This window comes from Rana temporaria, chromosome 4, assembly GCF_905171775.1.
Source record: "Rana temporaria chromosome 4, aRanTem1.1, whole genome shotgun sequence".
Classification (NCBI taxonomy): Eukaryota; Metazoa; Chordata; class Amphibia; order Anura; family Ranidae; genus Rana; species Rana temporaria.
Window position 1 is genome coordinate 421,611,121 of NC_053492.1, and position 72,089 is coordinate 421,683,209.

Consider the following 72,089-nt stretch of genomic DNA (forward strand, 5'->3'; position numbering starts at 1 on the left):
GTCAGGACAGCCCTGTGTATATTTTTCTGTCCCTCCTCCAATCAGAAGGCAGAGTCAGGACAGCCCTGTGTATATTTTTCTGTCCCTCCTCCAATCAGAAGGCAGAGTCAGGACAGCCCTGTGTATTTTCTTACCCCTCCTCCAATCAGAGGACAGAGTCAGGACAGCCCTGTGTATTTTCTTATCCCTCCTCCAATCAGAGGCCAGAGTCAGGACAGCCCTGTGTATATTCTTATCCCTCCTCCAATCAGAGGCCAGAGTCAGGACAGCCCTGTGTATATTCTTATCCCTCCTCCAATCAGAGGCCAGAGTCAGGACAGCCCTGTGTAGAAGTCACCTCAGGTCACATCCAGCAGCTGCAACGTGTCACTGCTAAAAATAGCCCAACACAGGATGTGAACGGGCAGAAAATAGCCCAAATCTCTGCCAGGTCCCCGGATGTAAGAAATCCCAATATTACCAATCACGGCGGATCCCTCACTGTTCACATTCCCAGCATATAATCAGCAGGCATTCTGATTAATGAATGGCTGCTGGTGCACAGGAAGGGGTGGGCATTCCTCCCCCGTGTGTCCTCTGCTCTGGGAATGTCATACGATAATGGATTTGTTAATGGAAATGCAGCCAGCGGCTCAAACTGGCTGGAGCGAGGATCAGCCAGACAGCCACAGTCAGGTACACAGAGCGCGCCCCCCCCCGCAGACCTGCGCGCTTCTGAGGATTCCCCGTCCCCCTTTCTTCAACTGAGCGCGCGGCTCCCCTCAAGGAGCGCGCACGCAGCCTGCGCTGTGTTTGTGCTGACGTCATGTTCTCGCCCAGCAACGCGAGCGGGATCGCGAATGGCGGCGCAGAGAGGGGAGTTCAAACCCAACGGAGGCTCGTCCAGCCCGTGACTCGGCAACATGAAGAGGATGAAGAGCGCCAGGGGCCCCGCCGGCTCGGGGGCGGAAGACGAGGAGGGGCCACACTCCGACTTGGCTGATGTAGAGGGTGAGAGAGGCGGGGAGCGGCTGTCACTGGCAGGCGGCTGTACCTGTCACCGGCCGGGGGCGACACTGCCTGACAGGAACCTGGGAGAGGGGGACCCCCAACTGAGGGGGGACACTGCGGGGCCCAACTGAGGGGGGACACTGCGGGGCCCAACTGAGGGGGGACACTGCGGGGCCCTGGCCTCAACACCGTCTTCTCTCAGGAGGTTACCTCAACACCCCTACACCAGACACTGGGGCCCCTGACTGGAGAAGATAGTCAATACCACTAGGGGCCCTACACTAGATACTGGGGCCCCTGACTGGAGAAGATAGCCAATACCACTAGGGGCCCTACACCAGATACTGGGGCCCCTGACTGGAGAAGATAGCCAATACCACTAGGGGCCCTACACTAGATACTGGGGCCCCTGACTGGAGAAGATAGCCAATACCACTAGGGGCCCTACACCAGATACTGGGGCCCCTGACTGGAGAAGATGGCCAATACCACTAGGGGCCCTACACCAGATACTGGGGCCCCTGACTGGAGAAGATAGCCAATACCACTAGGGGCCCTATACCAGATACTGGGGCCCCTGACTGGAGAAGATAGCCAATACCACTAGGGGCCCTACACTAGATACTGGGGCCCCTGACTGGAGAAGATAGCCAATATCACTAGGGGCCCTACACTAGATACTGGGGCCCCTGACTGGAGAAGATAGCCAATATCACTAGGGGCCCTACACCAGATACTGGGGCCCCTGACTGAAGAAGATAGCCAATACCACTAGGGGCCCTACACCAGATACTGGGGCCCCTGACTGGAGAAGATAGCCAATATCACTAGGGGCCCTACACCAGATACTGGGGCCCCTGACTGGAGAAGATAGCCAATACCACTAGGGGCCCTACACCAGATACTGGGGCCCCTGACTGGAGAAGATAGCCAATACCACTAGGGGCCCTATACCAGATACTGGGGCCCCTGACTGGAGAAGATAGCCAATACCACTAGGGGCCCTACACCAGATACTGGGGCCCCTGACTGGAGAAGATAGTCAATACCACTAGGGGCCCTACACCAGATACTGGGGCCCCTGACTGGAGAAGATAGTCAATACCACTAGGGGCCCTACACCAGATACTGGGGCCCCTGACTGGAGAAGATAGTCAATACCACTAGGGGCCCTACACTAGATACTGGGGCCCCTGACTGGAGAAGATGGCCAATACCACTAGGGGCCCTACACTAGATACTGGGGCCCCTGACTGGAGAAGATGGCCAATACCACTAGGGGCCCTACACCAGACACTGGGGCCCCTGACTGGAGAAGATAGCCAATACCCACACTGGGCCCCTAAATCTTGAGTATAGTCAATACCGCTAGGGGCCCAACACTGGGGCACCTAAATTTAGGAGGATAGCAAACACCATTAAGGGCCCTACATCCAACACTGGGGCCCCTGAATCAGAAAGATAGCCGATACCACTAGGGGCCCTACACCAGACACTGGGGCCCCAGATCACAAGGATAGCCAATACCATTAGGTGCCCTTCAACCAGCACTGGGGCCCCTGAATCTAGAGGAGGGCCAATACTACTAGGGGAACCTACACCCAACATTGGGGCCCCTGAATCAGGTGATCGTCAATACCGCTAGGATGCCCTACATTCAACACTGGGGCCCCTGAATCTGGAGAATAACTGATACCACTAGGAGGTCCTGTACTCAACACTGGGGCCCCTGACTGGGGAAGCGGGTCAATACCTCCAGGGGCCCTACACCTGACATTGCAGGATAGCCAATACCACTAGCGAAAACCCAACACTGGGGACCATTGACTAATGAAGATAGCCAATACCATTAAGGGGCCCTGACTGAAGAAGATAGCCTTACACCCAACACTGTTGCTCTTGACTAAAGAGATTGCTAGAGAAAAGCTATACCCACGCCCAACTGGTCTATAAATGTGCCAATTGCTGGGGACAGGAGCTCTTGGCAGAAGTGTGAACTTTCAAATCATGAATCCGTAAGAAGTGTAAGCCTGCAACCCGGTATCCTTCAAAGTCCCAAATCTTTATTTGGCTTCTTGTTAAAACGGCAGAGTGCGAGCCTAATAAAGATTTTGTGCTTTGGAGGTTTCCGGCTTACACTTCTTATGAATAGATTGCTATGTGGGCTTTATACCCAACACTGGGGCTTCTGGCCCACTGACACAAAACAAAATGGTCACTGCTGCCAGGGGGTCAAATACCCAACACTAAGGCCCTGCCAGAGGAGGGCTGCCAATACCACTAGGGACCCTCTACCTCAGTGGTTCTCAACCTTCTAGCGCCGTGACCCCTTGATAAAATTTGTGGGGACCCCTAACAGTAAAATAATTTTTGTAGAGGAGGTTGTCGGCACCCAAGGCAGGACAAGCAATTTGCAGCCCTAACCCATGGAGATTTATCGCTCCCTGAGTCCCTTCCACTCGTACAGTATTGCACTCCTTATGGTACATTTTAGGATGTACCACTCTTTCTCTCTTGATCAAAGTCATCTGCTGATCTAAGAACTGTAGTGGCGGCTTTTAATGGCAACTATAATCACAGGTAGTGTTATTCACTGTGTCTCTTTGTGGTGTGTAACTGCGGGCCGGCGGCAGTGCGTTTTCAAGAGTCCTGTATGTTTTTGAGTCCAGTTGAGGTGCAATTTCAATATTGCACCTGAACCGGTGAAAAAAACTGCACCTAACTCTTTTTAAAAATTGTGCTGAAACCACGTCCGGACGTGTGTGAACTGAGCCGCCAAAAAATCCCCCTGACCCTCACCAAAAACGCACAGATGTGAACGTGTCCTAGAGAAAACCACATTAAATGGACTTTAGTGCGTCTCTTCAAAATGCACTAAAAAAAAACTCATAGACGTGAACCAGGTCTAATTTTTTTTTTTTGGGGGGGGGGGGGGTTCTTTTTTGTTTTTTTCCCACACATTTTATCTATTTTTAAACCAAGATTGTTTTCTATTTTTTTTATTTCTGCATAAACTTTTTTTCTATGCTGTATCAATATCTGGACATGTAACTTTATGCAGTGTCCTCTCTGTTTAGTTCTGGTCCTGCATGTCATGTTTTTGCACAGCTGTGCAGTGCCCCCCCCCCCCAGTACAGACTCCTTGTTCTGATGAGTTTTTTTCACAGTTGTCATGTGCAGGACTCTCTGGGTTCCCAGTTTATCCCCTGAATGGGAATTCATCACCTCCCCCCTCCATTGCTCTTCTCAGCTGTTACCCTCTCCGTGTGACCACACTGAGTTCCCATCTGCTAAACCTAAAATTCCCCCCTATCACATCCCTGGACCCTCTGTTGCTTTCCATTGCCTTTTTTAGATAGATATTTTTTTTATTAATTGCTTGTTGGATGTTTCTGGGTTGATACATTTTACAATTTTTAAAAAAAATGTTTTAATTAAAAGTCAAAGGGTAGTGTGCCATTTCTATTCTATTCTTATTTTATTTTATTTTTTGTATTTTTTTTAGCTTTTATTTTTTATTCAGCTGCTGTCCTTTCAGCACTAGGAGGCCTACAGGGGCTGCCAGTTACTTCCTGATCCAAACCGCGTCCGTCCGACTGACTCATTCTCTGTAGTCTGGGCTTTCTAATCTTGCTACAATTGTGTGTTTAGCATCGCTCTGTACCAGTTTTCTGAAAGAGGTTTCTTCTACAAATATTGCTGAACGGTGTGTGATAAACTGGGTTTACCTAGTTGTACTTGTAGAACAAATATTAGTAAACCTTTTTACTGGTTGAGAAAGCTTGCTTCAATGATATAAATGCTGCCTGCAATCGGATATTGTAGCTAGGCATGGCAATGTATCATTTTTAAAAAGACTGTTTCTATGTTGTTACTTGTATAGGAGAGATACCGTTCAAGAAAGCTCTGCTTATTTCCCTGTGTGGGATTTGCACATAGAATGCAAAAAAAAAAAAAGAACTTGCTTTGTTTTTAAGTCTATAGGTGAAAGCAGATTAACCACTTTTAGCTCTGGAAGGTTAGTTTTTCTTTTGGTGGTATTTGATTGCCACTTTTTTTTTATTTTTTATTATTATTATTATTATTATAGTGAAAAAAATACAATAATTTGGGGGTGTGGGTTACAATATTTTACTTTCTGCTAAAAAAAACTATCCTGTAAGCGATTTGTTTTTCTTCATACATTTAGGCTGCATTCACATCGAGGCGGACAAAATCGCGGCGTTTTGTCCCGCGAATTGCGGTGACAAATAGCAGCGTTTTGTACCGCGATTGTCCGCCTAGATGTGCCCCTAGATTGTCCCCCTATGGAGATGGTTCCCATCTCCTATGCCGAACGCCGAAAGCCGCCTGAAAAAAAGGTCCGGGACTTTTTTTCAGGCGTCCGGCGTGGAGATGTGAACCATCTCCATAGAGGGCAATGTTAAATCATCCCTCTGGCGTGTCGGGGCGGCAGCGGGCGTCACACTACAGGCGACAAAACGCCTAGGTGTGAATGGGCTCTTAGACTAAAATGTATTCTGCTACGTCAAGTAAAGACATTTTTAGTAAAAAAATAAATAAAAATAAAATCCCAGTAAGTATATGTTAATTGATTTGCATGAAAGTTATACAAACGATGGGATATATCCACTGGAATTTTTTCCCTTTCTTTTATATACTAGTAATGGTGGAGATCAACAACTTATAGTGAGATTGCCCGCTCACTAACACTAACTTATGCTGGGGGAGAACAGACTAACTGCTGCTGACCTCACCAGTGACACTAATGCAGCAATCGGTGATGATATACACTGTCACTGTACTATTGACATTGGCTGGGAAGGGGTTAACATTTAGAGGCAATCAAGGAGTTAACTGTGTCCAACAACGTATAATGCGTGTACTATTTTTTTACTGAGCATTGCACTGGTTTTTACTCCCTTTGCAGGGAGAGAAAAGGTGGTACATCACTGCTGTCTGTAGAGAGCTCTGTGTTTACCAACACAGAGCTCTCCTGTCATTTGCTGAGCTGATCGGATTCTGGCCATAAATCATTGCCCTGGAACCGTTTATGGGCTTGTGCTGTAGGGAATGACAGCACAGCTGGGGCAACGGGAACGAGCACCCTACCTGAAAATACTGGATCATGTTCACGTACGTGATCCTGCTCAGCTGCAGCTTTAACCACTTGCAGACTGCCTACTGCAGAACTTAAAAACTTTAATGTTAATTTTTTCCATAACGCCCCCAAAGGTTATACATCGACTTTTATGCATTTGCAAATGCAGATATCTTTTAAAAGTAGCACTGACCTCCTTGCTGTGCAGTACATAGCCTGTGCAGAGAGCAAAGCTGTAGGAGAGACCCAGCAAGCTCTGCACATTGCAGGCTGCCTATAGATGACTTTAGGAGGGGGCGGAGACCAGACCAGTCACCCTGCATAAGAGGAGAGAGCAGTGAGCGGTCTTTGTTACAGGAAGATCCAGCACAGAGGCAAAGGGATTTATTCACTAAAGCTGGAGAACACAAAATCGGGCTCACTTCTGCATATAAAGTGTTTTATTGCGAAAGCTTAATTGGAGAAGCTGAGGTTATAAGTGGATTGGTTTCTATGCAGAGGTGAGCCTGATTTTTGCACTCTCCAGCGTTGGTAAATCCCATAGTGTCACACTGGATTACTGCACAGATCTGGAAGCAATACACATCAAAATTCATGTAAGTTAACTCAACTCTAGTATTTAGACTTTTTTTTTTTTTTTATAGTGTAGTTAGTGAGTGCCTATTGTGACTCATTGTAGGGCATACGTTAAAGAAGACCTGTACTGTTCCTTCTGCTTGCCATTTTTGGTCACGGCTTCCAAAAGGACTGGTCACCAGTATTGCCTGCTGTCTCCCTGCAGCTAGTCTTTCCCTCAGTACTGTCTTGGTGGGAGCCACCATCTTGATGGAGGAATAGGGCTTTGCTTTCCTATGTCAAAATTGTTCTTTGGTGATCTGATAACTGATGAGGTCATATTCAGGCTACAGCGGGATAGGTGGAGGATGCACAGATCAGAAGGCAAAGCAGGGGGGAGCAACCATACAATGCACACAGTGCACGTTCTTCAGCAAGCAGCACAATCGTGATGTAACCCCCTGAGACCAGCAGTGCCTTAGATCACACACTGCAGATTTACAGCTTGGGCACCCTAACATACAAGGAGGTGCATTTCTGTATTTTCAGATGGATTTCTAAATGAGTAAAAGTACATTTTAAGGGTGCTGTTTGGGCAGTTAACATTCCTACATGTTTCCCTAGAACAGTCAATGTTTTCAGTCGTATTTTCAGCATTTCGTTCACCTCACACATGTGCTTTAAATCGGAATTTCACCCAAAAATGGAACTTCCGCTGATGTACTGGTCACCCCCTGACATGCCACATTTGGCATGTCATTTTTTTGGGGGGGACAGGTACCCAGTTTTGACAGGCACACAGCTCCCACTTCCTCCCCTGGCGCTGGAAGGAAGTTCGCCTCTCCTCTCTCCCTCCCTGCAATCTTCTGGAATACATTCCAAGTCCCAGAAGACTGCTCGGCCATTCACAACGTGCGGCTCGCACATGCGCACCCCAGTGATCATGCCCAATGGATTAAGAAGCTCTCGTGGTATAATTTTGTTTTAAACTGTTTTTAATTAAACCCCATATTCCCCCTTACATATTGCACTTACAAATATAGGATAAAAACAAGCATGTAAACGGTAGCTTGCCTGCCTGGTGTCACTCCATAACTCCTAGTATTGAAAGGATCGCAGCGATGCCCGGGTTCAGATCCACAAGGGTAGACAAGCTGAGTGGCCGTGTAGCTTCAACCTAACATGTATTGTGGTAGACTTTGTCTAAAGATGTACATTTTCTAGATTCAGAAAAACTTTTAGAATTCTAATTTTTTTTTTTTCCTCCCCCTCTCTAGATTCTTCTGCTAAGGCCCTTGTAAGTCTAAAAGGTAAGACATTTGTGTTTCCTAAATTATCCTTGTAAGATTTAGTAAAAGCTGAATTATTTTTATAACAGTACCCACTCTGTCACTTTCTGCTCATAAGAATACATTGTTTAGACACAAACTTTGAAATAGAGGTATGGTCAAAGCTTTTTTGGCCATACATCTCTTCCGGGTCACAGGCGTGCACTTTTGCTCTCCGGTGACCCAGAGTGGATTCAGACTTTGGAAGAATCCTGACCATATTGTTGGTTTCCTGCCAGCTGGCTCCTTTACTTAGTGTGCGGTTGAGACCCAAAGCCAGCTTCCCCCACAGTGCGCGCTGGAGGGGCAGAGCGGAGAGCAATGACTTCAGTCCCCACAATGACTACAAAAGTTTGAAAACTAAAACTGAGCAATCGGCATAGGATCGCTCAGTTCTTAGGCTTGGAGCCAACAGGGGAGAGCTGCAGCATCAGACCGATGCTGCAGCATAAAGGTCAGTATACATGTGGTTGTGTGTTTTTGTTTTTTGTCACTGTCTGTATCTTATTTACCGACTAATGCAAATTAATTTCTTTCCTGCAACCACAGTGTGGACAGGGGAATCCCTCCCGCCATTTTAAGACAGAATCAGAGATAAGCTGCATCCACTTCCCCTAGCAGACCACTCTCCTGGCCCTCTTATGTGCCCTGTTAAATGACTGTTTGGGTCTAGTCAGCACAATAGCTTTTTAATGTTCTTAGGTGAAAAAAAAACACTTGAATTTTCTTCTTTTTTGCAGAAGGAGGTTTGTCGCACACGTGGAATGAAAAATACAGTTCGCCTCAAAAGACTCCCACCTGGAAAGGAGGAAACAGTCCTTCTGCTGATGTGGTTAGTATCTAGGGGTTCCTACTTGTCTGCACACTTTCAGATTGATGTCAGATTTTCTACTGGCAGATAGCAATGACTGTCATCAAAATGTTTGTAATTTTATGTTTTAGTGTCTGAGATATTGGGACAGATGTACACTATAAAACAGTTTGGTCAGCAAGGGACAGTCTGTCACTGGTTTATGTTGTACTGTGAGTGTGTCATCAATTACTCGGGTAAATAGGGGGAGGCTTTTGCAGGGCTTGGATTGTTTCCTGACAACTCTGGTGTAGCATGGCAGCCATAGTCCAGGTTGGCTAAGCACTGTTCTTCTGCCTTAAAGTAGAACTAAGGCAAAACTTTTTTTTTTTTTTTTGTCTTTTACTTTAGATCGAGTAATGAAGAGTTATAACCCCTGTCAGTTTTGTTTGCCAGCTGTGTTGGCCTCTTGTCCCATAGCCAATTCAGGAAGTGAAAATAAATCCTCCAAATTTGAGAGAATCCCGGGGTGTCACCATAACTAGTGTCTCAGTTGGTAGATTTCACCTCTATTCCTGTTCTACTGACAACCTACTCTTATTGCGCCCACTTGTGGTATGGTGTCAAATTTCGGTACTTAAAAATCTCCATAGGCTACGCTTTAAAAAATGTTTTTCAGGTTACCAGTTTAGAGTTACAGAGGAGGTCTTCAATTACAATGGTTGGTCTCGCTGTAATGTTCATGTCGATACGTATTGCAGTCGCGATCTACGTATGAGTTTGCTTCTGCGTACATTGTTTATTTTATATATTTTTATACTTTCCCTTTTTCCCTTTTTTACTTTTTTTTTATTCATTTATTCCTATTGCAAAGAATGTAAACATCCCTTGTAATGGGGAAAAGGGCATGACATATCCTGTTTACAGCAAGATCTGGGCACTAAGTCCTCACATCTCTCCTCTAGGCTGGAAAGCCTGAGATCAAAAAATAAAATAAACGATCTCCGCTTCCCAGCCAAAAAAAGTGTTCTTTATCTTGCATCACCGTACACAGAGCAACCATAATAATTACTATGTGGGTTATATGCCACCTATAGGTGAATGGCAGATTAGTCAAACAGGAAGTCCTCCCCTATATAACCCCTCCTACACAGGAAGTACCTCAGTTTTTTTTCGCCAGTGTCTGTAAGGTGGTGGTCACTGATGTGATACATGTACTCTTGGAACATACTTGGAGGTCTGGATGGTTCTAGTAAGAACCATGGACTTCAATGGGATCCATTTGAAAAAGCTGTTGGCCAAAGTGTATGGTACCCAAGTCTCATTGGATAGGAGAGAAGATTCCTCGAGGTTTGCCTATAATGCAGCCTTGCAGCGCTGGACTCTGCGTAATGGAACCATGGGCAGTGTTTTTTTCTGACAAAGGTGCTTTCCTGCAGGGTGATATACAGGTCCAGGGAAGTGGATGCCAAAGGGACCCAGTCCATGAAGGTCTTTTATGACAAAGCCTGCTGTGATGGGTAAAGATTGGACTCCTGTAATGTTCAGATTCCTGCAGCAGTATTTGGCAAGTCTGCATTTTTGCAGTCTCTCAGCAAAAAAAAAGAGATTTGACTGTCTTGTCTTCTCTCAGTGGCCACTGGGAGGGGCAGTGTGCTGTTTAATCATGCTCTGTGTGCTTCTTGGGAGAGGTGGCTGCTGTTTCTCCTCCAGCCACTAGAGTGCGCAGGCTCGCACAGTATGACCTATTTCTATATAGGCAGGAAGTGGAGGGGCGGCCATGTTGGATGGCAGGTTCAGCAGAGCCTCTTGAGACATAACAGCAGCCCATGGATACTAGTGAAGTGTGAGTTTTTACAATGGGAGGAATGTGTGGCCAGACAAGTCATGATTATTTACTGCATACTTACTGCTTAATCTGGGGCAGTGTTTTTTTCTGACAAAGGTGCTTTCCTGCAGGTCGAAACACCCCTATACGGGTATTTGTGCACTGTAACGTGTTGTGTCTCCATAATAATGTGCTGTTGGTCTGCAGGAGCTTTTTAGGCTGCTCTGAAGCAGAAAAAATGCTGCATGGGATGCATATGTGCTTGGCTTATCCTGCAAAACTAGTATGGGGCCAAGTGCAGTTGGGCAGGTGCAGCAATAGTATACATGCTTGCAAACTTGTTGCATAATCGCATGTTTTGCAGATACATGTGGCATAAGCACATGTTTGAAAGAACATGGGCAACTGTGCACTTTTTAAGGCGTTGTGTCTCCAGAATAGCATGCATTTGGTCTGTAAGAGCTAAGTTTTAGGCTGTTAAAGCGGCATAGAGGCTGCATTGGATGCCTATGTACTTGGCTAATCCTGCAAAACTAGTATAGGCCCAGGTGCAGCATAGTATACATGTTTCATAATGCTTGCATAGGCACATGCTTCGCATAGAAACGTTCTTGCTTGCAGAGGCGCGTGTTGCGTAGACGTGGGTTATTATAGGCAGGTGTTTGCATGGACGTTTGCTCATAAATGTGTATGCATGTTGCATAGATATACGTGTTTGCATGGAAACATGTTGCATAGATACGTGTTGCGTAATATATGTTGCATAAAAATAGAAGAATAGCACTCACGTTGCCAACATCCGTAAATAATGTGGTAAAGGAAAAAGCAAAAAATAGTACACAGTAAACAATAGAGGTGTGTGTGTGTGTGTGTGTGTGTGTGTGTGTGTGTGTGTGTGTGTGTGTGTGTGTGTGTGTGTGTGTGTGTATGTGTATATATGTGTGTATATGTGTGTGTATGTATATATATATATATATATATATATATTTATTGGGAAAAGAAAACCACATATATATAACATATGATACAAGGACAATACAAGAATTTAAAAATCATACATATGAGAACCCCAATGCATCAACGCGTTTCGCCTTCTTCAGGACGCAAATTCAGGAAAACAGTAATTGTAGAGGCAAGAAAGGGATTTCACTCTTTATATAAAAACAGAGACATTGATTTGTAAATAAAATACTAACTCATTCGTAAGCATTGGAGAAAGGCCACAAAACCGAAAATGGGTATGAAAAAAAACATGAATAACAGGGAAAAAAAGGGGGGAAGGGCATATAGAGATGGCTACCTGTAATTTCCAAATAGACGGTATATATGACTACAAACGTCACAAATGGAGAAAATTGATATAAGAAGAATGTCTTCCTTTTGAACCGACAAGCTCAAATATAGAAAGTCAAAGTGATAATTCAAAATATCAATAGGCTGGGATCCATAGCTCAAGAGGGATATACAATACAGATGCCTCAAGTAGTCACCATCTACAAAGAAAAAACACAAGAATGGATGTGTGTGTGTGTGTGTGTGTGTGTGTGTGTGTGTATATATATATATATAATGTATGTATATATATATATATATAATTTTCAAAAGACATACTCAGAAAACCTATTAGTATTAGACTGGGCAGGTTCAAGGTAATTCCCAGGGGAGAGCACAAAAAGAGGGCTCTACACAGAAGTGAGGGGAAGAGATCACTGCCATTTAAAGCCAAAATTGGCGCCATAATGGCCGCAGAAAGTCCCGCCCTAGAGAAATCAGAGGGTAAGTCCCACTCTTCTTACAACATAAAACTGCGTCCACCAGGGCCAGTGTCAGCAAGCAAAGTCATACCCAAACAAGTCAAAGGGCAAGTCCCGCTCTTATTACATCATACAGCCGCATCCAAAAGGGCTGGTTTAAGCAGACAAAGACCTGTCATATCCCCCTATTAATCCCTACATCGTGGCATAATTTAGTGCGTAACGGCATCAAATCACGCAAACTGCGTCATGACGTCATGCCCGCATTGCGTCACGGCAGTACGTGGTGTAAATACCCAGAATATTTGCCGGTGAACTGCGTGAAGAGTGTCACGCCTCACGTGCGTCACACACCCTCACCCGCAAAGTGAGAAAAAGGGAGAAGAAAAGGGGGCAAAAGATAAAAAGGCCCAATTCCAACACCAAAAATATGAGCGCAAACATAATGGCAACAGGTCACCATGGTCGGCACACCTGACATCTTGTTCTAAAAGGATGAAAATACGAGGGGAAAAAAAAAATTCATATGGGGTGCAATGCAGACAGTTCCACCTGTCAAGCCACTCTTGTGTCCTTTTTGGCACCTTTTGAACCCAAGTGTTAGCCCTTGACTCGGAAGGTGGCTTCTTTTGGTTACTATCACCTCAGCAAGTGGAGTGTCAGAGCTGACGGCTCTATTATGCAAGGAGATGTTCTTGGTCGTGCATCATAAGATGATAATGTGTCCTCATCCATCTTTATTGCCTAGAGTGGTTTCTACTTCTCACTTGAATCAGGACAGGGTCTTGCCTTCTTTTCTAATCCTCAGTTGGTAGGAGTAAGATCGCTGCATACTCTGGAGTTGGTTCAGGTGGTCAGGATTTACTTGAATTGTCAGCGCAGGTCAGGAATCCTGGTTTGTGCAGCCAGCAGAGCCCAGGAAGGGCAAGAGGCATCCCAGTTAACCTTTTTGTTGGATTCGCCAGTTAATTATTCAAGCCTATGGCTTGAAAGGGCAAGGTCCCCCATCCCTTTTTGGTGAGAGCGCTCACTACCAGATGTGCGGGGGCATCTTGGGCCATCCGCCAACAGGTGTCAGTGGCTCCAGTTTTTAAGGCCACTACATGGTTCCTATAGCTTACCTGTATAAAAAAAAAATTCTTGGAGTACATCATGGGACACAAAGGTCCCTCCCCTCTTTTTTGGGTTATTCATCGCTTTGCTACAAAACTGAGGTTTATACTTCCTGTGTAGGAGGGGTTATATATATATGGGAGTAATTCCTGTTAGTTTGATCCGCTAGTGTCCATTCACCTAATAGGTGGCATATAACCCACATAGTAATTATGGCTGCTCTGTGTTCCATGATGTACTCCAAGAAAAGGATTTTACAGGTCCCCTCCCACTGCCTTTAAAAACAATTAAGCGGCTGAATAGCCGCTATAATTGTTTTTACTTTGCAGAAAATCGGCAGCAGAAAGACATCTGAATGATGCCTACAGCTTCAGACATCATTCCGATATCTCCACTCGGACAAGAACGTCCTATGAAGGCCTGTGGTACGGAAGTGGTTAAAAATGGGGGGAAACCAGAAGGGGTTGGATTTCCACGTGTTGGAGGACTGGATACCTATTGCACCGAGATGGAGGAGGGAAGACCTATTTGGAGCGGGTGAAGAATGGAGTGGGGAACACAGCATAGTCTAAAAAAAGCAGAGAACAGGTGCCGGAATGACAGAATATTTGACTGCGGTCTGGGTGAAGTGACACAGCAGTCAGTTTTATAAAGGGGTACAATGCTTCATTAATGTCAGAAATGCCAGATTTTTTGAGGTTCCAACCATTATTGTTTAAAAGAAATAGCTGGAGTCCAGTTTTAATTGTCATTCTTCGCCCAGCCCCATAGGAGCTCCAAACGAAGCCGACTTGTTTGTGAAGAAGAGGAACGTCAGATAAACACCAGATCACCAAAAAGAAACCAGAAAACACCCATTGTGCCACAGGTCAGTGTTGGCCACTGGATTTATAGTTTTTTTAAAAAAAAAATTATTATTATTTACACTATTCAATAGCAACCTGCCAAAAAAGCAGTGAATTGAGTCTCGGTTGCCCAACTCTGGAAGTGTTGATAGTTTTGGGGTACACACATCACTGGGCATTTTATGCTGCCTAGGTGTCCTCTATTCTAGAACGAGCATAATCACCAGTGCCAAAGAAAACTAGGAAGTACAATAAATATGTAAAATCTTTGCATTTTAAAGGATAAGTTCACCTTTCTTAACATTTTCTCCCCCTTTCAGCTGTCAAAATGTTAACAAAACTCAGCCGTGTCATTCATTCACAGTCCTCTGTGAATGGGGGGGGAAAAGGCATGTCTCGGCAGCATTAGCGGCTGTCGGCTTGTAGTTCTCTAAAAAATGAACACATCGCTGTGGTAGTTTAATTCCTGTCGGAGCCTATTGGCTTTCCCATATGTGGTACGAGCAAGCAGATACACTGACTGGTCTGTAGGAATCCTGTGATCATGGGTGCAATGCTTTTATAGGCTCCTGCAACAAAAAATAAATGTACGTTTTTGTTTTGGTTTTTGTATTTTTTTTTTTTTTCTGCAAATAAGTGCATTTATTTTTTGTCAAAAGGTGAACTTATCCTTTTGATACCTTCCTGTCCAGTCTATAGCAGAATGCCGGGCGGAGGTTCCATTGTTCTTACTGGACGTCATATGTCATCCTTCAAAACAAGCCGATGTGCACGCCCTAGAGGGTGCGGTGTGTCGGCCAGACATGCTACATCTCTGATCATGGTAAAGAGCCTATGACGTGTCCAATCACAGCTGATCATTGTAATTGGGAAGTGCTGGTTATCTTCATTCCTCTACTTGCGCTAACAGGTCATGCGTAGAGGAGAGCCGATAAGTGACTCTCCTAAAAGGGGGTCTGCACTGATAATTTGTGCATTGATTATCAGTGGTGCCTTTCAGTGCTACATGTCAGTGCCCATCCCTGCAGCCTCAGTGCACATCAGTAAAGGAGGAAAAATACTTGTATACAAAATGTTGTAATAATAACTTGATATTAATAGAAAAACTTTTTTTTTTTTTTTATATATAATTAGTTTAGCAAAAAAAATAAACATATCAGTGGTAATAAAATACCACCAAAACAAAGCTCTGTCTAAAAAAATAAATAAAAATAAAAAAAAAATGAATAAATTGTCAGGAAGGCGGTATTGAAGTGGTTAAATATGAAATGAATGAAACGTTTTTAGGTTAAGACCCCTTTCACACTGAGGAGTTTTTCACGCGGTACATCGCTAAAAATAGCGCTGCTATACCGCCTGAAAAACTCCTGCCCAGCAACCTCAATGTGAAAGCCGGAGGACTTTCACACTGAGGTGATGCGCTGGCAGGAGAGAAAAAAATCTCCTGTCAGCAGCATCTTTGGAGCGGTGAGAGGAGCGGTATGTATACCGCTGCTTCCCATTTAAAACAATGGGAAACCGCAGCAAAATACCGCCCGCAATGCACCTCTGCAGAGGCGCATTGCGGGCGGTATTAACCCTTTATCGGCCGCTAGCGGGGGTTAATACCGCACCGCTAGCAGCAGACTCCCGCGGCAAATCCGGCTGTATAGCGCCGCTATTTTTAGCGGTCCTATACCGCCACCGCGGCTCCCGCCCCAGTGTGAAAGGGGCCTAAATATATATATATATATATATATATATTTTTTTTTTTTATTAACTAGTGCAGGAAGTAAAAAAATATCAGTAATCATAAACGTGTAAAAATGGTAGTCCAATAAACATATATTGCTGAATGTTCATATATAATGTATGTGACTGAAGTGAATTAAAAAAAAATCAATACATCAATGGTGCAAAAATCCACAATGCTTGTGCTTTCCTTCACTAGTGTCACAGGCTGCTCACCTCACATCTGAGTCATATCGGCAGTGTTTCCCCTTCTGGGGGTAATAGAGCCCCCTGGTGCTGGTAATCACTTTCCTCCTACAAATCGCTTATTCACATGGGGTAAAAACCCAGATCATCTCGCCAAATATGATGGATATGCAAAAGAAGGAAGGCAGAATGTAGTGCTCTCTGTTTTAAAAAGTTTAATGTATAAAAAAAAGGTTATGTTGTATTCACTTTAGATTGATATTCACTTTTAGTGCAGAAAATTCTGCTTTTTTAACAGATTGTCTGCTGTGGGTATACAGTTGCTATTCTCTTCAGTTTTTGTATTTCAGCTTCTGTGCATAAACCACAGCTTCTGTATATCAAAATACTAGAAAATCCTTGAGCAGACATCCCCTGTATTTATATTATATCCGCATATTTTGATATGCTTTGCACAGCACACACACACACCATGTTTATGATGCACACCAAACATCCCTACTCCATGCAGATAGTGTCCAAGGTGGGAATGAAAACCGGACTCAGACATGCAAGATGAGTGTTATTGTAATGACTGGTAGTGGCTTGACTATATATCCTGGAACTGCTCAACATCTTTTCTACAAATTACAAACTGGAGATTAAAATGTTTTTTGCTTTTCTACTAGAAGTTTACATCTACCACAACTACACCGGTGAAAAAAGCATCTCAGAAAATCGGCTATAGGCTGCGAAACCTACTGAAACTACCAAAAGCACATAAATGGTGTATATATGAATGGTTTTATTCTAATATTGACAAGTGAGTATTCTGCTGACTAATTTGCATCTAAACCTCCAACCATATAACACTAATAAGCCATGTCTTATTACACACTACTACCGTACTTAAGAGGATCCTTCATCTTTTCAGAATTATTTGAATCACATAAAAGCTGCTATCATAACATTAAAATTAATACACAACAAGAAAAATGATTTCCTCCAGGCAGCTCTATCATGCAAAAAATATCACCAAGTGACAAAAATTAATCCACCTTTATATTGACAGAGATTTATATATTTATAGTAAATATCAGTCCCGCACCAATTGATAGTAGGAAATGACGCCGATGAAAATTCCCATTTCCAAACGCACACAGTGTCCAAATTCCAAAAAGTGCTCTTAATTTTCTAGGTCCACAATGCACTAGTTACATTCACTTCCATTTTTGTTTCAACGTTCGACTAGTCGCCTATCATTCTCATGAGAGTCCGGATACCAACTGTGGACCGATAATCTCACTCATGCCCAAAGGGAAGAACAACCCATGTAGCGTAATTCCATTTAAAAGCTTTATTTCTAAAAATCCTCATTGATTCTTTCACAAGAATAGATGATAAAAACATGGCCATCACATCGCAAATTAAGTTTCCTAATACGCTAAACCAGATTGTGTAGAAACAATTCAGTGCAAGGTCCGTGAGTAGTGGTTAAAGCGGGGGTTCACCCTATCGACGGGAAATTTTTTATTTTTTTTTATTTTACCTTAAAATCAGGCATTGTAGCGCGAGCTACAGTATGCCTGTCCCGAATTTTTTACCCCCGTACTCACCTTGTAGTCGTCCATCGAAGATTCCGGGGAATGGGCGTGCCTATGGAGACGGAGGATGATTGACGGCCGGCTCTGGCGCGTCACGCTTCTCCGGAAATAGCCGAAATAGGCTTGGTCTTCACGACGCGAGCGCATAGCCTGTGCGCAGGCGCCGTGAAGAGCCGAGACCTACTCCGGCTGTCTTCGGGGAGAGTGACGTGCCAGGGCCGGCCGTCAATCATCCTCCCTCTCCATAGGCACGCCCATTCCCCGCGGGAGCCGGAATCTACGATGGACGACTACAAGGTGAGTACGGGGTTAAAAAAATCGGGACAGGCATACTGTAGCTCGCGCTACAATGCCTGTCTCGATGGTAAAATGTGTGGGGGGGGGGGGGGTGAACTACCGCTTTAAAATCTCCTATTTCTGGTTGATTTTCCCTCATCTCCTGTCCCTTTGACACACAGGAAATTAGTGGAGTGGTTGTCGCAAGGACAGCAGTAACTTCATCAGATGTTTCCTATTTAACAATATAGGTAATTTCGCCTAAGCAGTAATCTGCAAAAATGTGATTATATTTTTTTTTTGTTCTTGTATTTCTACTGAGAAATAGCAGTGCACTTCCTGATATGATTGTGCCTAGGCACTTCTGGGCTTACAGCCTTATAGATGTATATATGCAGCATGAGATTAACGCACTGCTGCGAACCAGGGATATGTGTGAGTTGCTCAGGCTGGGAATTGAAGTCCTGTGACCACCGATGTGAGTGCTGGCTGGGAAGGGAGCTTGTCTATGCTCCAAGCAGTGGTAGCCACGCATACTGGAGGAATAGTGAATGGTAGTGTCAGCCTGGACCCCCACCTGGTCACACCTTCACGCATTTCACTCCACTCATCAGAGCTTACTCATTGGCTGCTGCTTGCTAGAATATCTCCTAAATGGTGCATGTTTAGGAGATATTCATTTTATCAACAGGTAAGCTTTATTTTAAGCTTGCCTGTAAGTAAAAATCAAAATGAGGGTTTATTACCACTTTAATAGTTGACACCAGCTGTGACTTAAACTGGAACCAAAAAAAGTCCCATAATGGTTGCTCTACCTTACTATATATGTATGTAGTAAATAATTGATTTTGGTACTTGTTTTTAAAATTTGTACATTACATCCATACAATGCCTATTTTAATGTTAATGTCTTCTCTCTGTTTGCAGACCCCTCTTTGAAGGCGATAATGATTTCTGTGTTTGCCTAAAAGAGTCTTTCCCAAATCTCAAGACCAGGAAACTAACCAGAGTAGAATGGGGCAAAATCAGGCGGCTTATGGGGAAGCCACGAAGGTAAATCAAGATGTCGAAGTGTAGAAAAGACTACTGAACGCCCAGCTTTGTAGTGAGTCACTCCGTTGGCATAAGCATGCAGGATGGAAGGGCAGACATTTCATACTTCACTGTCTCCTTCCTTGTTCCACATCAGTGACTGATGAGTTAGTGAAGTCAGAGGTCAGAATGATGGCAGTAAAGCCTGCACATTTATGGCAACCTCCTATTTTCAATCCGTCTAGTATTAACTATATTCTCTTGCGCCACTGCTTCTGCACTGTTCCTCCACACTGCATGTCGGCTCCTGGGGGTTGGAGGGATTGGGGTGAGGTTGGATCTTCAGTATGGCAAGCTTAGGGGTAGGTCAATGGGCATATTTCTCATGTTTACCAACCCCTAAATGTACACTGGAATGCTCTGCTTTTTGTTCACTCATAATGGCAGACAGAGGCGTAACTAAAACCCTCAGGGCCCTGGTGCAAGAAACCATGATATGGAGGGGGGGGGATGCCCCTCTGACCCACCCTTCCATCCGAGCCTCGGGCTTCTAATTTTGGGAAGTCTTCCATTATACATCCTCCCAGGACCCTGCTTCCGACGTGCATCCAGCGCAATATCAGTGCCACCTATCGGCATCTATCAGTGCTGCTCATCAATGCTGCCTATTAGAGCCTCCTATCGGTGCTCATCAATCAGTGCCGCCTGCCTCCCTATCAGTGCCACCTATTCTGTGTTTTTCAATCCCACCTATCAGTGCCACCTATCGGTGCCCGGCAGAATGCCAGGGCCCGATCGCAAGTGTGACTCTAATAGTTCTGCCACTGATGGCAGACATACATTAGTCACATGTTTACTATGTCTTCTGGTTGTGAATGCACACAAAGTGCTCTGTACTGAGGAATTTGTGTGTTTATTACAGAGTGCATGACTGCAGAAAAGATTGAGGACTCTGACTGTACTGTAATCATTTTTAATTATTTTTTCTTAAAAGAATAAAAACGAACTCCCATCTGTATTTTTGTGTGCTAATAATTTTAGTGTATTTTTAGCTAAAATATTGATTAACATTTTCGCAACCATCACCTAGAATATCAATGGTGCCATCTTTAAATGTAATCCATCCCGTGCTTTCTTAAAAAAATAAAAATAAAAAAAAAATGTTATACCAAAAGGAAAAAATCTTGTTGTAACTGAGTTCAGCTTAAATTTATTGGTCAAGTCTGTCTAGATTTGCTTCTAACACTATGAGGAGGAAGAGATCTGGTCGGCCATACATCCATTAAAATCACCTTTTTATTCTGTCAAATTCCAAATTGACACTCCACAGTACAATAATTTAGAGAAAATGGCATACCTGCTAATGTGTTTCACAACATCAGAGCTTAATCATAGCTTGCTAGATAACACTACCCTCTCCAGGTTGACAGTGCTGCTGTCCATGGAGCGCTCCATTGTTTCTCCATGGAGTTGAGCCACTCTGAGACAGGAAGTGGTAATGGCCAGATCACCAGGTGAAAAGGGACTAAATAAATAAAACAAATGCAGGAACCACATTTAAAGCAGAGTTCCACCCTATAAAAATGAACTTTCTATTAACAGCTTGCCTTTAATGTAAAAGAAAAAAAAAATATTTTTTACTCACTTCCATCTGGCTGTTACTAGTCCTAGGTGGTTCAACTTCCTGTCCCTAAGACCCATTGCCTCCTAGGGAAATGACACTCATTTCCAGAAGCCTCTGGGCATTACTGTGCCTAAAAATCGGCCAGCATGCACCTCTCCCTAAAAAAACAGGAAGAAAAGGGAACTGGGCTTCACATGCCCACACATATGAAGGAAACGGCCACAACATGAGCTGGAGGATAGAAGGCAAGTGTTTGCAATGATTTCTGGAACGATTGGGGAGCTATAATATGTATTGGGGACTATTTAATGTGATTAATTTTAGCTTACAAAAAAATAAAAAATATGCCTGGAACACCGCTTTAAGGATTGGTAAGCTGCAATTGTTTTGGGTTTAGAAAAACCTTTTAAATGTGCTGTACATCAAGTGACTGGCATTTTTTTAAATGCACTCTAAGTAATGCAGATTTTTAACACTAATTACAGAAATTCTTTAGCAGGTTGAAAATTCTGTGTTCTTAAACGATTGCAGTAGTTTAACGAATAGTAACAGTCTTCGTGGTATGAAATGGAGCTCTCGGGAATGTTCATAAACGAATCTTTGTCCATATCCATGAAATGTCAGCCAGTTTTTTCAGAAAGCTTTGCAGATGTGTTTTATTCTATGCATTACAGTTGTATTGTTGTATTTGTAGATGTTCTTCTGCATTCTTTGAAGAAGAGCGATCGGCTCTGGAACAGAAACGACAGAAAATACGCCTCTTACAGCAGAGGAAGGTGGCAGACGTTTCTCAGTTCAAGGATTTGCCGGATGAAATCCCCCTCTCTCTGGTCATCGGAACTAAAGTTACAGGTAATGTGTGTTTAAATGTTTACAGGGGACTCTTCCCAGTAAATGAAGGAGTGTATGTATATATGTGTGCACACACTCACTCTTACGGTAAAGTAAGTCTTGAACATGTCACCATTTTTCTAGGTATCAAGTTGAGGTCTGGACCCTGTGCAGGTCAGGTTCCGCCACCCCAAACTTGTTCATCCATACTATATTGCCAAAAGTATTTTGGCCACCCCTCCAAAATTTTAATGGAGGTGGGATTTATGGTTGTGGAGTTATTTCTCAGGAGTTGGCTTGGCAAGACGTTTTGGATGATTTCATGCTCCCAACTTTGTGGGAAACAGTTTGGGATGGCCCCTTCCTGATCCCAAGAACAACGGTGGGATGAATTGGAAGCAGAGACTGTGATGCAGGCCTTCTAAGCCACATCAGTGGTCTGACCCTCAAAAATGTGCTTCTGGAAGAATGGTCAAACATTCCCAATAGACCACTCTCTTAAACCTTGTGGACCAGCCTTCCCAGGAGAGTTGTAGCTGTTATAGCTGCAAGGGGGGGGACCAACTCAATATTAGAACCCTACGGACTAAGGCTGGGCTCACACTGATGTGGCTGCGGGTCAACCGCAGGTGTCCACTGATTTCAGGTGCAAATAACGGTTCAAATTTTGTGCCTGTATTTACACCTGAAACAAAGTCAAAGTAGCAACAGGACGCTTTTCCTGTGCGGACTGCATCCACTTTGCATCAGTGTGAACCCAGTCTTAAATTTGGATGCCATTAAAGTTCATGTGCGTGTAAAGGCATGTGTTCTTTTGGCAAGTGATATTTTCTCTATGCCAAATGCACCTTAGCAATTGTATCCACTGAACTGGTGCCCTTGACAAAAAAAGGGTGCTGGTTCTCTGGCTTCTAGTATAAGAACCACCCCCAAGGCTTATGGTCTGGGAAGTTTACTGGGGCAGTCCTTTCATGCTTGGATAGATTGGATATTAAGCCTCTTGCTGGTTAATGTGAGAATGGAAATAAATGGCAATCTTGCCACCAAAACTTCAGTGACATTAAGAATGCTGGAGGATACTGCAAACAAATTGCCCCCTTAAACAAATATTTAGCTGCTCTTGGAGGAATCTGACTACCAACAGCTAGTGTTTTTCCAATTTGTAGGGCATGTATCGCTGGTGATGACCCTCATAGCAAATGCGACTTTGCAGATCTCAGAATCTTTTATGCTTATCTGATTTCTCAAATATACTTCCTCTACGATCGATGAGCAGATACCACAGGGCAGCATGGACTTGTATGTGTTGCAGTGGACAATTTTGGAGAAGGCCGTATCCTAATGATTGGCAGTTGTAGTTAGGTGAGACTTGTGCAAGTGTTTTTTTAGAGCAATATAGCTGACACTCGGACAATGTAATGGGCTTTGTCTGTGTACACAGCTGAACAAAACTCTGGCAACAAATAGATATCCATCTATCTAACTCATTTACTGATAGGAATATTACAATTTTCGGGTTATAGAGTTTTAGTATGTCATGCAGTGTATAAAGGGAGTGGGTAGATGCTGTCATCAATGTCTTGGCATGACCCATCTTCAGTCGGAATTTTATAGGCTGATGGGAGCACTGAAGACTATTAATATGCATTCAATCTTACTATGAATAAATGGGTGTCATGGCCCTGCCCCTTAGGGGGGCATCACCACTGTGCCTTCATTCATTCACTGTTTTATTAAAATAGAGGGTTGAACTGATGTCGTTTTGTCGGTAGCAGAGGACTGCCCTGGACAGGAGTTAAAAAGTAAGACAACCTAGTAGGTCACGTGACCAGCCTGAAAATATCTTAAGTGTTTAAAAAATAATAAAATACACTGTTTAAAGAAGGGCAATTGAGTGGGAGCCTAGTCTGTAATGGGGCTTTAACAATAGAAGTGTGGCGTTTTAATAGCCTTCATTCTGGCAAACGCCAGTGAAAGGGATGTTGGTGCTTGTTCAGAAGAGTACCTTTTTCATGAAACCTTTCATGAAACCTTTCATGTTCTAAACAAGTATGGTTTGTCTAGCTCACAGCTGGTTTGTTTTCCATCTTTCCTCAGCTCGGTTACGAGGAATACACGATGGCCTGTTCACTGGTCAGATCGATGCTGTAGACACCCAAAATTCCACTTACAGGGTCACATTTGATAGAAATGGACTCGGTACACATACGATCCCAGACTATGAAGTCCTGGTAAGTTTGCTTTGTGCACACAGTTGTGTCATTTACAGTTTACCTTGTAGAGTTCCTAGAAACTATTCTTCTAAAATTGAAACTGTAAGTTGGTTTGTTCTGCTAAACACTGGCATAGTTTCTGTAGTGACAGGAGATGAGATCATCGCAAGAGATATCCCGGTATCTGAACCTACTTGACTTTAATGCAGGCGGTGTCCAACCTTTTGACCATCCTGAGCCACATTAGTGGAAAAGGAATTGTCTTGGGCCACACATAAACTACACTAACAATGATGGCTGATGAGCAGAAAACGTCTGGCAGATCACAAGTTAACGATCGCTGTTCTAGATAATGTACCTATCCAAATAATGCATATATTTGTTTTTGTTCTTAAAGTTAAAGGGCAACATAAGAGTAGACCGCTATTTGACAGATTTTGATAAACTAACTCCTCAATATCTGGTTCGATGGATGTAGCCATTCTCAATGAATTCTCAAGGGGCTCATTGGATATTTTAGTTCCGATTTGCCTTTTCATGTGAGCATCTATTTTTAAGGATGCAGCACAAATATAGGTGCTGCCATAAACGCATAACATGAATAAGGCGCGATTTGTGGAGAATGAGATATTTTTTCTTTGGGAAAATAAAACTTTTAAAAGTCTAGTAAAGACACTGTCACATTTTTCTTGAGCTGCATGTGTTTGCTAAGTAAACGCATATTTGCAAAAAATTCCCCAATAAAATATCAGTTTTAACCACTTAAGACCCGGACCATTACGCAGGTAAAGGACCTGGCCAGTTTTTGCGTTGCCTTAACTGACAATTGCGCGGTCGTGCGACGTGACTCCCAAACAAAATTGGCTTCTTTTTTTCCCACAAATAGAGCTTTCTTTTGGTGGTATTTGATCACCTCTGCGGTTTTTATTTTTTGGGCTATAAACAAAAATAGAGCGACAATTTTGAAAAAAAATCTATTTTTTTTACTTTTTGCTATAATAAATACCCCCAAAAAATATATATAAAAAAAAATCGCAATAAGCGTTAACATTTGGTTTGCGCAAAATTTATAGCGTTTACAGGATTTTTTTTTTCGTGACTGCGGCATTATGGTGGACACATCGCACAATTTTGACACATTTTTGGGACCATTGTCATTTTCACAGCAAAAATTGCTATAAAAATGCATTGTTTACTGTGAAAATGACAATTGCAGTTTAGGAGTTAGACATTAGGGGGCGCTGTAGGGGTTGTGTGACCTCATATGTGTTTCTATCTGTAGGGGGGCAGGGCTGGACGTGTGACGTCACTGATCGCCTTTCCCTATATATCAGGAAACAGACGATCAGTGACATTGCCACTGTGAAGAACGGGGAAGATGTGTTTTACACACACCCCTCCCCGTTCTTCAGCTCCTGTGACCGATCGCGGGACACCGTCGGCGAACAGGTTCGCGGGTCCCACGGCCACAGAGCTTTGGACCAGGTCGCGGGCGCATGGCCTGGACCCACGGCTGGGCACTTAAAGGGGATGTACAGGTACGTGCCTGTGCCCAGCCGTGCCATTCTGCCGACGTAAATGTGCAGGAGGCGGTCCTTAAGTGGTTAAAGTAAGTTTACATACTCTGCTCAACCACCAGGAAATAAAGGCCCACTCACATCTGCCCACTGTTTCTAGTCATGGCTTTGTCAGACAAGGCATTACCTAACTTGGTCATAATAAAGCAAGATCTAAATGTACATAACTGATCTAACCCCGGTGATCCTCATAAGGTTTGCATCACATACAAAGCACTGTTATTAAATTACTTTCCCATCTGGTCATCACCAGCTAAAATATTAATGGAAGCCTCAGCTATTTAATAACTTTTTATCCTTAGTGATGCCAGGGACATCTGCTTTTTTTTTTTTTTCACAGTAAAGGACATCTGCTTTTTAAAGCGGGCCTGTGTTGAGGGATACCATAGATATCAAATGGCTATGGTAAAAGATGCATTTATTGAAAAGCCAATTCTCTACCTGTGTGGGACTGTCGCAGTCTCTCCTATTGTCAAGCGGGATGAGTTAATATTACCAGCCTGGACTACTTAAATATGTTGGAGATTGGGCAGCCCCACGTGAAGTCCTCCAGTGGGAAGCTGACAAACATCTGTATGACTATGTAAGAGGACCACAAGCAAAAATCAGATGTAGTTTTGTCAGAACAACATTTTCCATCGTGCCAGTTGGATATCTGTGGTACATTTTTTGAAGTAAAGGAAATATTCTCTCCTTTCCTGGCATGTGTGTAGCAAAGGTTTAACAGTCAATCATTATAAGAACTTGGCCGCCCAATGACATTAAGCATGCATTTAATGAATCCGGTGATCTGAATCTTCACAACAGCCTGGGTTATATACTAATCGCACCAGTAACGTGCTGGAGCAGAAAGTGTATTAAAGTGATTCTAAAGTCAGAAGGTTTTTTATCTTGATAAATTCTATGCATTAAGATAAAAATCCTGTGCAGAAGCACCCCTTATACTTACCTGGGCCCCATCTCTGTCCAGCGACATCCACATGTGTTTCAGCCATCCAGGACTCTTCCTCCTGATTGGCTGAGACACGCCATTGGCTCCCGCTGCTGTCAAAGTCAGCCAATCGTCGGAGTGGGCAGGGCCAAACCACATCCCTGTGTCTGAAAGAACACACGTGGCTGCAGCTTGGCTTGGTTGCCCCTATAACAAGATGCTTGCTGTAGGGGCACTCAACAGGAGGGGCGGCTGCCAGGAAAACAGAAGAGGCACCTGAAGAGGAGGATCTGAGCAAAACCAACTACACAGAGCAGGTCAGTATGACATGTTTTTATATAAAAAAAAAAAAAGACTTTATAATAACTTTAACTTCTGTTTTAAAAATAGTGTTTGGAGATTTAAACTGCAAGTTCACCTTTTTCAGCAAAAATTTAGAGTTAAAAAAAACCCCTCCCCACTCACTGCATTTGCGTCTGTGGGTGATGCAGGATCTGACCACTCGGGAATGCTTTGACCCATCCTGGTGCCCATAGGGAAAGAACAGTGCAGTTATCGAACTGCAGGACTGCTGCACCAGGCTGCATAGACGATGAAACTGTATCGCCCGTGGAAGTTGGTGCAGCAGGGACGCAGTGGGTGGGAAGGGTGTAGGTAGGGTGTTCTCTTTTTGAAAAGGTGAATACTAACCCTTTATTGGGCTTTATTTGAAAGTTTGTAACTTGTACACATCTTGCAGAGCAATGAGCCACATGAAACGATGCCCATCGCTTCCTTTGGACAAAAACAGCGGCCTTCCAGAATGTTCATGACTCCACCACGGTTACAATACCCTCCACCTGTCCAGTCACCCATTATGGTAAGTTTTTATTCCCCCCCCCCCCCCCCCCCCCATTTATTCATTTTGTAGAAACAAGAACATTGAGGAAAGTTAATTCAAAGATAATGGTAACATTAAAGCTAAGCTGCTATGCGGCACTGTATTCATAAAATATTATATATTGGTATAAAATATTAGTACCAGCTACGCAAGTAGGGGGGGGGGGGTTGTTGCACGTAAATGTTTTTGCAGTTAAAATTGCTGCTTTCAATTTGCTTCCACTGTGTGTCTTTCTGTTTAGATTTTACCATATGGCAGTGTGTTCTTTGTTTTGTGATGCTTATGTTTTATACCATATTTTAGGATAGTGATATCCTGTTGGCACAATCTCCCTGGAAAAGTAAATCGTCCAGCACAGAAAATAACACAATAGGGGGGTTTCCAGTGGAATTTCTTGTTCAGGTGGTAAGTACATTAGAACTTCATACTGCAATATTTGAAATGTTGGTTTCCAATTGTAGCCTTTTTTATTGTCAATTTTGGCATCGTACAATCATTTTCTATTTTTTTTTGTTGCTGTTAGACAAGGTTATCAAAGATCCTTATGATCAAGAAAGAACACATCAGACAACTAAAAGACATGAACACAGAAGCAGAAAAACTAGTAAGTCCTAATTATTTTGCATGGTCAGTCTCAAACACCACATACCCTCCCCCATAGTGAACTTGAGTACAGGTTGTAGACATTTTTTAATATTAGCAAGGAGAATATGAACTTTAAAACATGTTCTTGGTGACCTCTGTAGCTATGAACTGTGGTGCATTTCATCCTCAGTTGACAATACTGATATAATTTAAAGTTATTCTTGTAGCTCAGTTCACCCTGCTTCCCCTTCCGGCAGTGACTATGTGCTGAGTTCACCTCCTACCCTCAGCAGTGATTCAGCAGTTTAGAGACTGGTATTTTGGGTCAGTAGTAGGCTCTGAGCCTGAGACAGATACTTGGCCTGAGGTCGCCACTGAGGTCTGCAGCTTATGTTTCTGCCACTCAAAGGGAGCGAGTCTGTGATCTACTGATTTCTGTGAGAAAGTAAAAGCAGGACTTCAATGTTTTTTGTCCATTGAAGGTCCTAATGTCTTAAACTTTTAGATTATACTGCTGCCTATTAGAGAATTGGACAATGGCAAGCACAAAAGAAAAATCTGTATGCCAGCCCCTCTTAATATCAGCATGCTTAAGTTTTTTTTTGCTAGTGTCTTCGGAGGATGAACACTTTTTCTACAGCTCTTTTTTTTTTCTCCCTTGGACATTGCAGGTATAGACAGGAAGTGACTTTCAAACTCTTGGTTCAATGTGGGGCACTTTCTTTAATCCATTCTTGTAAGCGTTAAGACGGAGTTCCACCCAAAAATGGAAGGTGACCCCCCCTGACATGCCACATTTGGCATGTCATTTTTTTTTTGGAGGGGGAGCAGAAACCATCTTTTTAGAGGGTTTCAGCTCCCACTAACTCCCGGGGATCCGTGTCGCCGGAAGGAAATTCATGTGACCCTCCCTCTCAGCAATCATCTGACACATCACAGGTCCCAGATGATTGCCCGGTCAGTCACAGCCAGGCGCCCACAGTGACGATGTCGGGAAGAGGAGAGGAGCAGGGCTTCGTTCCCCTGCATCGCTGGACCCTGGAACAGGTAAGTGAAAAGAGTTAAACGTCAGCAGTCAAGTTTATTATAAGGACAATTACCTGTCTTCACCCGAGCCGATTTTACAATTGGCTTCGGGTCCAGGCACCAGCATCTTGGGTAAGGGAAACCAGCAGTGGAGCCGCTTTCCTGCTGTGCTTTGTGAATGGTCCCATAGTCTTCTCACCCATATTTCACCCCCTCTCTTCCTGAATTCATGTTTGCCAAACTAGCCTTTATTTGGGAGGCTGCAGTGTTTGTTACTAGGCTGCGGCTGACCACGTGACTAAAGAATCTCCTAGATGACACTGATATTTAAGGATTTCAGCAAGTGCACTCGAATGGCCTAATTCAAATTCTAAAGAACAGCAGCAGGCAACAATCGCAATAATATGACTGGTTTTATTGTCATAAAAAATATCCCAACATTACATGAAATTTGTAAATGGATGCATTTACCTGTTATGAAAATATTGTGACAATGAAATTTTTCTGATAACTACATTTCTCTCGGCAGAAATCCTATTCTGCTCCGATTGGCATTGAGTTTCAGAAGAGATATGCAACCCTTGTCTGGAACTTGGAACAACTCAATAAAGATCTTAATAAGGTTCTTCATAAGGTTCAGCAGTAACTGCTATGAGGTAAGGAAACCTTTTGTAATCGAAGTTATATAAAGATGTTTGCTAGCAGTGGGGCTAAACTGAACACGTAACCAATCAGAACTAGAGATTTTCATTTGTTTAACCAACTTTGCCCTCCAAGCAAGTTCTGACATCTCATATATTGTACAGGTACATTTTTTTTTTTTGCTAGGAAATTACTTAAAGCCTCCAAATAAGATCTACGAAAGACAATATAAAAAGCCCTGGGGGCGTATAAGTGTTGGCTTGTTGCTTTTATTTATTTTTTTGTCTTGTGATATTTTTGCATCCTTTTTATCAAATGCAAATTTTCAGGAATGATATACTTTAATACGTTTGTAATACCTGATATTTTGATTAAATATGAAAGATGTTACAGTAAATGGATACATAACACATCTGTTACATACATAATTACAGGTCTGGTGCTAGAATTATTGTTTTACTTGATGTGATTGTGGGAATACCTCACGTATGGTGTGATCACTGTTTATATATGTGTGCAGGACCTTTGTGCGCATTTAATTAATTTTATTTTTATTACTTTCTCTTTTTTTTTTTTTTTTTACCTTTTTTTTTTTTTTTTTTTTTTTTTGCTCTCGCAGGGGATGAACAACATCCCTTGTGATGGCATGGGCAGCGACAGATCATCTTCTATATTAGACCCAATCTCACTCTCAAACTTCCACAGCTTGCTCCCAGATCAGGGCCTTCAGCCTGCAAACCAGCCAACAGGACATGAGGCGGCGTTGTGAGGAAGAAAGGCCCAGGAGATGGTCGCCAAGCCAACACCTCAAATGGTCAGTCATGTGTACAGAACGAGAGCTCTGACAGACCTCATAATCCGGCTCACCGCTATCCTCCTACAGATCAAAGTAAGACCTTAACATCATTGCATACTTCCCAGCTTGTATAGAGATCATTTGTGAGCTGTACTTTTCTTTTACAGTGTCTGGCAGAAGGAGGGGACCTGAATTCTTTTGAATTCAAATCTTTAAACAGATCTATTAAACGATATAAAGAGTTCTATAAGCCCTTCAAATATCAGGTATGTGTCAGGCCTGACGTCTTATTTCATTTTGTGTCTGGTTGTATTTCATGTATTTTAGACTAGTTTTTACATTTATTACTATTATGCAGTAAGCCCCTGTTCACACAGGTGCGGCTTTGAAATCGTGCGATTTCAAGGCCACACATCCGTGCGCTTTTGCACTGCCGTTTTGATTGCGACTTAATACAACAGACAGTCTATGCAAATCGCAATGAAATTGGCTAAAAGTAATACAGGAACCTTTTTCAAAGTCGCTGCGACATGAGTCGTGGCAATTTGAATTTTTTTTTTTGCTGACAATTCTGTGCAACTTGTCATGCAATTTGGAACTGTCAAATCGCACTGTGTGATCGGGGGCTTAAAGGGTGTGTGTGTGTTGACATATATATATATATATATATATATATATATATATATAAAAAAAAAAAAAAGAAACAAAAAAGCCCAGCCCAAAAGCAGATCCCGATAAGGTGCATGTTACATTTTGTTAAAGTGGACATGGATTTTTTTTATTTTTTTTAACCTGCAAGCTGAGACATTTATTATTTTATTATATAGAACAGATTCCTCTTTCCACAAATACCCACACCCACCTACCAGGACATTGTATTCTGAAAGCTGGACTCAGCCCTGTTGGAATATTCTAATCTGCTGCGTCAGCCAACAAAAGTTTTTCAAGTTGTTTATTCAACAGAAATCGATCTAATGATAGACTTCTGCCGAATTTCGATCCATCTCTAGCCACCTTTTTAGCTTAAAAAAAAAAGTGATTAACCCTGTCTGGTTCTGATTTTGTTGTTTAATGAAGGCCTTTCTTTTGCAAATCCCTTGTCCAGTCATAGAGCTTCTATGACAATGTATATGCCCACTGCTGCAGGGAGTCCACCATACTCTTGCAGGCAGTGTTCTTACCAGTCAACATAAGTTCTTTGCTGCATTAGAAATCATGCTGACCTCAGAATATGATGGCACCCATCTGTTTTATTTTTTATTTTTTGCAGCTGTTTTCAGAATAATGTAGAGATCCACGTAGCACATATCCAGAGCGGCCTGAGTCAAATGGGAAATCTCCACGCCTTCTCAGCCAATAACACCAACAGAGACTGACAATCTGGCGAACTTGTCTATAGAAGAAACATGGACTCTTCTTTGTATTTAAAATGAACCAGCATTAAAAACTTGGCATATTTTTATTTACTTTGTCCTATGGATACACACGGCAAAGAATAGCAGGGACGGAGTTTCCAGGCTGCTTCCCACCCAGTCTACAGATATTGTGAAAAGAGCATCCTTCATCGTTTCCTTTCTTCATTGTCGGGTTTTTACCTCGTCATCCCTCCCCACTGTCCTGTGAGGCTCGTGGTGATGTCGCTGTTTGTCATCGGCTGCCTTTATTTTGCTTTCACTGCATGAAAACAAATGAGAATTGTAGGTGGTCATCCTGTAAGCTGCAAGTGTCTAGGTGAATCCCACAAACCCATGGCAAACACGTTTTTAAACTGAAGCTGTCAGCTTAAGCAGGGCTGGCAGCCATACTGTGTACAACGGGTATACAGGCTCCTTTTATCTGTTGCATTTAATATTACAGCCTTCATTCCAGCAAATAAGTCATTCTGATTGGTTGCTAGGGGTCACTTAAAGCCCAACTAAACTTTGTTTAAATCCGTAAAATATATTCCATGTGCATCCAATCAAAAGGTATCCAGGATCTTTAGAAATTGTCAAAGCTTGAGTAGAGAAGCTTGTCCCCTGCCAGAATAATACTGTAAAGGATCCTTGATCTGCATGAAGCAGTGGTATCTCTGCAGAGGTCCTATAGACCCCTTGTTGAGTTAGAACTGGAGATCTCCAATCAGCATGCCAATGCTCTCTGCTGGTTGAGATCTCTAGCTCTGTCACAGCTGGAATCTGCCAGGGAGACCACCACTTCCACACGGAGCACAAGAGTTCTTTTCTGCAGCATGCTAGCAGAAAGTACTTTCCTACTTTTTTGATTTACCTGGAATGTGTTTAGCTGTATTCAACTGAAACTTTAGTTGGGCGTCCAACTTTGCACATGCTCTTGACCTCATCCAGTAGGATTCCAGGAGTTCGTGACCAAGTTTGGTGTCAGCTAAGCCATATATCGGCAAATCTGTTTTCCTTCTGCTAATTGAATCCCAGAAGATCTGTTTGCATTAAGAAGAAATCTGTACCCACTGTGCATTGTGTTTTTATGTACAGTGGTGATTTGCAACCAGTGGCTGGGGATCCACATGTGGCTTTCTACAGTGATTTTTCTAGGTAGTTTTTTAGGGATTCAAATTATTTTGCTCAAACATAGTGGAGTGCCATCTTCTCACACTTAAACACTTCAGTACTGTACATTTTAATCACCTATATAAAGCAAAGATTTTACTGAATGGGGTATATATGCTTAATGGCAAGCATCACAAGATGCCTTTTTATTTTCTTTCTGCTTCTACATTCGATTGGGATGTTTGAGAAACAAAAGGGTGCAACTAATTTATAACGAGATTGAACTTTCAGTTTTTAAATTTTGCTAAATACATTCCAGGTGCATCAAAACAAAATTTAAGTCTTCCACTTTCTTTAGAAAGCACTCAGACCTAGTAGAAAAGCCTTTCCTCTGCCATCTCTGTGGCAGTTTGGCACACCCCCTGAGCTCATGCTCCCTACTGAGGGGGATGTTGGACTTTTGCAAAAGGACCACTGCTTTCACACCGACAGCAAGGGACCTTCTCTACAATATGTTGGCAGGGGCAAACTTTTTTTTTTAGGCTGTAGCTATTTTCTGAAGAATACAAAATGTAAAACTTTGAACACCTTTATTTTAATGTACTTAGAATGTATGTAGTTGATTTAAACCAAACGTTTACTTACGCCTTCCATATACTAATGAAGGAAAGCAGATGTACATTGGTATTTTTGATCATCCTTGTGCATGGAGATTGGTTGGCAGGTTTATGAACAGGAAAGGTCTGCTTGTTTTGAGGTTAATTCCAGGGGAGGGAGGGGGGAAATGATCTGTGCCAGCAGAAGATGCCAATGGTGTTCATCTACTGATAAAGGTGAGTTGTTTTTTTTTGGGGGGGGGGGGGGGGGTTGTTTGCCCTGTTCACATGCAAACGTTTCTTTGGGTTACCCAAAGGCATAGTCCACCTTTTGCAAAAATGTTTTAAATTCTCCCACATTATTATATTAAAATATGTGTCTAGATTACATTTTTGCATTAAATGTGCAAGCTCCTGCTATGGAAGCAAGGACCTTTTTTTTATGGGGCTGCAAAAAGCAAACATGTACTGCAAATGTGGGGACGACATTGCACTTGTGCTCCATTGTGGTCTGTGAATCCCTCTGCTGCCATGGCAGTCTCTGGGCAAAGACATGCACAGCCACACTAAAAAAAACTGGATGCTCTATGAGAAGCACTCCATGATTCAAGTAAGGGGGAGGGTGGCGGAATGCTATTGTGTTTCAGGTTATACCCAAAATATGAATGTGACTTGAAACCTGGTGGGCTATGCCTTTTTAAATTAAAGTGATTCTACCATAAAAAATGTATGGTAGCTGCCATTGCTGATGTCTTATCTAAAATTACTAGTTACCTGGACGTGGCTGTTGTGTTGACTCTTTAGCTTCAAGCCATTTTGGAGTCCCTGGCCTGGAACAAGTATGCAGATCTGTAATGTCTGCAATTATCTGTATGCCTGTTTCAGGGGATCAGCATGAAAGCCAGGCACCTCCAAATTGCAGGAGTCTCCATACTTTTGAGACAGGTTTGTTTTGAGGCACCTAGTATGCATTTTAGCTACAACAAATACCTCTGTATAGTGATAATCAGGGGGGGGTGCAGTGGTGGTGCTTCCATAAAGAACATGTAAAAACAGTTGCCTAGTGTTCTGCTGCTAGGCATATATCTTATTGATGAGAATTACTTGGTGATGAGCAATAAGCATAGTGTAGGAAGCAAATAAAAAACAGTTGAGATGCAGGTTAGAAAGTTTTTAGGTTTGTTCAAGTTGGAATTGTGGATATTTGGGGTACATAAGGCACCACCTGTGTTTTGTGTGGGGTTTTTTTTGTCCAAATATGCAGGCTTTGGGGCTTGTCATCCTAGTCCTGAGTTGGAACAAGCATGCATCAGTGATGTTCTAAGGCAGCTGATTATGCATGTGCTTATTTCAGGTCAGTGATTCACTAAGGGTCTTTTCACACACACCTTTGTCTGCTCCATTCAGGAGCCTCTCATTTCCCCCTCCAATAAGGGAACTGGCGTGTATTTCAGCTTGCCCGTAAACAGTTTGGGTGAAAGTGTCCTTTAAAGGATCACTTTACTACTGACCACTGCAGCTGCACATGCTCCTCTTCCTTTTCCTTTCCTGACACTTTATTCATCTTCTGAAAAAAAGAGATGTCCTACTTAAGTTTCCCACAGGAAACCATTACAATCATTGCATTTTGAAGTGCTATGGGCTTCACTGGTATCCAACTCATCACGGTGTGTTGGATTCCTGACTAATGTCCCCTTCCCCTAACAGGGTGCTGTGGTTCTTCCTAACGGCTGTTACATTACTACAGGACACAGCAGTGACTTGGCCAATGGGACAAAACCACAGCATCCAGTGGAGGGCCAGCTATCAAGACACCAGTGAACATCTCAGACACCACAGTATTTCAAGAGACCAAAGACTCTCAGTACACTGCCTGCAGCAAAGTTAAAGTATTAAAGCTCCTTCACAGGTTGTCTGGTTTTTATTCTTATTTTTGTTGCAGTGACAAGTTCACTTTAAGGACCAGTTCTCACCAGACGCAGTTCTGTGTGCTTTTTCTCTGCACAAATTGCATGCACAGAGTTTTCCATGTATTCCAATGGCTCTAGAAACTGACTGCATGGTGTGAACTAGAGCCATTGGAACACATGGAAAACACTGTGCATGCATTTTTAGTGCATAAAACATGCACACGAAACTGCATCTGGTGTGAACTGGTCCTAAGGGCCAGTTCACACCAGACACAGTTCCGTACAGTTTTTTTGTGTGAATTTTTATTTTTCTGCACTAAAAATGCATGCACAGTGTTTTCCATGTATTCCAATGGCTTTAGTTGGCTCTAGTTCACACCATGCAGTCAGTTTCCGGTGCCGAAACTGACTGCATGGTGTGAACTAGAACCATTGAAATACATGGAAAATACTGTGCATGCATTTTGTGCAGAAAAAAAAAGCACATAGAACTGCGTCTGTGAACTGGCCCTAAAGTTTGGTTATGCATTCAACAGTGATTCTGACACTATTGAGGGAATAGGTGCTTGGCATTGGAATGTTGTTGCCTGGATGCCATTTTTGTGTGTTGTGCATGTAGAAGATATGATATTCTCTGTCCAGATATAGGATTTTGTATGGGAAGGTCATATATAAAGTGTGAGGGCTTCAAGGTGCAGCTTGTGAACATGAGCACTGATATCCAAGGATGGAGATATGTGGTTGCACAGGGGTCATTTGAGGCTGAAAGAGCAGATATTGTGCTGCTTGCTAAGTTTAATTCTGCACCTCGTTAGCTTCTAATACTATGACCTATATGAATCAAACATTTTAAGCACAGCAGCTGCTGAATCTGAGGAAATTCGCTCTGTGGGCGACCCTGTCGACAACATCCAAATTGACAGAAGTTGATTATTCAATTGAATGGAGCTTTGTGGGAAATTGACAGCCAAGATGCAGGAACTGTTTGGATATTCTGATCAGTGGTGCTGGCAGAATACAACAGCCTGCAGCAGGAGATTCGGCTTTCTCACACTCTTTAGTATGGATAGAGGAATCTGTTGGATTTCTTTCCTGGGAGATGAACGAAGGACCTAAAAAATTATTTTGGTTAAATAGAAATTGCTATATACATGGCCTTGTTTTTGTTTCATTGGGGGAGATTTTCTAAAAATGGAACGCTCAAAATCTGGTGCAGCTGTGCATGGTAACCGAAAGGCTACGAACGTCAGCTTGTTCAATTAAGCTTTGACAATCAAACCTGGAAGCCGATTGGTTTCTTTGCTGAACTGCACCAGATTTTGCACACTCCAGTTTTAGTAAATCAACCCAAATGTGTTTCATGGTTCATATATCCCTTTACTCTCCCTTGTGTCACCAGGACAGAAAATGGTCAATAATCCACCCAACGGATGCACAGATGGCAAAACAAGCTTGACAAAAGTTCTAACACTCTTGCATACCATTTAAATCAATTGTTTTAGCTAGAGATGCACTCTAATGATTATATTCAGGCATGGGAAACCTATAAAGTACAGCTGGCCATACATATAGACTTGCATCCCCTTAGAGAGATTCTTCTAATTTCCTGTTCCTGTGAAAAGCTGGAAAATCTTACAGGTACACCGACTACAACAAAAACCTGATGTATATCGCTTCATCTAAAATTAAAGGAATTTTTTTTTTTCACTTCTGTTATAATGTATTTGATCGGAAAACCTCTTTGGTTGGGAAAGCTTATTAACCCCATATCTGTTGATACATAAATGGTGGCTGCAGCATATAGACAACATTGGCCTATGATGTCTTTGTAGACATGATGTGTATCCTTGGCTGTTTACCTTGTAAAAATTGTGTATTGGGATGTTTAATATAGGTGGTGAAAAAAGAATTCTATGGTAAACCATTTCACCTTTGTTTTATGAGCTAGATTTAGGAAAATGTACCTACACAAATTTTAGAAACCACAAATAATGAAGAATTTTATGGTATTGTACAGCTCTGACCACGCGGGGCCTCACCCTGTAGTGCTTGTATAGTTTAATGAGAAAAAAACAAAGAAACAAAAATATTGTTTTCTTGTGTATTTTGTATCATTTGTATTTGACCACGAGGGTTTTACACCATTTAAACCAACTTTGACCAAAAAAAAATATTAAGAGGGGTGGGGGGGAGATCGTTGACTGAACAATGACAACATTGGGTCCTGTGACAGCCAAGGGTGTCGCAGCTGCTGAATACGAAATCCAGCAACAGAGATTCTGCCATCCCACACTGTTTAGAGCGGACTATTCGATTCTCTCAATTCAGCGCGCTGGCTGAATATGCAAAATCTTTGTATGGCTAGCTTAAGCCAATCCGTCTTTTCAATGTAGTTGTATGGATCTGTTCAATTAGGAGCAATGAATGGTAAAACAGGCCTTATCAAAGTGTCTTGCATCACACCAGTTGGTAGAACAGATTGCCGTGTTCCACACACCTTGAAGGTCAGCCCTGTTTCTTTTTACTCCTAATGAATTTATTGCTTGATCCAAAGAGAATCTCCGAACTCAAGAATCCAATTTGTGGCATTTTTACAAATTCTGCAATTTTGCAAATTAGATGCATGGGTGCACAGATGGGACAAACAAGCTGAACGTGTTCATTATTTTGCAGATCAGTTTGCTTGTCTGTTGCATGCTGTTCATACTAATGTGTGTTATTGTGTTTATTTTTTCCTTGCATTGAGTTAAAAACCCTTAAAGTGCACGTGGGCCCTTCAATTTTAGGCTGGACATACACTTTATTGGACCATTTTAATTAAAGACCTTTTGATAAACAATACCCACTGGGATTCAAGAATAATTTGCAAGAACTGTGCCACCACGACAATGGGTCAATGTATGCGAAGATGGCAGTACACTTATGGAAAGAAGCAGAGGGGATGGAGTGTGTGTGTGTGATTTCGATATACAGGTAGGTTGTTTTAAACCGATTTAATCTGTTGAAAAGATTGGTTTGTTCAAGTGGGTTGAGTATTGTGTTTTTTTTTTTTTTTTTATTTGGTTGTGTAAGGTTGTATGATGAATGAAACTATGATATGCATTGGCTTATAAAACTTTGGACTGCTCTTTTTGAAATGAAATAATTTATGGTCACTTAGATCTGTTTTTTTCCCTACACAATGACAATGACCGATTCCCATTCAGTAAAATATTTAATGCCTTGTATCAAATTTTAGTTTTTTTTAAGTGGAGTTTTTTGTTTAATTAGCTAAATGTATGGAGGGGGTGAATTAAGCCTGGTACGTGTGTGTGCTTTTTATTTTTTTTTTTTTTTTTTCATTCAGCCCAGCGGGCTGAATGGGGAAAAAAACAGAAGCGCTCAAGAGGAGCTGCTGTACTAAAGCCTAGTACACACCCCTCTTTTGAACGAAAAAACTGACGGCTCAGGTTGGAGCCACTGTACTAACAATCCAATGTCAGTACAGTGATCTCCCCTGCTGTGTTGTGTTTTGACAGGGGGACACCACCCACACCAGAACACTCCAGTCAGTGTTCTCAGCCATTGGCTGAGAGCATTGATCTGGAGGCGGCTGGCTGCTGGTTTTTCAGCTTCTGTTGGACCGTCTGCCATACACACGGGCCGTATGTCAAATGTTTTTTATTGAACCGGCCAATGTCTCCTGACATTCGGCTTGTGTGTACCCTGCTTAACTATGCAATGTTTGTACAGCGATCTCTCCTGAGCTATTGTGATCGGACAGTGGCCCATGGGTTGCAGAAAATTCACACGATTCACCCATCAACAGACAGTGCTGATAGGGGATTCCTTCCTACCGAGACTTTGTATTCTCCTGGCTGGGAGCAGGGGAAGCCGTCCCCGCTGAGATAAGACGGTGATTATTGCTAGCAGCTTCTAGCGATAATCGCAAGTAAAATCCGTCAGGATGGTTGTACCCAAGTTGATCTATTAATCAACTTGGTACATTCAGCCTGCTCATACATGGTTCGAATCTCGGCTGTTTCCTGCTGAGCTGGCCAAGATTCAAACAGTCTCTGGCCGGCCTTAAACCTGAACTCCAGGCAGATAGACAATTGATGCATTCATCAGAACGGTGTATTTTCCTGAATTTGTCTTGGTCTTAGCCTCTTGCAGTCCCTGTATAGCAAAACTTGGCTTAGAGAAGCAGAATAAGGAGCCAATCAGGTGTGCTGCAGTGCAAAAGGCAATTCCGATCAGTAAGCTTATTTCTGTCACTCTCCTATCTGTTCCTGCTTCTTTCACTGCCACTCATAAGCCGGAGAAGGTATAAGACTATTATAATTCAAAAATCCGGCCTCCTTCCATGCCTGACAGCGCTGTGCTTTGTGGCAGAGCTATGTAAATATCCGTAGTGGATGGACAAAATACAAATTCTTTGGCAAGTAAAACACCTCCCTTTTTGTATGCATTTAGCTGTTGGCCTAGAGTTCCGCTTTAATGTAAATTTAATCAAGTGGGTCAAAACCTTTATACCTGTGAAATGTAGTTTGCAAATATTCATGTACATGGGGCAGCTGTATTTCTTTATAACCTTCAAGCTCTGCTTCCTTCGTAGTGATACAGAATGGTTAGGGCTACCTAGATGAGGTTTAGTGCCTATTCACACTGTTGTGTTGCGATAACTTGCAAAACACGGCGTGGTGCTATTAGATTTGAATGAACCACCAATGCAGCACAACACGGCACTCAAATGTGATTTATCTGTTCCCTGGGGTGCACTGTTTTGTAACCCAAAAAAAAAACAGCATTTCTGTTTTAAAATATGCACTGCAGTGTTTCAAATTGTGAAGTCTCCTGGCTGCCATAGACTAGCATTATCGCTCCAGGTCAGCCCCCTTGCCCGCAATTGCAGGGTGTGCACATCCAGTTTCCCACTGAGGAACCTAAACCCCCCCCCCCAAAAAAAAAAACACAGAATGGCAATTCAGTGTTTATTGCAAACATCTTTATTTCATTAATGGTTAACAGGCAAATGCTGTCTGTAATGTGGTTCACTCTAAACGGCACTTAATCGTTCTGCCATTTTGGCTGCTGTAGTAAAATAACGGACTAGGAACACGTACAGAGATGGGAAGCTCGGACTCCGTATTTAAAGTCCGACTCAATCAGGCAATTATTTCCCTGTCACTGGACGGTAATCACGACGGACGCCTGTCTTACCGGCTGGGGGGTCCAGTCGGCCCAGGGTCGCTGGACTCCGAATTGCCGATCAATGTTCTGGAACTCTGGGCGATCAAGCCTTGCCTCCTCGCGTGGTCTCAGACTGCAGAGGCGACCGGTCAGGATACAGTCTGACAACGCCACAGCGGTGGCGTATGTCAATCATCAAGGAAGAACAAGAAGCAGCAGCTTCAGAGGGCGCTCACATCCTGAGGTGGGCAGAGCGGAGCGTGCCGGCTGTCGGCCGTATACATTCCGGGTGTGGAAAACTGGCAGGCAGACTACCTGAGTCGTCAGATGCTGGACCAGGGAGAATGGTCTCTGCACCCAGATGTGTTTCACCTTCTTTGCCTGAGATGGGGCACGCCAGACCTGGATCTCATGGTGTCTCGCCTCAATCGGAAGGTGTTGAGGTTCGTGGCCAGATCAAGGGATCCCTGAGCGGACGCATTAGTAGCTCAGTGGGGTCGGTTTCAGCTGCTTTATGCGTTTCCTCCTCTAAAGCTGCTTCCTCATCTGCTTCGCAGAGTGGAGGCCGAAGGGATTCCAATGATCCTGGTCGCTCCGGATTGGCCTCGGCGTCCCTGGTACGCCGACCTGGTGCGTCTAGTGGCGGACGCTCCCTGGCGTCTGCCGCTATGAGAGGACTTTCTGTCGCAAGGTCCAATACTCCATCCTGCTTTACGGTCGCTGGTTTTGACGGCCTGGCTGTTGAAAGCCAGGTGTTGAGGGACCGGGGCCTGTCGGATTTGGTGATTTCTACTATGCTGAGGGCGCGTAAATCTGCTTCCAGGAAGATTTATTATCGCACTTGGAAGGCTTACTTTGCTCTCTGGAAAGAAATGGGGTGGTGTCCACGCACCTATTCAGGGTCCTGCTGTTCTTACAGCGTGGGGTGGACCAGAGGTTGGCTTTGATTACGGTCAAGGGGCAGATTTTTGCACTGGCTGTCCTTTTTTCAAACCCTCTAGCGGCTCACTCTCTAGTGCAGACGTTTGTGGAGGGGGTTTGACATGTGGCCCCTCCGGTCTGCCCTCTGTTGCCTCTGTGGGATTTCAATCTGGTTTTCTCTGCTCTTCAGAAACCTCCGTTTGAAAACATTAGGGAGATCCCCTTGCTGACATTGTCTCAGAAGGTGGTCTTCTTGGTGGCGATTAAGTCTGTCGGGCGTGTTTCTGAGCTGGCGGCCTTGTCCTGCAAGGCTCCGTTTCTGATCTTTCACAAGGATAAGGTTGTGCTGCGTCCGCAACCTTCTTTTCTTCCTAAGGACATTTCGGCTTTTCATCTCAATGAGGATATTGTCCCGTCCTTGTGTCCTCGCCTGTCACCTTCTAAGGAGATTGCGTTGCACTCCTTGGATGCTGTTCAGGCTCTGCGGGTGTACCTTTCGGTTACTGCTCCATTCCGGAGGTCCAACTCGCTATTTGTTTAGTTGGCTGGTCCTAAGAAGGGCCTGGCGGTCTCGTCGTCCACCATTTCTAGGTGGATCAGGCAGATCGTGATCCAGGCTTATGCTCTAAAGGGGCGGGCGCCTCCCTTTCCTGTCACGGTGCATTCGACCAGGGCAATAGGTGCTTCTTGGGCCTTCCGACACCAAGCATCTGTTTCCCAGGTGTGTAAGGCGGCGACTTGGTCATCCGTTCACACTTTCACTAAATTTTACAAGGTTGATGCGAGTGCATCTTCGGATGCTTTCTTTCGGCCGCAAGGTTTTGCAGGCGGCTGTTTAAGGTTTGCAACTTGCCCGTTGAGCTCTGTGGGGTTTTTTTTGTGGGGGAGGTGTTGGTTTTTTTGATGCTGTTCTCGCCTCTCGTTTTTTTGACACTGCTATGTCTGTCCATGAACGTAAGAGAAAATAGTATGGACGGACAGCACCCACCCCTCCTTTATGTGTTTTGTACTGCTTTTTGACGAACTGAGCTGCATGGTGCAGGGAGAGGGGTTGTACCTAGAGGGACCGCCCCTGTTGCAGTGCTGTACAGTTTGTTTTGTTTAAACATTAACCTGTTTCTCCCTAGTCCTCTCCTAGTTGAAGGCTGAATACCCACTTTGTCAAGAGAGTGCTGTGTCCGTCCATGAACTCAGAAAGGGATTTTATGGTGAGTACAAAAATCCAATTTTTTTACTTTTTGCTATAATATCCCAATTAGTTTTGGTTGATTATTCTTCTACATATTTTTGGTAAAAAATTGCAATAAGCGTATATTGATTGGATTGCGCAAAAGTTATAGCGTCTACAAAATATTATTGATTTATGGCATTTTATAATTTTACTAGTTATGGCAGCGATCTGCCATTTATTTTATTTTTTTTTAATCGGGAGTGCCACATTGCGTCGGACACTTTTGATACATTTTTGGGACCATTGGCATTTATACAGCGAACAGTGCTATAAAAATGCACTGATTACTGTGTAAATGTCATTGGCAGAAAAGGGGTTAGCGCTAGGTGGCGATCAAGGGGCTCCCTAGGGAGTGATTCTAACTGTGGGGTGGGGGGACTGACTGGGAAAGGGACTGATTGATCTGTTTGTTCTTAGTATATAGGAACACCAATCTCCTCTCCTCTGACATTAACACACACAGACCACGTCCCTGCTCTGTAATGAGCAATCGCGGGTGTCCGGCGGACTTCGCGGCTGCTGGGCACGCGCATTGGGTCCTGAGTGATGTAGCGCAGCGGCACGCGCTCGCCATCTACAATGTCTGGAAGCCGCGAGGGACAGTGGGTTACTGCAGGCAATCATATTACAATGGGGTGGGTGGAAAGTGGTTAAATACATGGTGGCCTTTGTTTTGAAATGGGGGGGCCTGGTATGCATTTGGGGGGGACCCCACGCTGTTTTTTTGTTTTTTCTTCGTCTTCCAGCTGTGAACAGGGAACCCCACTGACGGCTCTCACGCTGTTTTTTGTCTTAAATTCTTTGTCATCTTCCAGCTGTCAACAGGTAACCCAACTGACAGCTGATGACTCATCGGTTAAGGTCGTGGTGGCCGGCTTTCTGACCTGACTCTTAGCAGCTAGCTATATACAGTGTTTTTAAAGGGAACAACAAAACACACAAATCTCAAGATGCGTCGAAAAAAATGCATCACCCGCAACAGCATAGATGTGAACCTAGACTAAGCTGTGTTTTTATATTCTTTAAAGCTGTGACATTTGTGAGAAATCTATAACTGTTCCCTGCAGTGAGGTTATTTGCACATGTGCCTTTCTGCCCTGGTTCACTGCATGCTATCAAGCCCTTCACGAAGGAGCTCTGGCACTTGCTTAAATGCAAGTGGTGTAAACATTGGGCCTTGTTAGCAAGATAAAAAGTACCATGCATGTGCAGGATTATGGCAGGGAGGGCAGAAATATACGCCACGAAGGAACAGGCTACCAGGAGCTGACATGGTGCAGGAAGCTTCTGGGAGACAAAGTAAGGAAAGTTTACATAAAACCTTTGTAATGTTTGCAAGTATTGATTTAATGATGAATGGTAATTCTGTGGGCTGAGCTTACTTCCACTTTAAATGTACATCACCACACATCCACAGGTGGTGCTCTCAGTGACTCTCAAGCCTTGAGAAATTGCCCATGTAGCTCTAGCCGTATATCTGCCGGTAGTTTGGGTTTAACGATTGTCACTCAATTCACCTGAAATGTATTCTACAAGAAGCTTTTTCTTTTGTTGTAGGAACTGTAAACTCTCATTATTTTTTAAAATGTGGGAATTCTACCTAAAACGCATTTACCAAAAAAAACAGCACACAGATTTAGTGGCGATGTTGCTTTTCTTTGTCCTACAGCTTTTAGCACATTTTAATTGCTGACTTTCCTCCAATAAGAAGCCATTAGCTGCTGAGTTATAATTGTTTTGCAAGTCATTATGAGACTTGTTCCAGTGTCTGCTCTTGTTTTTAGACCTGGTCCACCAGAGAACATGGTCTCATTCTCCAGGTTTACTCTTGTATACAAAGCACCCCCACCTCTGTTTACCAACTGGAAAAGGTAAGACCAGTGCTTTAAACCTTTTGTGACCAGAAGTCAGTGAAGCCTACTTGTCTAGACCAAATTTAGAGGTGCCAGTCTGCATCGGTTAGGCTCAGTTCCCATATATGCAAATTGGATGGTTTTGAACCACATCCGATTCGCATGACCGAATCGGCTTTCTATGAAGTATGTCCAGGCCGGCCACAGTCTGTGAGTCGGTGTGCTTTTCAGTCTGGTTCAGGTGTGATTTTCAAGTAAAAAAAATTGCACCTTAACTGGTGATTGAAACCACACAGGACTCCTTTTTAACCACTTAATGACCAGTGCACACAGATATACGTCTGCACAATGGCACGGGCAGGCAAATGGGCGTACCTGTACATCCCTTTAAATCTGCCACCCAGTGGGCGTGCCCTTGCGTGTCCCGGGAACTATTGTGGTCGGCAAAGGTAGAACAGGGGGATGCCTTTTGTAAACAAGGCATTCCCCTGTACTGCCTAGTGACTGTCACTGATCTACTGTTCCCTGCGATCGGGAATGGTGATCAGTGACGTGTCACTGGTAGCTCCTAGGGGTGCAACGGATCCAAAAACTCATGATTCGGATCATTTCTCGGATCGGCAAAAAAAAAGAAATTCTCCGCCACATTATTATCCACATCCCCCCCCCCCCCCGCCACTGTAATATCCACATCTCCCCCTCCCCCCCCCCACTGTAATATCCACATCTCCCCCCCCCCCCACTGTAATATACACATCTCCCCCCCCCCCCCCCACTGTAATATCCACATCTCCCCCACTGCAGTGGCTTCACTAGGGTTGGTGTTACCCAGTGCAGAAAAAAATGGTGTCACCCCCCCACCAACTAAAGAACCCTCTCGGTGCAGACACCCGCATCAGTACAGAAACCCCCCCCCCCCTCTCAGTACAGACACCCCCCCCAGGCAAGACAACCACCCCCCCTCAGGTAAGACAACCCCCCCTGAGGTAGTACAGACACTTCCAGCGGTGTGTCCCACGAGTGCGGGCTCCTCCTCCGTGGGTGTAAACAGAGGAGGAGGGTCGCTGCCGGGTGTACCAAGATGGGCGCGGCTCCGGAGCTAGGCTGAAGTCGCGGCCTTTTCTAATGTTATGGCCACGGCTCCGGAGGTAGGCCGTGGCCATTAAGTTAGGAAAGGCCGCGGCTTCGGCCTAGCTCCAGAGCCGCGGCCATAACATTAGGAAAGGCCGCGGATTCAGCCTAGCTCCGGAGCCGCGGCAATCCGCGGATCACAGTGTGTGCCGATCCGAAGGGGATGACCTGTTTGGATCACCTGTGATCCGTTGCACCACTATTGGCTCCTCTCCCTAACAGTTAGAATCACTCCCTAAGACACACTTAACCCCTTCAGCGCCACCTAGTGATTAACCCCTTCACTGCCAGTGTAATTTTCACAGTAATCGGTGCATTTTTATAGCACTGATCGCTGTAAACATGACAATGGTCCCAAAAATGTGTCAAAATTGTCCGATGTGTCCGCCATAAAGTCGCAGTCATGATAAAAATTGCAGATCGCCACCATTACTATTAAAAAAAAAAATTATAATAAAAATGCTATAAAACTATCCCCTATTTTGTAGACGCTATAACTTTTGCGCGAACCAATCAATATACGCTTATTGCAATTTTCTTATTTTTGGGGGGAAAAAATGTAGACACACATCGGCCTAAACTGAGAAAAAAATCTTTTTTTTTTAAAAAAATTGGGAATATTATAGCAAAAAGTTAAAAATATACATTTTTTTTTTTTTTTTTATTGTCGCTCTATTTTTATGTGCTATAAACAAAAATAAAAACCGCAAAGGTGATCAAATGCCACCAAAATAAAGCTCTATTTGTGTGGAAAAAAAGGACGTCAATTTTGTTTGGGAGCCACGTTGCACGACTGCGCAATTGTCAGTTAAAACGACGCAGTGCCGAATTGCAAGTCTTTGGCCAGTCAAATGGTCCGGGGCCTAAGTGGTTAAAAACCACAATCTAACTGTGGCTGGACATATGTGAATCGAGCCTTAAAGTAGCTATTCTCAGCCGGGGTTCTGTGGAGTCCTAGGGTTCCTCCAGAGGTCATTAAGGGGTTCCTTGCCTGTGGCTTATTGACTTCTGACATTTAATGGTGCCTGTATGGTTCTGGGTCCAATGTCACTTGGAAGAGCCATCAGCATTACACCAGAGATCTTTTTAGTTTGTCTAGAAGGGTGGCCTTCTGACCACCACTGTAATGATGGCATTCTCCCCTCTGACATCCAATGTAAGTATTCTTGCCACTGACCCCCAATAAATGAATTTTAGAATGGGTTCCCTGAGACATCAAAATAATTTCATGGGTTTCTCTGGGGTAACAAGGTTGAGAGGCACTGGGTTAAACTACATGTAAACCAATTTATTTTTTATTTTTAACCAGTTGAGCCCCAGAAAATTTGACCCCCTTCATGACCAGGCCATTTTTTTTTTTTTTGCTATTCGGCACTGCGCTACCTTAACTGGTAATTGCACGGTCATGCAACGTTGTACCCAAATTATGTTTTCTATATTTTTTCACATAAAGAGCTTTCTTTTGTTTGGTATTTTGATCACCACTGGATTTTTATACATATCCAATAAATGTTAAAAATCAAATATCTTCATAAATGTTGGCAAAATTATATTCCGCTACATGTTTTTGAGAAAAAGAAAATTCCCATTAAGTGGTTTGCGTAAAAGTTAGTGTCTGCAAACTGTGTGTGTGTGTGTGTGTGTGTGTGTGTGTATGTATGCATGTGTGTGTGTGTGTATGTATGTATGTATGTATGTATGTATATATGTATGTATGGATGTATATATGTGTGTGTGTGTGTGTGTGTGTGTGTGTGTGTGTGTGTATATATATATATATGTGTATATATATATATATATGTATATATATATATATGTATATATATATATATATATATATATATATATATATATATATATATATATAATCTGGGGGTAACTGACTTTTTGACACTGACATTAATACTGTGATCGGTGATCATATTATACACTGTACTAATGACACTGTCTGGGAAGGGGTTAACATCTAGGGCGATCAAGGGGTTAAAAGTGTGCCTCTAACTATGTGTAATGTATGTAGAGTGTGCTGCCTTTGACTAAGGATCTCTGTTTATCATCCCTGCTTTGCAGATCACTTCCTCTGTAAAGAGGATGTCCTCCCAGATCGGGGTAAAGGGCCAATCACAGCTAGCCGTAATCGGCTGCTTTCTTTTTCTCAGAAGAAAGCAGTTAACTGGCTTCATCTTTGCCTCCTGATCCGTGTCCACAAGTGCTGCCTCATCAGTGCCTATCAGTGGAGGCGAAAAATTATCTGTTTGCAAAATGTTATAACCAAATCTGAAAAACTTTTTCTTTTTTTTTTTTTTTTTTTTTTTTTTGTTTTAGAAAAAAAAAAACTCAGTGGTGATTAAATGCCACCAAAAGCTCTATTTGTGTGATTTTTTTTTTTTATAAAAAATGGATTTGGGTACAGTGTAGCATGACCGCACAATTGTCATTCAAAGTGTGACAGCGCTGAAAGCTGACATGGGCAAGAAAATATAAATATATATATATATATATATATATATATATATATATATATATATATATATAGAGCTTGCACAAGTGGAACTGAGGAAATGGCCAAAAGCATTACCCTCCCTGGTAGAAAAATGGATATATTTTCCCAATTAAGGGATGGGGCGTGGGACTGTACGAATGCAATTTGGATGTATCAAACAGTTATCAATGGGTAGAGATATTATCTCTGGAACCGCAGAGACCATATACCATAGACAAAACTTGATTACGATCACCATTGAGGTACATACTTTACTCTGAACATACGCATGTCCGGGGAGTGGCAATAGATTTAACCACTTAAGGACCAGCCCATGTACATATACGTCCACAATATGGCACGTACAGGCACATGGGCGTATGGGTACGTCCTCGCCTATTAGCGGGTGGGGGGTCCGATCGGGACCCCCCCCGCTACATGCGGAGGTCGGGTCCGCTCGGGGAGCGATCCGGGACCACGGCGCGGCTATTTGTTTATAGCCGCTCCGTCGCGATCGCTCCCCGGAGCTGAAGAACGAGGAGAGCCGTGTGTAAACACGGCTTCCCCGTCCTTCACTATGGCGGCGCATCGATCGCGTCATTCCCTTTATAGGGAAGACACGATCGATGACGTCATTCCTACAGCCACACCCCCAAACAGTTGTAAACACATACTAGGTGCACCCTAACTCCTACAGCGCCCCCTGTGGTTAACTCCCAAACTGCAACTGTCATTTTCACAATAAAGAATGCAATTTAAATGCATTTTTTGCTGTGAAAATGACAATGGTCCCAAAAATGTGTCAAAATTGTCCGAAGTGTCCGCCATAATGTCGCAGTCACGAAAAAAATTGCTGATCGCCGCCATTAGTAGTAAAAAAAAATAAAAAAATAAAAATGCAATAAAACTATCCCCTATTTTGTAAACACTATAAATTTTGCGCAAACCAATCGATAAACGCTTATTGCGATTTTTTTTACTAAAAATAGGTAGAAGAATACGTATCGGCCTAAACTGAGGAAAAAAAATGTTTTTATATATGTTTTTGGGGGATATTTATTACAGCAAAAAGTAAAAAATATTGCTTTTTTTTCAAAATTGTCGCTCTATTTTTGTTTATAGCGCAAAAACTAAAAACCGCAGATGTGATCAAATACCACCAAAAGAAAGCTCTATTTGTGGGGAAAAAAGGACGCCAATTTTGTTTGGGAGCCACGTCGCACGACCGCGCAATTGTCTGTTAAAGCGACGCAGTCCCGAACTGTAAAAACCCCTTGGGTCTTTAGGCTGCATATTGGTCCGGGGCTTAAGTGGTTAAATAAGCTAATTTCTATTTTCTTTTTCACATATTTGTTTACCTCTTTCTTTTTGAGTTAAATATCTTATGTGCTATACTTCTCATCTGTGATAGATACTTGGGTATGCCAAATACATATAATTGTAATTATGTTTTCAACACATTTTTGATCTGTATATTGTGTATGATTATGTATTTCATTATATTTATATATTTTCATTCATTCATAGATTGTTTTATATACATATATGTCCCTGAGGAAGCCCGAATGGGCGAAACATGTCGGACCCACTGTATATACCAGTTTTCAATTCTACTAATGGTGAAATACAACATCTCATATGATCATTTCTTTTAGCTTTGTCTGTATGTATTAATGTGATAAATTATAATTAAAATTATTTTTTATACATACAAGTTTTGTCTATGGTGTATGGTCTCTGCGGTTCCAGAGATAATATCTCTACCTATTGATAACTGTTTGATACATCCAAATTGCATTCGTACAGTCCCACGCCCCATCCCTTAATTGGGAATATATATCCATGGGCAAGAAGGGGGTACAAGTGCCCAGTAAGCAATTTCTTAAGCATCCTGAGGCCTCAATTTGGAATTTGTAAATAAAGATCTAATGAGAGCGCGGGTAGCAAATTTAAAGCTGAGCTCTTTCCAAACTGCTAAATACAACATCTGAAATGCATATATGAGAGCTGTTTTACTTGCCAAGGGGAGTTTTATTTCTGTCCATACAGCCCTGAGATTTACACTGCCATGTAATTTAAGTGGAGAACTGATCTTTGCTGCAGTTTTACTTATAGGTCTCCTTGCCACCCTGTGACAGGACGTTGAAAGGAAGGAACACACTGATGAGCTCTCTTACTCCGATCATGTTCCTGAAACTGCATATCACCAGACTGGCTCCTGTGCTGCTATATCCTCCCCTTTTCTGAGCTCTTCAGCACATGAACTCCAAGAGGCTGAGATCAAGTCAATTTAGGTACTTTGTACTACTTACATTTAAAAAAAAAAAAAAACATTTTATATTAATGATTGACAGAGATGCAATAAATTTGTCTTTTTGTATTTGTATGAAGTTCAGCTTTAACGATCATGAAATGGTAACGTCACAGAACATATTATAAATACAAAATAACATTTACGCCATCAGTGTATGGATATATCTTGCCCGAGATAAGATCAGACAGTTACCAGTAGATGAAAAGTCTACTGTTTTTCAACAGAACAAGCTATCCTGCAGATGTAGCCATTAGAGGGATGAGACAACCCATTTATCACTGATGGAATACTTACAATGGTAACACTTTTTTCCCCAAAAGTAACAAAACTTTATGCTCTAACTGATTTAAAAGTGGTATCTGGAGTATCCCTTCAATTTGTTTGTGTATTTAAACCTGCTAGTGCATCTAATACTCTCCTATGCCCACACGGACAATGCTGTTGTCCAAAGATGCTCCTTCATCTAGCGTTGGGGCACTCTAATTCAGGAGGTGGCCAGATCATCAGGTGAAAAAAAAAAATACGAATGCAGCCATCACATCTAATGATTGATAAGCTGCAATATATAAATGTTGGTGCTTTACAGTGACATTGTCACTAACCTACATACTGTATATGTATAAGGTTAAAGGCCACCTGCAAAAATACTGTCTACCTCTGGTAAGCGATGCCTCAGACCTTCGCTACATCTAAGAGCAATGCTTGCCTAGGAATCCTTTGCATCCAACGCTCTTCTGAGTGTATTCCTAGATGCGTTTTCTGGTTCCTTCTAGTCTCTGGTTGTGAAAAGGAACCACAAAGGGGACCTGACATATCACACTCCCAAAGTTGTGTCAAATGCAGAAGATTCTTTGGAACCACAGATCTTGGAGGCCATGACTGGTAGGCAGTGTCTTGTACCTTCAAGGCAGACAGCATTCTTTTCTTTCCACCTGCCCAGTCATAGCAAAGAGGACGACTCTGATGATAACCCCCGTCCAGGTATACTCTCCCCTCCATCCATTATGTCTGTTGTCATAGGTTGCACAGAGGATGGCTTCAATAGCCCTACCCATGTAACGGTGTTCAAGCCTGGTGATTGGCAACCATGACCTCAGCACTGTCACATGGGGCAGGCCACGTACTCTGCCATTTATGGAGCCCCTGCGGCAGGCCACGTACTCTGCTATTCATGGAGCCCCTGGGGCAGGCCACGTACTTCGCCCCTGCTCCATAAGGGCAATAGAGCAAAGGCTCTGACGGAGCACAGAGGCAGCGATTTGTGAGTATAACTTGCTGGTAAGGTGGGCAGTTGGCAGACACTGACACTTTTTACCCTGAATGGTTAGCTAATAAACCTTTTGGAAATTTCACAATTCTTTTGGAAAAAATTGTTTTTTTATGGCTATTCAAATACTGTTCTAGAACCTGAATCCTGAATTCAAATCCAACCAGGGATGTTCTTTTGGACAATTGCAACTGATTTCTGATCCCCACACACACCTGAAACTTGGACTTCCTGAATCCTGGGGTTTGTGTATTGTCAGAGGAAAGCAAGCGCTCTGCAGCAGGAAGCCCTATAGGTGTGACTGAGGAACAGAGACCATTTCCTGCAGGGCCCTCAGGCTAATGTATTGCTTTACAAACTCATTGCTCTGAGATTAAGACTTTTATCTATTGTGTCGTTTGTTGGCCACTAGGTGGCGGCATCTGTTAGAATACAGCAGTGATAGTTACCCCCTGCTAGATTATAGGGCAGCCTTTCAACATTTTCAGCACAAGATAAAAACAGGAAAAAAAAAACTGGGAATCAATTACCCCCTCTCTGAGGTCCCTCTACTTGCTGGCCGTAAAGGACCGAGTCACATTCAAGGCCCTCTGCCTGACACACAAATGTGTACAAGGTATCGCCCCCCAATATCTATGAGAAAATAAAATATCACAACCCCAATCGCGTTCTTCGATCAACTAACCAAAATCTACTACAAATCCCCAAGGCCAGTTACAAGACCAAAGGAGAACGAAAATTTGCAGTTCAAGGACCGCGACTGTGGAATGCATTACCAACTAATATCCGAACGGAAGGGAATCACCAGGCCTTTAGGAAAAAAACTCAAGACCCACCTCTTCTGAAGGCCAAATAGAAGGTAATGGATACCAAGCGCCTTGAGCATTTGTAGCGCTATACAAGTTATTCACTCACTAACTCGGCACAGAAGAACCCTTGAAATAATTTTCCAGCCTCAGGGAACCCCTGCTAAAGATTTGTATATCTACAACTCATGATGCATTACAGTAGTGTGCTGGTCAGTGGGAAGAATGCTCCTTACACTTGTGGTCATTGGGAAGAATTGCCCCCTTACAGATGGCTAAAAACCTCAATTGTGCCAGCAGGAACTTATCTGGGAGGCAGAAAATGCTCATTGCTCCAGGAACCGTTGGCAACCTCCTGGAGGAACCCAGGTTGAGAAACCCAGTTATAGGGGCTTCGTACATCTATCCAACAACGCCAAATAAAGAAATGTTTTTTGTTTCATACTGGTGATACATAATTGCTATATTTAATTTTTTATAATCCTCTACTATGTTTCTTTTGCATAGATATATAAAAAAAATATTTTTCCTTTTTATAGCATGCAATTAAATAATTCACCGTGCTTGCGTAGCAGTTGTGGCACAGATCTATTCACCTCTATGGGGTGTGGTGGCAAACCGTATCACCTATGCAATATGACATGTCTTATTGCACGCGGCAGTGTGTATGGGCTGTCCAGCGGTCATTCTCTGGTTCTCACAAGTAAATAAGGCGAGTTAAAAATGCACCCCAGGAGCCAGATTTTGCTGCCTAGCAGTGCCAATGCGAAAGGTGCCCTAGTCTACATTCACACTATTACATTTTTTAATTTTTTTTTAACACCTGTTTTAAACCCTTTTCCACATCTCAGTGCTGCTGATTTTCTCCAGCCACTTCTGTCTCCATTCACTTGCTCCAGCGTTTAGCTACTCATCATTGTCCTGGACTGGCTTTTTGATGGTTATCACTGCAGACCACGCCTCCGCAATGTCTGTTGGTATGGCAATACTGGGGAAGTGCAGGAACAAGGAGCTTCAAGGGAGGATCACTGTGTATAATTTTAATGAAAGCAGTAGATTTAGAACTATTGAAAGCTTTTTGGATTACATGATCGTATTAAGGCTCGGTTCGCATCTGTCCGGCCATGGTTTTTAAAAGGAGTCTGGTGCGGTATTGTTTACCGGTTCACGTGCAAATTTTTATTTTAAATTGCAACTGGACTGAAACATGCACAGGGCTCTTTAAAAATTGACTGCAGCCAGCCCACAGATGTGAATCGGCTCCATAGGGAAGGCTGTCGGCTCACATGTAATGCGAATTGGCTGCAGTTCAAAACGCATGCAATTCGCATATAAATGTGAACTGAGCCTAAAGCTTTCATGAGATTTTGGTGATTGGATTTAGATCTACCTTTAAAGTAGAAGTCCAGCCTGAGCTTGTGTGGCTGGGCTTCTCTTATGGGTCACAGGAGTGCAATTAGTTTTGCACTTCTGTGACCCATTTTCAGCAGAGAGCGGGCTAAAGTACGCTCTCTGCTGGCGTCGCAGGAATCGGTCCAGGCATCGTATAATCATGACAATAAAGTCTGGATCCGCCGGGTGCCTGGACTGACATCCATCTCAGCGAGCCACTGAGACGGACGCTCCCCACCCCTCCACAGCTCATCGCTCCAGTTAGCGCGGGGGGGAAGAGCGGAGAGATGCTGACTGACAGTCTACAGGTCTCTGCTCAGGGAGCTGAGAGAATCAAGCCATTGGCAATGTTCAATGGCTCGGTTCTCAGTGTAGAGGCACCGGGGGACAGATGCTGCATCTACCTAGGGAAGTATGAATCTGGGAAGAAAACAAACATACTTCTCTTTAAAGCATTATTACAGCCTTTTTTTTGTTTGTTATTTTTTTTTAAAACAAAAAAACAAAACACGTTATACTTGCCTGCTCCATGCAATGGTTTTGCACAGAGCAACCCGGATCCGCCTTTTCTCGGGTCTCGCGCTGGTGCTCCTGGCTCCTGCCAGGTGCCCCCCGACAGCAAGCAGCTTGCTGTCGGGGCACCCAAGCAGGTGCCATTGCCGAGCCATGGCTCTGTGTGTCCATTCACACACAGAGCCGTGGCTTGGCACCAACCCCCTCCGTCTCCTGATTGGCTTTTGGCAGCAGTGGGAACCAATCGGGTGAGGCAAGGTTCTTGTGGACATAGCTGGATCGAGAGGGGGCTCAGGTAAGCATTAGGTGGGGCTGGGGGCGCTACTGCACACAGAACATTTTTTACCTTCATGCATAGAATGCAAGTAGAAGTAAAAATACTTGTGCCTTTACAACCACTGTAAGATCCTGTATGGTGGTCTTGACTTCAAAGCCAGTTGTGATCGGAGCCTGAATACTGGATAGTAACCAGCGCCCTACCCCAACCCTAGCGACCTGAGGTGTGCCGTGGTCGCCCGTGAGGGTACGCCTAAAAGAGGGCATACCCTATGAAGAAGTAATTTAAAAAAGGGGACTGGGTGGGTTGGCACCCGGAAGCAGCGTCGACGTGTGCTGGGAGAAGAGGGCGAGCATAAGAAGCCCCACGCTCCTCCCACAAACCCAGGCAAGCCAATGGCTAGCCTTAACACTTGTGATCGGAGCCTGAATACTGGATAGTAACCAGCGCCCTACCCCAACCCTAGCGACCTGAGGTGTGCCGTGGTCGCCCGTGAGGGTACGCCTAAAAGAGGGCAAAGAGACACCAATTTAGGTACAGTAATAGTTTAATGAAAACTTGGAACAAATACATGCTTAAACCAACAACACCTCAAAAGCCTGCCTAACCTCTGCGTGGGGGTCTGGAATGTAACGCTGGAAGCACGAGGACCGCCAGCGGCCCATGTACTTAATGACATGAGCCGGGACCCCCTGTCTGGAAGCTGCAGAAGCAGCACCGATTCTGAAGGAATGTCCTAAGAACCTATCTGGGTTAAATCCCAACCTCCCAACCAGAATCCTAATATGGGAAATGAACTGGGATGAGGAGAGGGCCAAGGTAGGAAAGGGAAGCAAGGGGCTCTCAGGTGGAGCCGCGGCCAATAAACCCACAAGCCGGTCCAAAACCTTCACCGGACACCAGGCCATGTTGGAGCTATAAAACTTTACAACGAACCTCTGCCCCACCTGCCTAGTCTTGTTATTGGGCAGCTGCAATGAAAAATGATCCGGCCACCTGATGAGATCCCCTTTGCGGAGAGCAGGGGAGTAGGGCCCCGCTCTTGCAACCTCCCCAGGCCTGAGGAACCCGAAAAAGCAGAGGAACACCGCCGCCTCCAAGACCAAGCTGGGACCCACCCCGAAAGGTGACAGGGCCAGTAAATCCGCCAACCCCCGCACCATGGACCCTGAGATAGGCAGACGTGTCACCACCGGTCTTCCCTGCACCTTCTGGATACACCTGAGCATAGCTCTGACGGGATAACCTGCAAAAATGGATGGCGATGCAGGTTGAGCCAGGGAAAAGTAATGCTGGATGCCTGCTAAGTACAATTTGATGGTATTATGCGACAGACCTAGACCATCATGACAAAAAGCCATGAAGGCCAACATATAACTGATATCGTGATCCCTGGTGCAAGGATAAAGGGACGTAAATTTACAAAAACACCTCCAAGCCGTGTCATAGGCCCTGCGTGTGTTACAGGCCAAAGAACCATGGATAAGTTCCACTGCCCGAGACCCGAGGGTTCTCAGTCCAACCTCAGCTGGGCAAATGGTGGCACCGGCAAGCCCCCCCGTTCCGCCTCCGGATGCTGCCGAAAGAAACGAGGGAAATCAGACCTGGACAATGCATCTGCCGCCCCATTGTCCACCCCACTGACAAATTCCCCCCGAAAGTTAAATTAAATCTGAGCCCCAACCAAGTCAGCCTGCGCATAAACGCCATGATTGCGAGGGAACCTGACCTCCCCTTGTTAATGATAGCCGCGGTGGCAATATTGTCGGTAAAAAACACGACCGTATGACCAGACCACAAGGGCCCCCAGGTATATGCTGCGGCCACAATAGGGATAATCTCGAACAAAGCGGACGTTCGGGAAAATCCCGGAATCTCCGCCACTTCCAGAGGCCAGGGCCCTGCGAGCCACTGCCGCCCGCAAATGGCCGCAAAACCCACTGATGCGGCGGCATCAGAAAACACCCTGGGGGAGGCTGGGGTGGGGAGTCGGATGAACAAGGACACCCTATTCCAGTCCCTCAAGAACAGATCCCACATGAGCAGGTCTGCCCTAGCATCAGCTTCCAACCGCACCCTCGAGTCGGCCTCTTGAAAGAGCGGCAGGAGAGCCAACAGGCGAGACACAAAAGACCTACCCTGCGGGATAATGCGCATGGCGAAATTCAGCATGCCTAAGAGAGACTGCAACTCCCTCTTAGAACATACTGGGGATCTAACAAAGCCATGGATGACCCCACGAATCCTGACCAGCTTGTCCTGCGGCAAGCTAGCAACCATTCGCACCGTGTCCAATGTGATCCCAAGGAAGGTAACTGTGGTAGCTGGACCCTCCATTTTGTGGGCAGCCAAGGGGACATTCAGATCCCTGAACAGATCGGTAAGTGTGGCAAGATCCCTGGGCGCCTGAGCCGGGCTCTCCAGCAACAGGAAATCATCTAAATAGTGCAAAACCTTACCACACCCCAACCGCTCAGCCAACACCCAGTTGAGTGCTGAGGCAAATGTGTCAAACAGCCACGGGCTACTTTAGGATCCAAATGTCAACTTGGTTGCAAAAAAGAACTGCCCCTGCCACTTCATGCCGTACCACTGCCACAACGACGGCATGATAGGGAGGAGCTTGAAGGCATCGGACACATCCGCCTTGGACAACCAAGCTCCCACACCCAACTGCAATATGTTCTGGATGGCAGAGTCCACGGAAGCGTATTTCAATGCAAACTCCCCCGAAGGAATGAGGGAGTTCAAACTGGGTATGGGTGATGAATGAGGAGCAGACAGATCGTACACCAAACGATATTTATTCGAAAATTTCCCCTTCACCACCCCAACAGGACTCACCCTCCACATGGCAAATGGTGGGAACAAAAACGGCCCAATGATGAAGCCCTTGGCCAACTCCACCCCTAGCAACTCATCCACCAACTCAGGGTTAGTGGTAGCAGATAACAAATTACCACACTCGTGCGACTGCGATGGAAGAGTGATGAGGCCAGTATGGAATCCCTCCTCAAACTCTTCCACCAAAAATCGCCTGAGCGCTTGCGAAGGGTGATGTGCCAACCAGAATCCAGCCGTGGGATGTTCACTATACTTAGTCAGGAAGCCCCTGAGGGCTTAATCGGGCAAGCAGTTTTGGGGTGTGCCCTGAAACAAATCGCACAGACGTGCAACAACCTGCATTGGTTATAGTTGCATGTCGTGTAGTTGTAGTTATTACAAAGTTGCAACTTCCCTAAGACATGGATAGGCCTGCCAAGCTTGTCTACTAGGCCCGACGGGCCTGAAGAAGACCCGCCTGACCCAGGCCTGCTGGCCCCAACTGCCCCCAGATGATCAATATTAGGACACCAGTTAGCAGTGTGGGCGGCAGACTGGCAGGTGGCACACATTGGAGACTTTTGGCTGGCAAAATGCCTGCAAAACAGTTCGGTATCGATCACGCTCCAACATGACACCACCTGGAACTGAGCCCACATGGCCGCGACTTTGGCAGAGAAGGACCTGTGATAGTCGTAAAACGAGCTACCGCCATACTTGTGGGCCAAATCCACGATCTTATGTAAATAGAGGTCCAACTCCTCCCTCCTGGCAGGACTAACCCCACAAACAATGTCCCTAAAAATCCCGAAGGCCAGGACGAACTCGGCGATGCTGAGTTTGCGGTTTAACCTGGGATCGCGGGTCCTGAGGACCACCGAGACCTCCCCGCAGGCATACGCCTTATTCTCCACTACATCCTGTGACGCAATGAGGAGTGAGGCCAAGTTGACGTCCTTGCCTTCTAGAATATCCTTCTTCAGGTTGGCTGGGATAAAATGGGCAGGGGAAATGGACGGAACCGTACCAGAACTAGCGGGAATCGCCAGAGGAGACGGCCTCTCTGTGACCGCAGCAGGGACAGCCGACGGCCCTGGAATCGGGACAGCCGACGGCCCTGGAATCGGGACAGCTGCCGGGACCACCGCACCGGCTGGCCGAGCCTCCAAAACATCCATCCTATCCTGCAATAGCTGAACGGAGGATGAAAGAGTGTTCAGAACCGTGTGAATTTGTGTCAAAGCGGTGAGCAGGGATGCTTGATCAGTACTGGTGGATGGCTGCGGTATGGACTGCGTGGGAAAAAGGAATCTAAACAATTCCGCCTTTCTGGCTGAGGCCGCGAAAGGAATGCCCCTGGAACGGAGCTCGGCCATGAGCCTGGGAATAGTCCAGCTTCTTAACGATGGCGAACTGCCGTGCTCCAAGCCCCTAGATGGTGTGGCCGGGATGAACGCAAGATCCTCACTCTCTGACACGTGGGACATGTTCACAATCTGTGAAAAAACAACCAACAAGTCAACTACGCCACCCGACAACCCCGCAACTACCTAATGTATGGTGCAACTATCGAAGACATGCGCATGACAAACTAATGACCATGACCCCCTGCGTGAATGTAGCGTGAGCCCGAGCACCTGTGGCGCTGCACAGGTAATTAAAAAACGCACACTCAGGGCTTAGAACCTACAGACCGTGGTAGGCAGAAATAGGCATGTAAGTGTGATGCAACGTATGACGTATGAACGCACAGGCGAGTCGATTGCAAACAATCAATTAAAAACGAAAACTCAGCCCGTACTGATCCGAAGACGTGACAGGTTTACATAATCAGATCCAACTAAATCCCCTCAAAAAGGAAAACAGACACACCTTGCTGCCGCAGACACAGCTGAATCCACCTGCGAAAAATATCATGAATAATTAACAAAACGACGACCACCGTACTGCCATCACCCCCCACCCAGAGTGAACGTGCTCTGCGGTGGAAAAAGTGACCCTGGGCAGAATGCACCCAGTAACCTGTGCCTGCCATGTGAGAGGCCATGGCCCAGAGCTGCCGTGCGGCCGCGGAGCCTGTTGCCGATGAGCCAGATACAGGTATGCTTGAGACTTAACCCAGCAAACTACCATGTTGCGCCAGAGTGAAGCTGTGTTAAGGAACCTATGCCCTGTGCCCCCCAGAAGCCAAAGGAGTGGCACCGCGCTGCCGTGACCCAACGTGAACACCCTCCCCCTAAAAAACTCCCAGAGTGACTAAGCGGTGAGTATGCGTGGCTCAGAGGGGACTGACTGATAGTGCACTGTGGGACTACAGGTCCCAGCAAGACCCATGATGCTTGCGGGGAACTACCGCTCACCACCGCCGCCCCCCCAGCGATTCCCTGAAGCAGAGGCCAAGACTAGCTACCCGTGCCCCACCCCCCCACCTAACCGCAGCACTTACCTTGACGCACCTGCAGCGATACTGCCACCTGCAGGAAAAAACAGACACCCTGCACAAGGGATGGAAGAAAGCAAAATCATACCCAGCATTCAAAAAAAAAAAAAAAAAACAGCCCCCTCACAAAACCCCGCCCCCCCCCCCGCATCCACCTAAGGCTTCCATTACATAGCCTAGAACATGAAGCATCTATTCAATGTATCAAAAGCAATGGCCCGGGGATCCAACCGTTTGCATGCTCCCCAAACTTGCCGGTCCGAGTGACAACCATGCCCCCCCCCCCGTCCGTGTGACGACCAGCCCCCCCCCCCCCGGTCCGTGTGACCAGCCCCCCCCCGGTCCGTATGACGACCAGCCCACCCCAAAACATACCTGACCCTACCAGGGCGAAGCACGGGCGCGCGCACGGAGGCCGGAGTGCCACCCAAAAGAGGAAGGGAGCAAGGCCACACACCCCCGACACGGGTGAACGCCGCCAGCCGATGGTGTTTGACCGCCCACGATGTCCGGCGATAACGGACGGACGGACGAGGAGGAGGAGGAGGAGGATCCCCGGAACCGGAACCGGAAGTGACGCGTGCTGACCCCTGCACCCGGAAGCAGCGTCGACGTGTGCTGGGAGAAGAGGGCGAGCATAAGAAGCCCCACGCTCCTCCCACAAACCCAGGCAAGCCAATGGCTAGCCTTAACACTTATCATAGTTTGACCTGTGTATGAAATGCCAAATCTATTTGTACTTTTCTCACATGTTTTATATCCAATCCGTTTTTTTGCTTGGCATTGTGCCTCACAGCATACATTAGTCTTGAAGTGATTCTAAAGGTAGTTTTTTTTTTTTTTTTATCTTAATGATAAATTTAGATAAAAAAAAACTTCTGTGTGCAGCAGCCCCCCTAATACTTAGCTGAGCCCCATCTCTATCTCAGCGATGATGCATGAGAGACTCGGCTGTCTGAGACTCTCCCTCCTGATTGGCTGAGACACAGAGTGGGCACCATTGGCTCACTGACTTTGATAGCAGTGTGAGCCAATGAGGAGAGAGGGGTGGTGGGGCCGAGTTGTGGGTCCGTGTCTAAATGGGGACACAGAGCAGTTGCTTGGCTCAGGTGCCCCCATAGCAAGCTGTTTGTTGTGGGGGCACTCGATAGGAGAGAGGGGCCAGGAGCGTCGGCAAGGGACCCGACAAGAGGAGGATCTGGGCTGCTCTGTGCAAAACCACTGCACAAAGTAGGTAAGTATAACAGGTTGGGTATTTTTAAGCCAAAAAAAAAGACTTTAGTATTGCTTTAAAGGGGAGGTTCACCCTATAAAAAATTTCTAACACTACATCCAGCCCAGTTCTGCATATAAAATTACACTGACCTTTTTTTTATTTTTCCGTACATATCGTTAAGCCTTAGAATTCACCGCGGCTTCCGGGTAGGGAATCCCGCGGGAGTGGGCGTTCCTATTGACATGCCAATTGATTGACATGTTAAACGACGGCGCACACAGCGCGTCACGACTTCCCGAAGGAAGCTCGGCTCGGCTCAGGGGGGGAGGAATCGGATACTTTTGGATGGAACTCCACTTAAAGGGTTAAGACTTTTCTATATTTTCTAGATATGTCATCCTAGATCAGTGGGAGGATATGTATGGCAGGTTCAGCCTGGTGGGTTTGTTACTCTGTACACATTACATGTATGTACTGGGGTGAGCCACTTGCACCTTTTTGGTGTTTTTCCTTTTTGTACTGTAGTTGTTGGGGGCCAGGCGGTGCTCCATCGGCTCGATGAGGTAACAACTGTGTGGGTGTCGTTTTTTTTATTTGCGAAATATCAATAAAAAATAAAAAAAACTATCCAGTGGGGCATGATTCCAAGCACACTGCAAACGATTTTGGGTTTACATACACTTGAAGGTTCAACTCCAGACAAAAATGGGTGACGGGTGCCAACAGGGTCAGACATTTGTTTCATTTTCTGTCCTGGTGACAACAGCCATAGACGGTGCATTTTTATTTGCTGCAACCTTCCCTTGCCAGAAAGAAATTTACATGATTCCCCTATCAACGCTGACGGGGGATTCCCTCCAGCCAAGACATTGTGTTCTCCTGGCGGGGGAAGCTGTCCCTGCATGGAGAAGACCGTGATCGTTGGCGACTAAACGAGACGCTGGCAATATTTGCAAGTAAAATCTAGCATTCTTGTTGTATCGATCAACTTGGTACATTCAGCCTGCCAATACACTATTCAAACCATCGATGGCTGGGGAATCTGGTCACAGAATGCCATAAAAATCATCTGATTTTGTTGGAGACCACACGGGACTGGGATTAGCTGCCTTGGGTTGGTGGATTCATAAGGCCCGTACACACGATTGGATATTCCGACAACAATTGTGTGATGGACGGGTTTTGTCTGATAATCCGACCGTCTGTATGCTCCATCGGACAATTGTTGTCGGAATTTCCTACAACAAATGTTGGATGGCCATGCTCTCAAATTGTCCGGCAACAAATGTGTTCTATCGGATTAGCCTCCCCACTGGAACTTGCAGGGTGAAGTGAGAACTGAGTGGGAAAGCCAGTGTCAAGCTGGTAAGGGGACTGACTGCAGAGAGCTACAGTGGCAGAGCAATATAAGTTAGAGATGCAAAAGAATGGTGTTCAGAGCGCCAGGTGGAAAAGCCCTCAAATACTGGTACATATGTCACCAGCTTGGGAGGGGAACCCTGTCTACATGACCTGGCCATCAGGAGATGGTTTTTGCCCAGTACTTTATGGTGAGGGGCCCTTTGACCACGAGTTTCAATTGGTTACAATCCACTGCTGCTTATTCCTGTTGAAATAACAATTTAAAACTTTACCAAAGTAGAGAAGTAAGTAATAAAAAAACTATTTTACAGTATTGGTCGGTTTAGGGCAGGTCATCACTGAGAGTGGCAAGAGGACCTAACATCCATCCTGTGGCTTTTTAGCATTACAGTGACGGCACTGGAACACACCTGTGTAATGTGTATTGAAACGGCCACTTGTAGTCTCTATCAGACGGCCACATGAGAAGGTGACAACGCAGAAGCACAATTGGGAGAGAGGGACAGAGCATTGTCACCCTATAACAGGAAGTGCCTTAAAAGGTCAGTCACAGCAAAAAATCACCAATTGTTACTAAAATGAAAGATGCAAAATTAAGTTTTAAAATTACATTAACATGTTTAAGCCTATATGAAAATTTAGAGCCCGGGTGTATATATAATCCCCAAGAATGAATTTTTTTATTTTCTCCCTTCTTGATTTGTTAAAAAAACACTTTCAATTATATATTTATTTATCTGTTCAATAAGTGCAAAAAAAATCTTTGGATCCTGCCAGATATTCTGTGTTGTCTGCAGTTTTATCTCAAACACTGTTATTAGCAAGTGTGTGAGGACTACAAAATACAGTGGCGGCTGGTACTCAAAATTTTTTGGGGGGGGGCGCAAACAAACGAAAAAAAAAAAAAACGTCTTAGCTATAAGTACATTAAATATCTCCTAAATGTGCACCATTTAGGAGATATTTACTTTAGCAGCAGCCGCTGACATCACTGGCGCATGCACACTGGGCTCTGAATGGACTGTGCCGTACATTTAGAAGTCTTCCATGGCCTTGGCTCCCATATGCGTGTGTGGGAGGGATGCCATCCCAGCTCAGCCATTCAAATGGCCAAACCCCCGGACCCAGAAGGAAGACCGGGTGAGCATGGAAAGCGCCTAAACCAGTTACAGCGCTCCACTGGAGGGCTTCGTTTTCAGGCAAGTCTGTCATAATGTGCCAATATGCAGTGCAAACTAGCACATTATGCCTTCAACTGCCCAGGGCCCAATTTTTTTTTTTTACTTTTGGTGCGGATTGTTACTGCTTTAAAAACGCACCTTAGCAGCTTGCTTCTGCTGCATAGCAGTGCCAATGTGAAAGGTGCCTTAGTTTTCTGAATCGCTGTGTAATCACATTTGCAATCACAAAAAAAACATCCTTGCATCCTTTTCCTACATCTCAGTGCAGCTGATCTTCTCCAGCCAATTTTGTCTCCATGCACTTGCTCCAGTGTTGGCTACTCATCATTGTCCTGGACTGGCTTTTTGATAGTTACAACTACAGTCCATGCCTCAGCAATGTCTGTTGGTGTGGCAAGTCTGGGAAAGTGCATGAACAAGGAGCTTAATGGGAGGATCACTGGGTATAATTTTAATGAAAACTGTAGATTTAGAACTATTGAAAGCTTTTTGGATTACATTATCGTATTAAGACTTGGTTCGCATCTGTCCGGCCATAGTTTTTAAAAGGAGTCTGGTGCGGTTTCGTTTACTGGTTCAGGTGCAAATTTTTATTTTAAATCGCACCGCAACTGGACTGAAAAATGCACAGAACTGGCTTTTTGATAGTTACAACTGCAGACCATGCCTCTGCAATGTCTGTTGGTAAGGCAATAGCAATACTGGGGACAGTTGTCCCCTATAACAGGAAGTGCATGAACGAGAAGCTTCATGGGAGGATCACTGGGTATATGTTTGACAGCTGTAGATTTAAAACAATTTAAAGCTTTTGGGATTACATTGTCATATTAAAGCTTTCATGAGAATTTGGTGATTGGATTGAGATCCACCATCAGATCCTGTATGGTGGTCTTCACTACAGAGCAGTCATCATCGTTGGCACTGTGTATGATATGTCAAAATTATTAGTACTTTCCTCCTATGTTAATTTTTCTATCTGATCCTAAAATCTGTTTTTCTGTTTTAATGTATTTATTGGTTTTATGATACGACATAAGTTAAAAAAAAAAAAAAAAAAAATCGCCCACGCAGGGGCTAGAGAATGATAAGGTGATATAAAGGAATCCAAAAGAAATACGAACATAACCGTTGTTAAACAACTTTGTGCAATTGAAATAATATTGAAGGGTAATGTAAAAAGAGCAAAAGGCCATATTCCACAGCCTACTCGTAGTCATCCCGGGGGTGGCCCAACTCCTGCAACCATCCCCAGATAACGTCAGGGTAACCGCAAAGATAGAAAAGCCAGAGAGTAGAAGGAAAAAAGGGAAAGTCGGAGCCTAAAGGAAAGAAGAAAAAAAAAACCTCAGAAGCGCTGTCGGAAGCAGTCAGATAAAACCCGAGCAAGCCAGTTGGAGTGAGGGAAACTCATGGAAATCTATGCTTCCCAGACCTTGAGAAATTTAGAATGAGTCATTCACAATGCTGGATATCTGCTCAGGGAGCATTAAAGTAGTCCTGCGTGACTTCACCCCTTGAAAGGCAACGCGCGGGGTCTTCCAGGCCGGGGGTATGGTCCATTTGGCAGAAATAAAAAGGTAAGTAGTCAACTTCTGCTGGGGCACACATATAATCTGGGAATTGGGCAATGCAATAGGGCAAACTTTGTGTCCATGTGGACTGTTTAAGTGGAAACAGGGTCTGAACCAGGCTGAAAATCCTGGATCAGAACATCTCCCCTTTCCCACAGTTACAAAAGCATCTGTCATTGCTTCAAGCTTATTTGTATTACTAAAATCTGTTTTTATGCTTGCCATTGTGCCTCACTACATACAGTAATAAGCAAATGGTTGTATTTTAACTACTTGCCGACCGGCTGAAGCCGATATATCGGCAAAGTGGCACGGGTGCGCAAAACGACGTACCCGTACGTCACTCCGTCACCAGGGCACGTCCCCTGTTGGTTCCGCTGACTCTATATCTGCCGGTGGCCCGGAGAGGCATTTCCCTGTTCTGCCTAGCAAGATTACAGGGATCTTTGTTAGTTTCTTGCCTGGAGATTCTGCCAGTAACATCACTTCCTATTGCAGACTAATGCTAAGCCACTGCCTGGTAATGAGCAGCAGGGTTGTCATACTGTTGGGCAGGGTTGTCATACTGTTGGGCATGATTCCAAACATACTGAAAAATGCTTTTGGGTTTACATACACTTTAACCACTTGCCGTCCACCCTATAGCAGGTTTACTGCTACAGGACGGTTGTGTGTGTGTGTATATATGTATAATACATTTTATTTATATATATATATATATATATATATATATATATATATATATATATATATATATATATAATTATAAAATCCTGCACTAACGTGTGCGAGTGCTTGCTGCCGTCGGCTCGCTCCCTCTGATTCTTCACAGTGGCAGCTGATGACTGCCGGCACCCGCCGATCATTCATTACACAGGCAGGACGGCAGTCTGCCTATGTAAACAAGGAACGTTAGTGCTTCCCATAGGGGGTTAGCTCTTCTGGGAAAGAGCCACGAGAGCCGCCATGGGACCCCAGAAGAGGAGGATCGAGGCTACTCTGTGCAAAACAAACTGCACAGTGGAGGTAAGTATGACATGTTTGTTGTGTTTTTTTCTTTTTAAGTGAACCCTTAATGTCACTTCAACCCTTTTCCTATGCTATCCAAAAAGCTTAAAAATTGTTTTCTTTGGCTGGAGTTACGCTTAAAAAAAAAAAAGAAAAGAAACCGGTTACGACTTACAAACAGATTCAACTTGAGAACAAACCTACAGACCCTATCTTGTTTGCAACCCGGGACTGCCGCTACCACCAAAAAAATCCATTTGTTGGGGAAAAAAGGACATACATTTTATTTGGGTACATCATAGCACGACTGCGCAAGTGTCATTTAAAATAACAGTGGCGTTTTCGCAAAAAATAGCCTGGTCAGGAAGGAGTGTAAATCTTTGAGGTCAAGTGGTTAAAGTTCAACTCCAGCCAAAAATGGGTGACCGGTGCCAACAGTGTCAAACATTCTATTCACTTTCTGTCCTGGTGACAACAACGTAGTAATACTCCTGCATATGATACTCTTGTTTGAGTATCTACTTTTTCAGAGTTTTTTTTTTTGTATGTATTTGAACGAAATTTCATGCTCATAATCCTATTCTCGCGTTTCGTTTCGGTTCTGTATGTAGCACTACCCCCGAAGGAGCTGCTGGTTTGTTTTGGGTGGCATGTTACCTCTGTATCTCTGCCGTCTAGGGTACTTGATCAGAGCTGCAATAAAGGGAATGTCCACACGACAGGTGTCTTGTCTGTGCTTTTATTACCCAGCCGGGTAAAAACGATAATAGTAGAATTGAGTGAAGATATAGGAGAAAAGGAAATGGCAAATTCAGGTGTAACTTGATAGGGAAACAGTCCTGCTTCTAATGGCAACTTTATAGCCAGAGTGGGTATAGTGCATCTGGACAGGCCTCTCTCGCCAGCTCTGGCAGCCAGAGTGTCACTCGAACTTAGGATTAAGTCTCTGCCACAGACCCTCCCAAAGGTTTGGAGACCATTATGGTCCGGAATCCTTTTTCAGTAGATTCAGCACCCGGATCTCCTTCGGGTAGTTTTGGTGAATTAGCAACTGAGAGGCGACCAACATCCAGCCTCTCAGAACTCAGGTTGTCTCCCGATGAATGGACAGGCTCCTCCTGGAACACCAGCCACATGCTTGGTATCCTTCGGACAGACTCCTCATCGGTCAGCTTCCTCCAATGGGACGGACAGCTGGAGACCCCCTGTAGATTGGGGACCCAGTCAATCACTGGATCCGTAAAGCAGATCAATTGCTCCGGGCCAACGTGGTCCCGGAACCAGGAACACTGCTGCCCACGCACACCCCAGCCAGGAGGGCCGTATGCTGGGTGTCGTGGAATAGCTTCTCCAATTGTGGGCGCCACACGAGGAAGAACCCCTGTGGAAATGGCGTCTGCCCCCTTTATACCCCTCCCCAGCATACACAGCGAGGTGGCCAAACCCCTGACTGGCTGCTGAGGAGTGACTCCGACACACTTGACCCCACTGCTGCCACCTGCCGTCCGGGGGTGATGGGAATCCCCAGACAAAAGGACAGCCCACAGTACAGCCAAGCTAGAGCAGAGACCCAAATTTAAACAATCAAACTAGTTCAGAGCCAACTATTTCTCTGAACTTTCCCTCTAAATTTCACATGGCACCGGCCCTGAAAATAGCCAGGCGCTACATGTACAATATGTAAATAGGCATTTGCACACATTTTGCGTGCATGAGGCATAAATGCAGATTTTTCCTTTTTACAGAAGAATGTATGGCACTTTTTACACGCCTGTGTGCATAGGCACATTACAACTAATGGGCTGTATTTTAGCTCTGTTTAAAAAAAAAAAAAAAAGCTGTACTAAGCTTTTCTAAGCTGCAGTGTGTAAGAGAAGAAAAAATCTGCCCTTGTGTTATGGGAATCTGGTCACAGGATGCCATAAAAATCAGATTCCATTTTGTTGGAGGCCACAAGCGACTAGAATGGATGCCGCTTTCTGGGTGGATGCTTGGCTGGCCTCGAGGGGAATAGACTTTGACCCGTGAGGAGCCCATTGGCCTATAAAGTTAGATTGGAAACAATCTGCTGAAATAACAGTCCACCACTTTGCAGTTTATTAATCACTTCTTTACTGTAATACATTTTTAAAGCCCATTATACAGTATTGGCAGGGCCGTCTTAATATCATCATGGGCCCCTGGGCAAAGTAATGCTCTGGGGCCCCTACAATGGAGAGCAGGTAAACAGACATCAAGTAGGTAGGAGGCAGACAAGCAGAGTTTCCCCTTTTGGGAACAATCATTCTGTAAAGATACTGGGAAGATACTACATACATAAAAGTAACAAAGCTTTCCTGTGCATATACTATATATCTGCTAGATTAATGCCTCCCCAGCACTATGGCCCCTCTACGCCCTATATATCCTCCCAGCACTCTGACCCCTCTACACCCCAGACCTCCCCCCCAGCACTCTGACCCCTCTACACCCTTGATATTCCCCCATCACTGTAACCATATACCATAAGATACCCCTTGTATTGTGACCCCACTACATCCCCGATACCCCCTACACTGTGGCCTCTCTACATCCCTTCCTTCGAGTCCCGAGCATTCAAGCTGCATGGGGCGGGGTCAGAGCATCACTGGCATACCAGCCCTGCCCCTCCCTGCTGGCTGTGAAGTAATAGGTATTATTCTGCACAGCACGGCGCACAACTGCCAGCCTGCCTCCCCTGTGTATCCATCACTCTCAGTGCCATCATGGAGCCCCCAATTTTGGGGCAGCATGGGCTAAAGGACCAGCTTTTTGGGGGAAAGAGCAGGGGGGCCACATGCATCTGGGGCCCCTGGGCAGTGCCCAGGTGTGCCCTCTCATTAAGACAGCCCTGAGTATTGGTGGTGTTGGTCAGTTTAGGGCAGGTCATCACTGGGTGTGACAGGAGGACCTAACATCCATCCTGTGGCTCCTTAGCATTACAGTGACAGCGGTGAAGCACGCCTCTGTAATGTGTATTGAAATGTCTATTTGTAGTCTATCAAAAGACCATGTGAGACAGTGAGCACAATTGGGAGAGAAGGACAGAGCATCATCACCTTAAAACAGGAAGTGCCTAAAACAGACCGTCATAGCAAAAATCAATGTTACCTTAATGAAAGTTGCAGAATTAACCTTTTGGAAAATTACTTTTGACGTTACATTAACACATTTAAGCCTATATGAGATTTTAGAGCCTAAGTATACATAATGACATGTATATAATCCCAAAGAATGAAGTTCTATTATTTTCTCCCTTTTTGGTTAGACGGTTTATAAATATACTATTGCAAGCATTTGTTCAATAAGGCCCCTTTCACACTGACAGGTTTTTCAGGCGGTTTAGCGCTAAAAATAGCGCATAAATACCGCCTGATAAAATCCTGCCCTGCAGTCTTCAGTGTGAAAGCCCAAAGGCTTTCACACTGAAGCGGTGCACTAGCAGGACCGCTCCAAAAGTCCTGCTCGCCGCATTTTTGGATCGGTTAAGGAGCGGTGTGTTTACCGCTCCTCCACCGCTCCTTCCCATTGAAAGCAATGGAACACCGCGGTAATACCGCCCACAATGCGCCTCTTCAGAGGAGCATTGCGGGCGGTATTAACCCTTTTTCGGCTGCTAGCGGGGGTTAAAACTGCACCGCTAGCTGCCGAATATAGCGGTAAAAACCACGGTATAGCAGCACTAAAAATGGCACCGCTATACCGCCAGCGCACCTTCCGCACCCAGTGTGAAAGGGGCCTAAGTGCAAAAAGATCCTTTTGATCCTACCAGAAATCATGTGCTGTCTGCAGTTTTATCTCCAAAGCATGCTTGCTAATAAGGTCTACAAATTGCCCCCCCCCCCATGTTATTTGGGGGGGGGGTGGTGTCTGTAGCCTTGGGGTACCTTAGAACAGGAAGTGTAACTGGCAAGATTAGCAGGGAAAAAACAGAAAAAGAAGACTGAGCTGCTATAAAGTACTTTTTTGTTCTTGGGTTATACATTAAGGGCCAGATTCACGTAGAAGTGCGGCGGCGTAACGTATCGTAGTTTTCACAAAAGCACTTGCAATGAAAACCTACGCCGGCGGCCTCCGGCATAAGCCCGTGTAATTCAAAGGGGCGTGTGCCATTTAAATTAGGTGCGCTCCCGCGCCGGACCTACTGCGCATGCTCCCTTTTGAATTTCCAGCCGTGCTTTGCGCGAAGTGATGTCATTTTTTCGAACGGCGACGTGCGTAGCGTACTTCCGTATTCCCGGACGTCTTACGCAAGAAGAAAACATTTTTACATTTTGACGCGGGAACGATGGCCATACTTTATACAGCACATACGTGTGTTGTGTAAAGTTAGGGCACCAAAAACGACGACTAACTTTGCGACGGGAAACTAGACTAGCAGCGACGTAGCGAACGCGAAAAACCGTTGTGGATCGCCGTAACTCCTAATTTGCATACCCGACGCTGGTTTACGACGCAAACTCCCCCCAGCGGCGGCCGCGGTATTGCATCTTAAGATCCGACAGTGTAAAACAATTACACCTGTCAGATCTTAGGGCTATCTATGCGTAACTGATTCTATGGGCCAGAATCACAAAGAGATACGACGGTGTATCTACAGATACACCATCGTATCTCTGACTTACACTGGTCCTATCTATGCGCCTGATTCATAGAATCAGTTACGCATAGATAGGGCTAGATCCGACAGTGTTACACTGTGTTACACTGTCGGATCTTTTTTTAAATTTAAAAATGGCGCCGGGGGCGTTCCCACTGATTTACGATAAATAATATGTAAATCAGCGAGATACGCAAATTCACGAACCTACGCGGACCCGTCGCAGTGTTCTTACGTCGTTTCCGTAGCGGTTTTCCGTCGTATACTTACCCCTTCTTTTATCAGGCGCAGCCAATGTTAAGTATAGCCGGCGTTCCCGCATCAAATTTGAATTTTCCTACGTCGTTTGCGTACGCCGATTCACGAACACGCACGTCGCAAGTCCCGCTCACGTCGCAACCACTGATGTCCTAGTGACGTCAGTGGGAGCAATGCACGCCGGGAAATTCCACGGACAACGCATGCGCATTTAAATCGGCGCGGGAACGCGCCTGATTTAAATATGACACTCCCCTAGCCGCGGAATTTGAATTCCGCTGGGGGATTTAGGATCCGCCGTCGCAAGTTTGGAGGTAAGTGGTTTGTGAATTAGCCACTTGCCTCCTAAACTTGCGGGAGCGGATCTTAATTCACGTAGATCGAGCGGATCTATAGATCCGCTGATCTACGTGAATCTGGCCCTATGAATCAGTCGCATAGATACTCTGAGAGATACTCTGTCGTATCTGAGATACTCTGTCGTATCTGAGATACTCTGTCGTATCTCTTTTGTGAATCTGGGCCTAAGTTCTGTAGTCTGATAATATTAAGGCCTCATGTACACTGCTGCTGGTAAACGGATGTTTAGGTCTCCTCTGTTATCTTATCAGTATATGTACACTGATTAGTTTATAGTCGTTTCTAGGCAGTTGTGTTTAGAGGCTTTTTCTTGAACCCAAAAAAATGCGTTCAGATGCTGTGTTTAGAGGGAGTTAAAGCGCCAAACGCAGCAACTCATGTTTAGCAGCGTTTTGCTTACAGACGTTTTTCATTTTAACCAAAAAAAATATATATTTTTTTCAAATGCTTCTAGACTCAAGCGGGGTATTGAAACGCGGCTAAATGGCCGTTTTTAGACACTGGTTTCTCGCTGTTAAATTGTTTAGGAGAGGTTGAACAATGTCCTGTGTACATGAAGCCAAAAAGGGGCTGAGTATTTTGCTATAATGAACACAGACACAGCAATAGGCTGGGGGAATTGGAACCATTCTGGGCACTGTGGGTTCGTGGTTATTTCACACA

General features: G+C 44.4%; 1 protein-coding gene across 1 annotated transcript; it reads left to right on the forward strand.

The window, feature by feature from the left end:
* The first annotated feature begins 777 nt into the window (after positions 1-777).
* Positions 778-32,090, forward strand: LIN9 (lin-9 DREAM MuvB core complex component). Its single transcript, XM_040351345.1, is given in 19 exon segments — positions 778-990; positions 7,924-7,956; positions 8,715-8,806; positions 14,223-14,327; positions 16,890-17,023; positions 19,008-19,133; positions 21,431-21,588; positions 23,665-23,798; positions 27,028-27,147; positions 27,472-27,573; positions 27,692-27,772; positions 29,309-29,423; positions 30,117-30,169; positions 30,171-30,209; positions 30,211-30,261; positions 30,263-30,310; positions 30,385-30,432; positions 30,434-30,483; positions 31,488-32,090. Coding segments are annotated over 19 exon segments (1,683 nt in total). The 5' UTR covers positions 778-902; the 3' UTR covers positions 31,594-32,090.
* The last annotated feature ends 39,999 nt before the right edge of the window (positions 32,091-72,089 follow it).